Source organism: Lactuca sativa, chromosome 6 (assembly GCF_002870075.4).
Source record: "Lactuca sativa cultivar Salinas chromosome 6, Lsat_Salinas_v11, whole genome shotgun sequence".
In the NCBI taxonomy this organism is placed as follows: domain Eukaryota; kingdom Viridiplantae; phylum Streptophyta; class Magnoliopsida; order Asterales; family Asteraceae; genus Lactuca; species Lactuca sativa.
The window spans coordinates 177,090,833-177,162,921 of record NC_056628.2 but is presented as its reverse complement, the minus strand read 5'-3'; the positions used below and the strand labels follow the sequence as shown (position 1 = coordinate 177,162,921).

At 36.7% G+C, this 72,089-nt stretch overlaps 3 protein-coding genes and 1 long non-coding RNA gene across 5 annotated transcripts; 1 reads left to right on the top strand and 3 right to left on the bottom strand.

Annotated features, from left to right (window-relative positions):
* Nucleotides 1-24,593: 24,593 nt before the first annotated feature.
* On the bottom strand, nucleotides 24,594-27,447 carry LOC111914814 (laccase-15). Its single transcript, XM_023910519.3, has 6 exons — nucleotides 27,355-27,447; nucleotides 26,960-27,111; nucleotides 26,202-26,446; nucleotides 25,988-26,116; nucleotides 24,954-25,889; nucleotides 24,594-24,836 (listed from the first exon to the last, which is right to left on the bottom strand). Exons 1-6 carry the CDS (start codon nucleotides 27,445-27,447, stop codon nucleotides 24,706-24,708), a joined length of 1,686 nt encoding a protein of 561 aa, XP_023766287.1. The 3' UTR covers nucleotides 24,594-24,705.
* A 21,330-nt stretch (nucleotides 27,448-48,777) lies between these two features.
* LOC111914813 (exocyst complex component SEC6) lies at nucleotides 48,778-54,065 on the top strand. Its single transcript, XM_023910518.3, has 25 exons — nucleotides 48,778-49,028; nucleotides 49,140-49,477; nucleotides 49,720-49,853; nucleotides 50,077-50,204; nucleotides 50,305-50,395; nucleotides 50,483-50,572; nucleotides 50,648-50,727; nucleotides 50,819-50,938; nucleotides 51,015-51,122; nucleotides 51,204-51,339; nucleotides 51,429-51,473; nucleotides 51,558-51,613; nucleotides 51,686-51,794; nucleotides 51,876-52,016; nucleotides 52,096-52,275; nucleotides 52,373-52,456; nucleotides 52,550-52,636; nucleotides 52,718-52,762; nucleotides 52,829-52,907; nucleotides 52,990-53,059; nucleotides 53,133-53,220; nucleotides 53,311-53,400; nucleotides 53,473-53,589; nucleotides 53,666-53,728; nucleotides 53,813-54,065. Exons 3-25 carry the CDS (start codon nucleotides 49,725-49,727, stop codon nucleotides 53,945-53,947), a joined length of 2,271 nt encoding a protein of 756 aa, XP_023766286.1. The 5' UTR covers nucleotides 48,778-49,028; nucleotides 49,140-49,477; nucleotides 49,720-49,724; the 3' UTR covers nucleotides 53,948-54,065.
* Nucleotides 54,066-57,113: 3,048 nt separating this feature from the next.
* On the bottom strand, nucleotides 57,114-60,525 carry LOC111914812 (uncharacterized). Its single transcript, XM_023910517.3, has 2 exons — nucleotides 60,088-60,525; nucleotides 57,114-57,340 (listed from the first exon to the last, which is right to left on the bottom strand). Exons 1-2 carry the CDS (start codon nucleotides 60,346-60,348, stop codon nucleotides 57,272-57,274), a joined length of 330 nt encoding a protein of 109 aa, XP_023766285.1. The 5' UTR covers nucleotides 60,349-60,525; the 3' UTR covers nucleotides 57,114-57,271.
* Nucleotides 60,526-67,689: 7,164 nt separating this feature from the next.
* LOC111914811 (uncharacterized) lies at nucleotides 67,690-69,922 on the bottom strand. Of its 2 annotated transcripts, XR_002857951.3 has the most exons (3): nucleotides 69,232-69,827; nucleotides 68,473-69,067; nucleotides 67,690-68,390 (listed from the first exon to the last, which is right to left on the bottom strand). It is a non-coding gene; the product is annotated as an uncharacterized LOC111914811 (long non-coding RNA). The 2 variants fall into 2 exon arrangements; XR_006184499.2 differs by lacking the exon at nucleotides 67,690-68,390 and having other exon boundaries at nucleotides 68,774-69,067; nucleotides 69,232-69,922.
* Between the last annotated feature and the right edge of the window lie 2,167 nt (nucleotides 69,923-72,089).

Here is a 72,089-nt window from a genome sequence, read left to right as displayed (position 1 = left end):
GTGCTTACAATTTATGTTTATGGTTTCAGATACTTTCGGTACGAAAGGGAAGGTCCCGACGTGATGGCACAACATCTCCATCATGATTCTGCACTTGTTTTCATCGGTACTCTGATGTTTAGTTGACAATTTGTTTTGTTGTTGACCTTGTGATACCTGATGTATGAAAGTATTGGTTTTAAAACGAAATATTGCATCATTGTTTTTGGGTTGTTACATTGGATAGTCCCTGTAGTTTTTTTTGTTACATATTTGGTCCCTAACTGACATAAAATTACTATATTACCCTTATCCTTTCATTCATTTATTTATTTATTTATTTATTTACTATTCGATAATTATGATTGTTAATTTGAGAAAATTAAGATGGTGTATACCCATTCCATCCAACAGCACCAATTAAACATGATACACGTTTCTCTTTCTTCTCTCAAATCACTTTCTTTCTTCTCTCGTATCAAGTCTAGTTATCCAAATCGTCGGACCACCATATGAGCCTGTAACTTATACGGACAAAGCTATTCTGCCAGATGCAAGAGATTGGGAACTGTAACATCCCAAAAATTCAACAAATTTAAAATTTTCAAAACAACCCTTTTACTAATAGAAGTGTTTACAAAATTTTCGAAACATTATTTAAAATTAGAGTATCTTAAGATCCAATCAGACGTAAAACCAAGGATATATGTGTACGGTCACACGTTTGCCTTGCCATGGTCCTCTGAGGTAGCTGAAACCATAAACTAAAAACTGTAAGCATGAAGCTTAGTGAGTTTGTAACATTTGGAGCTTTGCTGGTCTATTTCGAATCTCCCCTCTCTTTTTATTATTTGCCATTTGTAGTCCCTGGATTTAGTTGAGTTGGGCCATGAGAAGTATAAGGGCTAAAGGTGCAACTTTGGGTCGGGAAGGAGTACGATGAGCGTACATAACGGTACGCTGAGCGTACTAGGCGTGCCCTAGTACACTGGAGGTACACTTATGTACATTGGGCATACTCATGTCAGGTGAAAACCCTAATATTTAGGGTTGGGGACTATATAAGCACCCTTATAACTCATTTCCTCTGATTATCCTTAGCCTCCATATCCCAGAAAGCATTCCAAACCCTAGTTTTGTGTGTGAGTGTGAGTTGGTGTGTATTTTGAACCTTTGAAGGTGAAGACATTGCATCAAGTAGTTGGAGAAGGAGAACATGAGTATGGTTCTGAAGTTGCGTTGTGCCCTAGAAGCTCTAGAAGGTAAAAAGCTTGGAACTTTATACTTGTATGATATAGATCTAGTCATTTTAGATTTATGGAAGCATTCTTGTCCCAAAAGTCCCAATATAGTGCATGTTATGATTTGGACAAAATGAGTTGTCCTTTCAGACCTTAGAAAAGGTCCTAAGTGATAAAAATGGTGTCCCAATAGCTAGATTTGTCTCATGCATGAAGTAGGAAGGTATTAACAGATTAAGACCACGTGTTAAGAACTTTCTGGACGTCCAAAATGATAAAGTTCGAGACTTTATAGTCCTATGGCACATTTGGTCGTTGGATCTCGAGTTTGGGCTTAAGTGCTTAAGCCATTAAGCACTTATTAGGGTTTTGGTGAAACCCCACGTACGCCCAGCGTAATTCCTGTACGCCTAGCGTATGGGGTCAACCACCTCGATGGCGTTCAACATAGAGCAGGAGTACGCCCAGCGTACCGGAGGGGTACGCCCCGCATACGTCCTCTGTTGGGCTATTGACATTTGGGCTTCGGGTTTGGGCCGCTTTTAGACTATTTGGACTTGGGCCTTATTAGGCCCTAAATAATTGAAGTTGGGCCAGTTTTGATAAGGGGTCCTATGGTAAGGCCCAATTAGGAAGTTAGGCCCAATTAGGAAAATTGGGCCATTGATGGGCTTATGTATATGGACTTTGGGTGGTGGATTGATATTGGGCCTTGGGCCCAAATTAGAGAAATGGACAATATCAACCCTTTGGCAATTTTGAGATCTCACTTAATAATTCAGTATTCGTCATTTTAGACAGCCGATGTTGTCGGTGCGGTCGCGCTTGGAGACTCTCAGTTCAGTTCTGCACTACTTGCTAGGTTAGTTATTCTCACTATATCAACAAGGGTCTAAGGCACCAATGTCGGCCCTTCAGATTGTATATGAGTTTATTGCATGCTATGCTTATTGATTAGCACTCTGGTAGTTAGGATGATAGTATGCTTAGTGGCCTGTTATGTTGGTATCCTGGTTATATGATGTTGTTATGCTAATAGATTTATTAGAGCGGTCAATTGATAGATTTATATGCTAGCGTATGTCACTTACGTGCACATGATTGTTTGTCTGGTGGTTGGGTTGAGGCGGTCCTGCTTTGTGCTCTAGGCTAACATACTCGGTGCGGTCCGGATAGACTATAAGCCCTGCGAGGCGGTCCAGTCATGCCGAAGGCCCGACGAGCGGTCCGGATAGGCTGTAGGCCCTGTGAGGCGGTCCAATCATGCCGAAGGCTCAGGAGCGGTTCGGATAGGTTATAGGTTTTGCGAGGCGGTCCAGTCATGCTAAAGGCTCATTATGCATATTGTTTGTTATCATATTGTTTGGTTTGTATATGTTGGTATTCTGGGGGTAACTCACTAAGCCTTCGAGCTTACATTTATTGATTATTGTTTCAGGTACTTCAGGTGACCATGGAAAGGCAAAGGCATGACGTACATATCCTCACATTTTATGACTTGGGATTTCTGGGAACTCTGATATGAAGCAGTTTTGAAAACAATTTGTGAACTATGTTGGTGTTTGAATAATTTTACTTACCTAGATTGGTTTTGAAAATTTTAAATTTTTGGTAAATTTTGTGGTTGTTACAAGCTAGTATCAGAGCCTTGGTTTGAGTGAATTGTAGGAACACTCGTGTGAATCCAGTCTCAAATCAAGGAAAAGATTTTCAAAATAATTTTCAAATGATTTTCAAAATAAGTAAAGGGGATGTGATGTGTACTGTCAGCCGGAGCCAGTAAGTATACCCCAAAATACCATATAGTTATTTGATATCTTGATATGTTAGAACAAGATGCCAGTACTAGGCTAGGGATCTTCAGGAATTACATGGTAAAATTGTCTGATTGTATGATTCCTGATAGCCTAGGGTTTTCCTTATATGAAATTGACATCATTACTGTAGTCGCTTAGTGTATGCATCATCGATGTACATAATAAAGATCTTATAGACTGAGAATGTTTGGTTTGGCCTTATTTCCTATTCTTGTCTGATGAAGGGCTTAGGGTAGGATCAGGTATTCGAAAGTCTATAGGGTCCAGCGTTATGTATGGTTAGTATATACGAGTGTTGCAGGGTTGGTGGAAGTTTCATGGGTGGGTTGTGTGAGGTCGGTAGGCCACTTATGAAATAGTTAGCCTTTCTCTAGGAGCGAGGGATGAGCGATCACCATCCATGTGTATATTAGGGTGTTATGATGATACTTGAGACAAATATGGGTAGGTGTGGAAGGTAGTATGGGCCCGTACAACTGAAAGCACAGGACCCATACGCGTGTCAAGGAAGTCATAATCCCTAGGGTTAGTTGGGAGTTGGTTCCCAGTTATTATGCGGATTATCTGATATTCTTCTTGGTATATTTTCAGTATGTTGGGTACGAGACGCTTTGGGGCTGGATCCGGATCGGGATCAGGATCAAGAGCTGGTGGTCAGGATGGATCAGTACCGCCCGAGGTCATTGGTCAGATGGGGACGGATGACTTGGATGCCAGGATTCGTGAGATCCTACATGATGAGGTTGCTACTCTATTCCGGGCGCAGTTACCAGAAATGTTTGGGTATATTAAGACCGCCATGGTTGAGTACTTTTATGAGCGCTATGCAGCCCTTGCTGAGACGGCTACCGCTGCAGCGACATCGACTGTCACGACGGCAGGGGGAGGAGCTAGCCGTTCGGGATTTTCAGTACCGGGACTTCGACAACACGAAGCCCCATACTTTTGACGGCGTTCAGGATCCGATCGTCGCTATGAGATGGTTGTCTGACGTGGAGGGATGTTTCTTCACGTGTTCATGCACTGCTGATCAGAGGGTGAGGTGTGCTCTGAACCTATTACAGTCTGGGGCGAAGGATTGGTAGGGATTGGTTACCAGATCATACACTAATGAGCAGCGAGTTGAGATTACTCAGGATCAATTCATGGATATGTTTAGTACCCGTTATGTTCCATGGGTGGAGAGGGAAAGGCTAGCATAGGAGTTCTTAAATCTGTGTCAGGGCACATAGTCGGTGACGGAGATCACCAGGTTGTTTACCGAGAGGGCGATGTTCTGCCCGGAGTTTGCTTCTGATCAGGCTCAGATGACTCGTTATCTGAGCATGCTCAAGACTAACATCAAACATTTTGTTACGACACAAAGATGTGATACCTTGTTGGAGCTTTAGTAGGCCGCGAGGTGACGTGAGTTGGAGATTGAGTTACAGTTACGAGAGTTGAGACAGGCCCCAGGGTAGGCGCAACCGGCACCGAAGCAGTTCAAGGCCATTGATTCCAGGATGGGAGGGCAACGTGCCCGCACTTGTGGAAAGTGTGGGAAGGTTCATACTGGAGCATGTCGATCGAGTACTGGATGCCACAAATGTGGAAAGGAGGGGCACTGTGCGAGAGAGTGCCGCCAGCCCGCCCCTACTCTGAATATGAGGATTTGCTTTCACTGTCATTAGGTTGGTCATGTGAAGACCAACTGTCCGCAGCTAGCTGTCAGGCCGGCGCAGGCTCCAACACCGGCTACATTGAGGATCACTGATGGGAGGGAGCGCAGAGCAGAGCCCCCAAGAGCTCGGGGACGCGCCTTCCAGCTCATAGTCGAGTAGGCCAGGGCAACACCAGATGTGGTGGCTAGTATGTTTCTATCCTTTTATCTTGTTGATTATTATGTCTTATGTTTATATATGTGTATACCTGTATTAGGTACATTTTTAGTGAACTCCTTACTTGCTTTTGTATTATTCGACTCGGGTGCGAGTCGGTCGTTTGTTTCTCGGGCTCTCATTAGAGAGTTCGGTTTGCCGGTCGGGGAGCTTGAGTGTCTGTTGCTAGTCTCTATCGCCAACGAACATGGGGTTTTTTGTTCATCAGTTTAGTGAGGTTGCACATTAGAGATATCCGGGGTGCCCTTCCCAATTGACTTGATTCCTATCCTCATCAGGGATGTCGACGTAATAATGGGTATGGATTGGCTGAGTCGGTTCAGTGCCATGATCGATTGCGAGGGTCAGCAGGTTGTAGTTCGAACCCCAAGTGGGGGATAATTGGTGATTTATGGCGAGGGCACCATATCGGGTTTCGGATCTTGTTTAGCTACCAGGAATCGGCAGTACATTCAGCACGGGTGTGCGGGTTATCTAGCGTACGTGGTGGATACGGGTCAGGGATCAGCCTTCAGTTTCAGAGGTTCCAGTAGTCATGGAGTTCGCTGATGTGTTTCCGGAGGAGTTACCCGGAGTGCCTCCAGAGAGACAGCTCGAGTTTAGGATTGACCTAGTGCCTGGAGCGTCCCCTGTCATCAAGGCACCGTACCGGTTGGCACCACCGGATGCAGGAGCTGTCGTCACAGCTGCAGGAACTGTTAGGTAAGTAGTTCATTCGTCCGAGCAGTTTTCCGTGGGGAGCACCGATACTCTTCGTGAAGAAGAAGGATGGGTCGTACCGGATGTGCATAGACTTCCGGAAGTTGAACAAGTTAACGGTGAAGAACGGTTACCCACTCCAAAGGATAGACGACCTATTTGATCGGTTACAGGGAGTATCGTGGTTCTCCAAGATTAATTTGAGATCTGGGTACCATCAGGTCAGGGTAAGGGAGGAGGACGTGGAGAAGACCGCGTTCAGGACTCTTTATAGACATTACCAGTTTGTGGTGATGCCGTTTGGGCTCACCAATGCACCGACAATATTTATGGACCTGATGAATCGGGTCTGTAGACTGATGCTCGATCGCTCAGTCATAGTGTTCGTTGACGATATCTTGGTGTATCCCAAGACCCGAGAGCAGTACGAGGAGCATCTGCGGGATTGTTTGGGGGTTTTGAGGCGAGAACGGCTTTATGCCAAGTTCTCGAAGTGCGAGTTTTGGTTACGAGAGGTCCAGTTCCCGGGGCATCTCATTAACCAGGATGGGATTTTGGTCGATCCGGCCAAAATCGAGGTGGTTATGCGGTGGTAGGTTCTGAGATCTCCCTCAGACATCAGAAGATTTTTGGGTTTGGCGGGGTACTACCGGAGGTTCATACAGGATTTCTCCAAAATTGCAATACCCCTCACTCGTCTGAAGATGAAAGGGGTGGATTTTCGGTGGGGCCCTGAGCAACAGAGGGCATTTGAGATCCTCAGACAACGATTGTGCGAGGCTCCAGTCTTGACCCTTCCCGAGGGAGTGCAGGATTATTTGGTATACTATCCAGCACAAGTATGGGAGCGGTCCTCATGCAGAGAGGACGGGTGATAGCCTACGCATTGCGGCAGCTGAAGCCGCCCGAGACAAGATACCCCACACATTATCTGGAGTTGGGAGCGGTGGTATTCGCTCTCAAGATTTGGAGACATTACCTCTATGGGGTCCGATGTACCATCGTCTAGCACCGGCCGAGATGCAAGAACTTTCCAGTCAGCTTAATGTACTTCTCAAGAAGGGATTCATTAGGCCAAGCTTCTCACCATGGTGAGCACCGGTCTTATTCGTCAAGAAGAAAGATGGATTGTTTCATATGTGCATCGACTATAGAGAACTCAACAAGCTTACCATTAAAATCATTATCCTTTGCCCCGCATTGACGATTTATTTGATCAACTTCAAGGAGCCAACTACTTCTCGAAGATAGATCTACGATCCGAATATCATCAACTACGAGTGTTAGAGGAGGATGTTCCCAAGACAGCCTTCCGAACTCGTTATGGACACTACGAGTTTGTAGTGATGCCGTTTGGATTAACTAACACGCCCGAAGTATTCATGGACCTGATGAATAGGGTGTGTCGTCCTTACTTGGATCAGTTCGTCATTGTTTTCATTGATGACATACTTATCTACTCTTGAAGTAAGGAGGAACATGGTCAACATCTCCGTAGAGTTTTAGAAACATTGCGAGCAGAGAAGCTTTATGCGAAGTTCTCCAAGTGCGAATTTTGGATCCGACGAGTCGAATTTTTGGGCCATGTTGTTAGCAAAGAAGGAATACACGTGGACCCTTCCAAAATCAAGGCCATTGAGAACTGGTCAACACCGAAGACACCTACAGAAATTCGTCAATTTCTAGGTCTCGCTGGCTACTATCGCAGGTTCATTCAGAACTTCTCTCGCATAGCGAAACCTCTTACAACACTGACCCAGATGGGCATGGCCTTTGACTGGGAAGAGAAGCAGGAGAGAGTGTTCCAAACGCTCAAACGAGCCTTGTGCACCGCACCAATACTATCCCTCCCAGAAGGGATAGAAGACTTCGTTGTCTATTGCGATGCATCAAATCAAGGACTCGGATGTGTTCTGATGCAGCGAGGTAAAGTCATAGCCTATGCCTCGAGACAGCTGAAGTGTAACGTCCCAAATTTCACGTCTAAAAATTTCGTTTTTAAAACATTACTTTAGGAAACATTAACAGTTAAAACATTGATTAGTTAAACCAATTCACATCGACAACCAAGTTTAAAATCCATAACAGATAAACATTCAAAATATCAGAGTATCAATCCCAGGTAAAACACATAATTGCGGAACCAAGGAGTGCGTGTGTTATGAGCCGTTACCGCGCCTGCTCCTTTTCCTTAGCTGAGGAAGTACCTGAAACAATATCTGAAAACCGTAAGCACAAAGCTTAGTGAGTTCCCCCAACCTACCACATACCATGCAAACACATAACACAAATACTACCAGGCTATTCTGGGGTGCCTGACTACCCGGTACGGCCATTCTGGGGCGCCGACTACCCGTGCGGCCATTCTGGGGTGCCGTCCTACCCGTGTCAAGCCATTCTGGGGTGCTGACTACCCGTCGGTCCTGACAACCGATCCTCGGGGACTAGTCCCCTCCCACTACCTCTATCGCATATAACATAACAAGCCAGCATGCAAACACATCATCATATACTGTCAGACATTTCTGGGGTGTCTGTACAACCCTTCGGTCCTAACAACCGATCTCTATACTATCACACAAAACAGATCATGCTAGCACATAACATACCAGGTAGTGGCAAACCAAGATGATATCACAAAGACAATCTTCTAACAACAACTCCTACTGGTGGGCCGGCATTGTGGCCGTAGACCCACCGCTACTGGAAGGTAACTCACCTCGAAAAGGCTGCTGGTCTGTGTGGGAATTGACTGTCTACTGCTGCTGCTGCTCCGGACGTCCCCTGGCTATAATTCCCACAAAACGATCAGTCAAACACCGTTAGATGTTCTTAAGGTAAAATGACCCTTTTACCCCTTACCAAGCCAAGTCCAGGTCAAAGTCAACTTCCAGTTGACTGGACTCGCCGAGTCCGCGAGCAACTCGCCGAGTCCATCCCTCACTGATCCGGTCCCACTCACCAGGTCCCTCTCCCCACTCACTGAGTCACCCTTGACTCGCTACCTGGGACTATGGGGCCGACTCGAGTCCCAACTCGCCGAGTTCCTCGAGCAGATCCCCTGCTCGCTTTCAATCCACACCAGAACACCCCATACGAGGGTTTGGGGTTTTGGGACTACGTTACACAGTTAATTCCGCGCACAGGTACGAAGGGTTGACCCTTCGATGCTTAAACCCCTCGTGATGTGTGGATGTTCATATGACTCGCCGAGTTTGAGGAACTACTCGGCGAGCTCCAGGCAATCTTCATAGGACTCGCCGAGTTGTTCTTCAAACTCGCCGAGTCGACGACCATCTTCATAGAACTCGCCGAGTTCCACTTTGGGACTCGCCGAGTTCCACTTTGGGACTCGCCGATTCCTTCGACCCATTCCCTGATTAGTACAGATCTGGGATATGCAACACTTCAAAACCACAGATCCAAGGTCCTAGGGCTCATTTACCACGTAAAGTTGCAAACTTTACATGCATGCATGGCCCTATGAGCTCAAACATGCAATTCCAAGCTCTTTAAGAGGTCCTATACTCAATGGGGACCTCAATCACCTCAACCACAGAGACTTTATGCTACTAGGATGACCAAAAGGTCCAAATCCAAAGTCCTTGCAGAACATTAACCATAGACACATAGAGATTTAGGTTCTTAGGGCTTAAAACCTCTTTTTAGGGACAAAAAGAGGACTCAATGAACTAAAGATCAAGGTAGGAACTTTTCTACCTAAATAGAAGCCCTTCATAGAGTAGATTCCAGATCTTCTTCCCTTCTTGAACTCTTCAACCTTCTCCTTCTTCTCCCAAGCTCCAAACCACCTTCAAAATGCTAAAAATCACCCACAAGGACACAACAGGGGCTAGGGTTTCGTTCTACAAATCTCTGGGAGTGCTAGGGGAAATGGAGGCTGGGTTAGATCGTTTAAATAGGGTGCAAACACCCGGGTTAGGGTTTAAGTCCAGACAGGGTCTACTCGCTGAGTCCCTCGGATCTACTCGCCGAGTAGACCGAGTAGATCCCGCGTCTAGTCCCGCTTCTACTCGGCGAGTTAGTCCTTCAACTCGCCGAGTCCAAGGTTAATCATGCAATATAAGGAGATTTAATAACCAAGAATACATACCAGGAACCAGGTGCTACATGAAGACACATGAGGTTAACTATACCACCCATGATCTTGAGCTAGGAGCAGTTGTGTTTTCCCTGAAGATCTGGAGACACTACCTGTATGGTACAAAAAGCACGATCTTTACAGACCACAAGAGTCTACAACACATCTTCAACCAGAAAGAGCTCAACATGAGACAACGACGGTGGGTAGAGCTACTCAGTGATTACGAGTGCAAAATTCGTTATCATCCGGGTGAAGCCAATGTAGTAGTCGACGCCCTAAGTCGGAAAGAATATGCTGGTCGTAGAGTCAAATCTTTGACCCTAACTATCCATTCACACTTTTCCACGCAAATTGAGGAGGCTCAGCTCGACGCTTTGAAACCTGAAAATGTGGCAGGTGAATCCCTTAGAGGGATGGATAAGAACTTGGAAGTCAAGGGTGGCAGAGCCTTATACCTCATGAATCGGATCTGGACACCGAAACACGGTGGCTTCAGAGACTTGGTCATGACTGAAGCTCACAACACTCGTTATTCCGGCCACCCAGGTTCAGATAAGATGTATCTGGATCAAGTGATACTGGTGGCCTAACATGAAAGCAGATATTGCTACTTTCGTAAGTAAGTGCCTTACTTACTCGAAGGTAAAGGTCGAATACCAAAAACCCTCCGGTATTCTACAGCAACCTGAGATACCAGAATGGAAGTGGGAGCAGATCACTATGGACTTCATAACCAAGTTGCCCAAGACGACGGGTGGACTTGATTCCATATGGGTCATCGTCGATAGACTGACCAAGTCTACACACTTCTTGCCTATCAAAGAAACAGACAAGATGGAGAAACTTACAAGAACTTACATTAGGAGATTGTAAGACTGCACGGTGTTCCCTTATCTATTATCTCAGACAAAGATAGTTGATTCACTTCGAGGTTCTGGCAATCGTTACAAAGTTCCCTAGGAACTAGGTTGGACATCAGTACAGCCCACCATCCACAGACCGACGGGCAAAGTGAGAGAACTATCCAAACCTTGGAAGATATGTTGCGAGCCTGTGTGATAGACTTCGGGAAAGCATGGGATACCCATTTACCCCTTGTCGAACTTAACTACAACAACAGTTATCACACGAGCATAAAGGCAGCACCATTCGAGGCCCTCTATGGCCGAAAAAGCAGATCCCCTATGTGCTGGGCTGAGGTGGGTGATACCCAGTTAGCTAAGGGACGAGTTCCCGAAAGCACTCTCACAGGTCCGGGGATCATTCGGGAAATGACAGAGAAGATCGTTCAAATTCTTGAACGATTGAAAGCCTCTAGAGACCGACAGAAAAGCTACGCTGACAAGCGAAGGAAGCCGTTGGAATTCCAGGTGGGTGACCGTGTTCTACTGAAGGTCTCACCCTGGAAGGGCTTGATACACTTCGGAAAGCATGGGAAGCTCAATCCAAGATACATAGGGCCTTTCGAGATTCTCGCAAGAATCGTCCCTGTAGCTTACAAACTCAACCTACCCGATGAACTTCATAACGTACATTCTATATTCCACGTCTCTAATTTGAAAAAGTGTTTGTCCGAAGAGACTCTTGTAATCCCACTCGACGAGATCGAGATCAATGAGAGCCTCAACTTTATGGAGGAACCAGTAGAGATCATGGACCGTGAGATCAAGAAAACGAAGCAAAGTCGCATCCCGATTGTGAAGGTTCGCTGGAACGCCAAGCGAGGACCGGAATTCACTTGGGAGCGTGAGGATCAGAGGAAACTGAAATATCCTCATCTTTTTGCTTAGTTATTTGTAACTACTTTATTTGTTTAGACTTTAATTTCGGAATGAAATTTTCTTTAACCGGGGGGGGGGGGGGGGGGGGGGTGATGTGACAAACCGGAAACTTCATATTATAAGTCAATGTGACATCCCCAAAATCTCGGCCAGAAAAGACCGATTTTCATTTATGCTTTTAAATAATTTCAGAGTAAATCCTTTTGATTTGAAAGAGTTGCGGAATTTGTTCCCAAAACAAAACATGATAAAATAATATTTATCAAAGCATTTCATCAAGAGATGCATTTCATTATATAATCAAAACTCGGGATGTCATGTTCCGATACAGACCATAAAGCATAAACGATAAACATTACAAGTCATTCAACAAATATATACATATACAGACTTGTAAACAAAACAACAAGATGATCCATCCATCTTACGCCCTTGTGCCACTTCCTGTAATACAAATAAAACTGAGTGGGTCAGGCTTGGGAGCCTGGTGAGCATATAGGGTTTTCAACCCACAATAAATAAGTTATATTTAATTTCACCAACCAATCACTATCCCGATTACCCATTCCCGTTATCCTCACTTTACGTCCCTAAAACAACAACTATCTCAAGGGACCTAATCTAGGATTTTCATCGGGACGGACATCACTGCGAAGGGGTTTCCTCAACAATAGATATCCTAAAGGCAACCATGAGGGGGATAGAGTACACCGGTGAACACATCGTTCACAACACCTACAGGTTATGAACCTGCTAGCGTTCCACTGGACTGTCTAGAAAGAGTCCGTGGTCGTTATCCATACTCCGCTGAATAACTAGATCAACAACAACAACAATATCGAGGCCTCTCATCTGTTTATTACACACCAACTATCTACCCATGTTCTACCCAACATATTAGTAGATAAAATATATATTTTCATACGTAGTTTAAAGAAAACCTGTATAGCATGCTTTAATCAACACATATATCACATAACAGATGAGGCACACACACACATAACACATATCTCATAAAGAAATAAGCAGATCTATAAGATAGAAGATAGTGAATACTCATTCACACATAACACAACCAAATATATACACATAGCACGTATTTTTATATAAAATACTTTGCATTATTGTATTAGAAGAAATAACTACACACTCACTTGATCAGAAGACGATCCGACAGCACTACAGCTTATAGAAGTAGTAATCCACATCAGATCTGGAAGATCTCCTCGAAAATCGAACTTCTCGCGGGCAGAGCTTCGACTCGGGAACCGCGCTTCTCGGGATCTTCGGGATCTCGGGACTTGCCTCGGGGCTAGAGTATGATACCGGGACTTCAGGGTAGCTTCGGAACGAAAAACGATGCAAAAGACTAGAGAGAAGAGAAGAAATTGAACAACAAAGAAGGCTGTCTTCGGATCCTTTATATAGAGGCTGGAACCTCGGAGTACGCGGGGCGTACAGGGCTCCGAAATCGTCATTGCATGCGTCATCCGAAGTGTCGACACTATCGGAGTACGCGGGGCGTTCTCGCGTACGCGGGGCGTACCTCGGATCAGACGGGTGACTCGGCTTCGGATAATACCTCCGAATTTTGATTTAATTTTAATTACAAAATGATTAATAAACTTCGGAAATTCATAACTTCTTCATACGAACTCCGTTTTCGACGTTCTTTATATCCACGCGAAGGTGAGACTACGCTCTACGACTTTTGTTTAGACTCCGTCGGCTAATTTTGAATTTATTTTTATTAATTATTTTTAATAGGCCGCGACAGAAACTTTCGTTATAATTTCATAACTTCTTCGTTTGACGTCCGTTCTCGCCTAACTTTTTATCGCTTCGATACCAACAATGAGATCTTCGATTCTCATTTAGATTGCTTCGGCTAACAACCGCTCGATCTCAATTCGAGTATTTCAGGCTGTATACCGCTAAGCCGGAACTTCGATAAATCATAACTTCCTCATACGAAGTCAGATTTGGGCGTTCTATATATATTCGGAAACCTCGTTTCGACTACTACAACATTAACCAAAGATATTAAGTTTATTTTACACTTAAATTTTGACGCTTATTTTTATTCTTAATTAATCAGACCACATAATTAAGCAATTATGCACAAAACACATAATACTCAAATAATACATTCTTATTATTTCAAAACGGGTTACAAAGGTTAACCTAGACTATTATATTGCTAAATATGGCAAGCCCGGAAACACAAGCGTTACAATTCTCTCCACCTTAGAATGATTCCGTCCCCGGAATCACACATCAACAAACAAATGCGGATAGCGACCCATCATGTCACTCTCCGTCTCCCAGGTGAGATTCGGCCCATTCGTGTGTTTCCATCGGACAAGCACTAACCCAACCATCTTGCGTCGCAATTTCTTAGTCTTTCGGTCAACGATTGCCTCTGGTTCTTCAATCAACCTTTTGTTCTCATCAATTCTCAATTCAGAAATTGGAATTATGTCGGGAACTTCTCCCGTGAACTTCCTCAAATAACACACATGAAAAGTGTTGTGAATTCCATTCAGTTCTTCGGGTAATTCGAGCTTGTAAGCTTGGTTCCCAATCCTCTGAAGAACTTTAAACGGTCCAATAAACCTTGGACTCAACTTTCACCTTTTACCAAATCTTATAAGTCCCTTCCACGGCGAGACTTTAAGCAAAACCGAATCCCCAACCTCAAAAGTTATCGGTCTCCGCTTCTTGTCAGCATAGCTCTTTTGACGATCCTGAGCCGCTAACATTCTTTCCCTAATTATTTTCAACTTTTCAGCTGTTTGATGAACCAACTCCGGTCCCATAAACTGCTTTTCCCCGGCCTCAAGCCAACAAGACGGCGTACGACACTTCTGTCCATACAAAGCTTGGTAAGGTGTCATCTTAATGCTCGAGTGGAAACTATTATTATAGGAAAATTCTACCAACAGTAAATGTTCATCCCAATTACCTAGGAATTCCAGAGTACATGCTCTCAGCATATCTTCAAGTGTTTGTATCGTTCGTTCGCTCTGACCATCAATCTGCGGATGGTAAGCTGTACTTAAACACAACTTGGTACCCAATTCCTCTTGTAGACTTTTCCAAAACCTTGATGTGAAACGGCTATCACGATCCGACACAATCGTTAACGGAACACCGTGAAGCCTCACAATTTCCTTCACGTAAGAATTCGCAAGCTTCTCCATAGACCATTTCTCCCTGGCCGCTATGAAATGCGCACTCTTAGTGAATCGATCAACGACCACCCAAATCATGTCGTGACCATTCTTTGTTCTGGGCAGTTTAGTGACAAAATCCATAGCAATGTCTTCCCACTTACCCATAGGCACAGGCAAAGGTTCTAAACTCCCGTACGGTTTCTGATGTTGTGTCTTGACTCTCACACAAGTCACACACTCGGCCACATACTTTGCAACATCAAGCTTCATCGTCGGCCACCAGTAGTAGGGTTTCAGGTCCCTATACATTTTAGTGCTACCGGGATGAATCGAGTACATGGTTTTATGAGCTTCTTCCATCAGAAGATCTCTGACTCCTCCTGTCTTAGGTATCCAAATCCGATCTTGGAACACCTTCAGTCCATGACTGTTTACACCGAACACCAACGTTTTGCCCAAACGTTCCTCCTTTCTGTCATTCTTCTCAGAAGCTTCGCTCTGAGCTTTCTTTATACTTTCCAAAATAGTTGAGACAACTTCAATTCTCAACTCTCTTGGCCTTTTCCTTTCGGGATTGACTTTCCGACTGAGAGCATCAGCAACAACATTAGCTTTACCGGGGTGGTAAAGTATCTCGCAGTCATAGTCTTTAAGTAATTCTAGCCAGCGTCGTTGCCTCATATTCAATTCTTTCTGATTAAAGAGGTATTGGAGACTCTTATGATCAGTGAAAAGTTTGCACTTCGTGCCATAGAGGTAATGCCTCCATATTTTCAGAGCGAAAACTACCGCTGCCAACTCCAAATCATGAGTCGGGTAGTTCTTTTCATGCTCTTTCAGCTGTCGAGACGCATATGCTATCACCTTTTCTCTTTGGGTCAAAACACAACCCAATCCAGCACCAGACGCATCGCTATAGACAGCGAAGTCTTCAACTCCATCGGGTAGAGAAAGAATCGGTGCCTCACATAACTTTTTCTTTAGCTTCTCGAATGCTTCTTTATGCTTATCATTCCAAGCATAAACAACTCCTTTGTGGGTCAAAGCTGACAATGGACTAGCGATCGAAGAAAAGCCTTGGATAAACCTTCGGTAATATCCGGCTAATCCTAAAAAGCTTCGAACCTCCGTGGGACTTTTCGGTTGTTCCCACTTCGTCACAGCTTCGATCTTCGCTGGATCAACCATTATCCCTTCTTGGTTGACCACGTGACCCAAGAATTGGACTTCACGAATCCAAAAATCACATTTGGAGAACTTTGCATACAGCTTCTCCTTCTTCAAGACTTCTAACACTTCTCGCAAGTGTCTGCCATGCTCCTCCTGGCTTTTCGAGTAAATCAGAATGTCGTCTATGAACACTATCATGGATTTATCAAGGAACGGGTTACAAACCCTATTCATCAAATCCATGAACGCTGCTGGAGCATTGGTTAGTCCAAACGACATAAACAAGAACTCGTAGTGTCCATATCTAGTTCTGAATGCAGTCTTCTCGATATCTTTCTCTCTTACTTTTAGCTGATGATATCCTGACCTAAGATCGATCTTCGAGAAATAGCTCGAACCTTGCAATTGATCAAACAGGTCATCAATCCTCGGCAACGGATATCTATTCTTTATTGTTGCCTTGTTCAGCTCTCTGTAATCGATGCACATTCTCATACTTCCATCTTTCTTCTTTACAAATAACACCGGAGCTCCCCAGGGCGATGAACTAGGTCTAATGAAACCGTTGTCCAATAACTCCTGAAGTTGCATCATTAGCTCCTTCATCTCCGTCGGTGCTAATCGATAAGGTGCTTTTGCAATTGGCGTCGTTCCTGGCAACAAGTCAATACGGAATTCCACTTGTCGATCAGGCGGTAATCCAGGAAGATCTTCGGGAAATACTTCCGGATAATCACACACCACTGGAATATTCTGCATCACCTTCTTTTCCTTCTTAGCATCAATCACGAATGCTAAATACGATGTACACCCCTTGGTCAAACATTTTCTGGCTTTCATCAATGAAATGATTCCAGAATTCACTCTGCGTTTATCTCCATACACCATAAACGAATCTTTCCTAGGCGGGTTTACTTTGACTATTTTCTTCTTGCATAAAATTTCGGCGTCGTTGGCGCTAAGCCAATCCATTCCCAATACGATGTCGAAACCATTAAGTTCGATAGGCAATAATTCCTCGTGGAACTTATTCCCATTCAGATCAATTAAGATGTTTTTCATGCGATAGCTAACAGGTACAAACTTGCCACTAGCAACTTCGACTAATAAGGCATTATCTAGTCTAACAACAGGCAAAGCTAGCTTTCTACCAAATTCATGCGATATAAAGGAGTAATTGGCTCCAGAATCAAATAAAATTTGGGCAGGCAATTCGTTAACGAGAAAGGTACCTGAAGCGACATCAGCTTCATCTTTAGCAGCTTCCAGTGTCATCTGGAATGCTCTCGCCTTTGGCTTTGGCGGAATGTTGGGTCTAGCTGCCTCCTTCTTCTTCGGGCAGTCCCTCGACATATGACCCTCCTCACCACAACCATAGCAAACTTTCTTTGTGAGGTTACACACATTGGCATAGTGCCCTGGCTTTCCACACTTGTAGCATGTGTTCGCCACCTCACATCTTCCATGATGCTTCTTCTTACATTTGTCGCACCATTTCGCTTCACCTCCACCTCCCCTCGAACCAGACTTCGAGAACTTGTTTTTCTTGTTGGACCCTGAAGTTCCATCAAACTTCCTCTTTTCTCCAACATCTATTCTTTCCAGACCCCTTTCCTTCTGCTGGGCCTCCACATTCTTAGCTGCACGAACAACCGTTTTCAGAGTGGTTGCCATCTTGACTGTTGGACCAAAGTCAGCAGGCAGTCCGTTAGCAAACCTCTCAATCTTGGAGAGTTCCGTCAGCACTAGGTACGGAAACAACTTCATCTTCTCAGTAAATGCAGTAGCATAGTCATCTATGCTCATCTTCCCTTTCTTCAAGTTTTGGAACTCATTGTTCAGATCAATCAGATCTATCTCTGAACAATACTGCACCCTCAGCTGTTCCAAGAACTCCTCCCATGACATTTTCAGGGCTTCTCCTCGTGGCATAGTATCTGCCAACAACTTCCACCAACTCAAGACCCCAGTCTTCAGTTGTCTAACCGCAAAGACGGTTTTCTGTTTGTTGCTACAGTCGCAACTTTCAAATACCATCTCCATTTCGGAGATCCAATCCATTATCTCAACAGGCTTTGGGCTCCCAGAAAGACTTGGCGATTTGGCGCCCAAGAAGTTCTTGTACATACGCCCATCCTTGTTGTTTCTCCTTTCTGGATCGTTCCTTCGTTCCTCTTGAGTCCCAACTTGACTCACCATGCGACTATTGTTCCCTTCCTCCGATTGCTCGGGAATCAATTCCGGTTCCTCAATAGGTATGATAGGTTCATCCCTATTATTATGCAACATTTGTCGCATCTCCTCCCTTTGTTCGGCTAGCATAGCCCGAATCATGGCTTGCACCGCAGCCATTGTTATTGGTTCTGGTGCTGCTGCTACAACAGGTATCTGCTCAATCACTGGCGGTTGATTCCTGTTTTCATCCGCGTTTCCAACGCCACTCCTTGTTCTCACCATTTTGATCTACACACCGAATAAGGTGAAATTAGATCCTCATTCACGATAGATATTCAAATCACCCTTATCACTCCGAAACGTTTACATGCTAGTTCTAATAACGTAGGCATACGCTTAGAATCCTACACACATAAGGTTTCCAGATCCGGTCGGCAACAGACCGTAGATCCGAACAAATAATATCATATATGGCAACATATAACATTTAGCACATAAAGCATTTTAGGCAACTTTCCTAAAATAAACTAGTGTTCGTGTCTAAAATCCAACAGACACACATCTCATCATTCCATTTAGCATTCTAAGTTTAAGTCTAGAAATCCTACAAATTCCTAGTTCGCTTAAACTAATGCTCTGATACCAACTGTGACATCCCCAAAATCTCGGCCAGAAAAGACCGATTTTCATTTATGCTTTTAAATAATTTCAGAGTAAAATCCTTTTGATTTGAAAGAGTTGCGGAATTTGTTCCCAAAACAAAACATGATAAAATAATATTTATCAAAGCATTTCATCAAGAGATGCATTTCATTATATAATCAAAACTCGGGATGTCATGTTCCGATACAGACCATAAAGCATAAACGATAAACATTACAAGTCATTCAACAAATATATACATATACAGACTTGTAAACAAAACAACAAGATGATCCATCCATCTTACGCCCTTGTGCCACTTCCTGTAATACAAATAAAACTGAGTGGGTCAGGCTTGGGAGCCTGGTGAGCATATAGGGTTTTCAACCCACAATAAATAAGTTATATTTAATTTCACCAACCAATCACTATCCCGATTACCCATTCCCGTTATCCTCACTTTACGTCCCTAAAACAACAACTATCTCAAGGGACCTAATCTAGGATTTTCATCGGGACGGACATCACTACGAAGGGGTTTCCTCAACAATAGATATCCTAAAGGCAACCATGAGGGGGATAGAGTACACCGGTGAACACATCGTTCACAACACCTACAGGTTATGAACCTGCTAGCGTTCCACTGGACTGTCTAGAAAGAGTCCGTGGTCGTTATCCATACTCCGCTGAATAACTAGATCAACAACAACAACAACATCGAGGTCTCTCATCTGTTTATTACACACCAACTATCTACCCATGTTCTACCCAACATATTAGTAGATAAAATATATATTTTCATACGTAGTTTAAAGAAAACCTGTATAGCATGCTTTAATCAACACATATATCACATAACAGATGAGGCACACACACACATAACACATATCTCATAAAGAAATAAGCAGATCTATAAGATAGAAGAGAGTGAATACTCATTCACACATAACACAACCAAATATATACACATAGCACGTATTTTTATATAAAATACTTCGCATTATTGTATTAGAAGAAATAACTACACACTCACTTGATCAGAAGACGATCCGACAGCACTACGACTTATAGAAGTAGTAATCCACAGCAGATCTCGAAGATCTCCTCGAAAATCGAACTTCTCGCGGGCAGAGCTTCGACTCGGGAACCGCGCTTCTCGGGATCTTCGGGATCTCGGGACTTGCCTCGGGGCTAGAGTATGATACCGGGACTTTGGGGTAGCTTCGGCACGAAAAACGATGCAAAAGACTAGAGAGAAGAGAAGAAATTGAACAACAAAGAAGGTTGTCTTCGGATCCTTTATATAGAGGCTGGAACCTCGGAGTACGCGGGGCGTACAGGGCTCCGAAATCGTCATTGCATGCGTCATCCGAAGTGTCGACACTATCGGAGTACGCGGGACGTTCTCGCGTACGCGGGGCGTACCTCGGATCAGACGGGTGACTCGGCTTCGGATAATACCTCCGAATTTTGATTTAATTTTAATTACAAAATGATTAATAAACTTCGGAAATTCATAACTTCTTCATACGAACTCCGTTTTCGACGTTCTTTATATCCACGCGAAGGTGAGACTACGCTCTACGACTTTCGTTTAGACTCCGTCGGCTAATTTTGACTTTATTTTTATTAATTATTTTTAATAGGCCGCGACAGAAACTTTCGTTATAATTTCATAACTTCTTCGTTTGACGTCCGTTCTCGCCTAACTTTTTATCGCTTCGATACCAACAATGAGATCTTCGATTCTCATTTAGATTGCTTCGGCTAACAACCGCTCGATCTCAATTCGAGTATTTCAGGCTGTATACCGCTAAGCCGGAACTTCGATAAATCATAACTTCCTCATACGAAGTCAGATTTGGGCGTTCTATATATATTCGGAAACCTCGTTTCGACTACTACAACATTAACCAAAGATATTAAGTTTATTTTACACTTAAATTTTGACGCTTATTTTTATTCTTAATTAATCAGACCACATAATTAAGCAATTATGCACAAAACACATAATACTCAAATAATACATTCTTATTATTTCAAAACGGGTTACAAAGGTTAACCTAGACTATTATATTGCTAAATATGGCAAGCCCGGAAACACAGGCGTTACAGTCAATTTCACTTTTACTTGTTTTTGGGAAAAATAAGTTCAATTGATTTTTTTAATAATTAATCTTTAAACGAACGGGTGAACGGATGGGCCGTCTCGGGTCTCGAAATTTCTAAACCGCAAACACCTCGTGTCTTAGAAGTTCACGGCCAAACTTTTATGTTTGGGCCGAAAAATCATCCAAAAATCGTGAACTCATGCATAAGCATGAGTTTACTCCCCAAAAGTTAGTCACTTTATGTTTACTCCCTAAACACCAAAAGAGTAAACTCAAAAACCTCTCAAGTATCATACTAGAATTAAATCAAGATCTTCAAACTTGTAAGTGTTCTAGCCATTCCGAGTTGATATAACACTTAATCTAGTGTTTGGGCATCTATTCATCCATTCATTTTTGTGTTTTGATTAGATTTCCAAAAACACCAAGAACACACACTAAGTGTTCTTGGACTTTTAGCACATTTCAAGCTTCCTTATAGTAAGTACTTCCATCCTTAAGTCTTATTAAGCTAGTATTACATGTTAGCATCAAGAAAATATGTCAAGAACACAAGAAATAAGGTGTTCACGGTCCAAGAATGTTCTTGGGACGTAAACACCAAGAAAGGCACCAAAGTGTGCCTAAGTCCTTAATCTAAGCCCTAGTTGGATGTTTAAGCCTTTCTTGATATGTTTGAACCTTCCCTTGATGTGTTTAAGCCTTGAAAAACACCAAAGTCCAACACTTTTATGTGTTTATGGTTTAGGGATCTCCCAAAACCGTAAACACCTTAAAGTGTGTTTATTTGGGCCATATTCCTTCCTTAGGACTAAAAACTAACCTAGACAATTACCTTGATGAGTTAAGGACTTGAAAACATAGCAATACCAATTTCCATATGGGTTTAAGGTAGTAAACCCAAAGGGAAATGACCATGAGGACGTAAACTCCTCAAAGGAGTGTAATGATGCCCTAATCTCTTCCAAAGGCCTAACCAACAAGTAGAAATGCTTCAAAAGACTTGCAAAACCTCAAAACAACTTATGGTCAAAAAGTGAGGAGTTTACGACCGTAAAATCTTGAGTTTACGACCGTAAACTCATTAGGTCAAGGTCATGAAAACCGTAAACTCCAAGGGAGCTTACCCTTGAACCCCAAACACAATAGCAAGGTCCTTTAACACCTAGGTGCAATCCTTATGACTTGTAGCACTTATATAAGGTGTTTTACATGCCTTAGGATGTCTTAACTTTGTCAATTAGTGGTTTAAAGTCTAATTGGATACATTTATGTGTGATTATATGTTAACTAGGATCATTGAGTGTGAACAAGTCTTCACTTGTTACCTAGCTATCCTACATCATTCAGTTCATCCAAACCACCATCTACAGGTGAGTTCATACCCCTTAATCAATGTTTTAAATGATTTTAAATGCTTTAATGGGGGGGGGATACAAGTAGAAAACAGTATGTTATTAAATCACTCATATGTATTTTATAACTGTGTTTTCATCCAGCATATTTCACATACTTCAAAATATGATGCATGAAATGGTTTTCTATTTTAAAATACCTTGGTAGCAAATGTATTTGTTTTGAAATGTTTATTAAAATGACATCAAGTCATTGTTAATTATTATTCAAAACTCTTAGATGTCTTACAAAACCATTTTTACCTTCTTGAACAAAACTATATCTATACACTTATGTTCTTATATATGTATTGATGTTATAGTTTTCATCCTTCATTCAGTTTCCCACACTCTTGTGTAGCAAGGGTGTATAAACCTGCTTGGACAACCAATTACCTTCCAGTTAACTATTATAGGGATAGTTAGAAGATACAAAACATTATTCCTATTACAAGGAATTACATCAGAGTCAGTTCATTCATGAGTCTATACTATACATTACATGTTACATGAATACGCTTACAAAAATACGCTTACATGAATACCTTACATGAATACCTTTACATGGATACATTTACTTGTATACACTTACATGAATACTTGTATCTCGATTCACTAGGATGATCTATTAGTACCTTCTGTGTAAATTGTCCTGCCCATCCTAGTTCAATGGGATATCTAGACGGGACTAACCATTCCAAAACCTACCTGTTAGCAATAGTGGTAGATGAACATCTACGGATGCCTATGGTTATTACTTATACTAGGGGTACCTTTACAGGACTAACCCTTCCTTAAACCTAGTGTAGCTATAGAGAAAAATTGAACAATCTACGGATGTTCATAGGTTATACATTTCACAAATCGCGATGTCGTGTTAATCCTAATACAAAAGGATAACAATTACATGATTACGTTATTCCTATTACTTTATTTTGTGATACATTCACATAAACGATGAGTTAGACTAAGTACTGTTAGTAATAGTCAAGAAGGAAGGAAAACTATCATTTTTATAGCAAAACATTCAAGTCTTGGTAGAAGACTACATTTCATACTAGGAAGACTACATTTCATACTAGTAGGAAATAAGGGATTTTCTAGGGTTTTCATACTTATATCAACTGTTTCATTTAAAGATTTACATGACATTCATAACAACTTTCCAAAACAAGACAATGACACTTAAATACTTATGAATTCACCAGCTTTAGGCTGATACTCGCTTTCAAAATAACTTGTATTCTCAGGTCACCAATAGACAGGTACGATGGCCAGGTTTTGAGAAGACGGAGCACAGACAAGACTCGTCTTTTATTTTGATTGTATATTTTGGTGTCTTATTACATTGAAAGAACACACATGTATTAAAACTTTACTTTTAATGCAATGGATGATGTTGTTGCTCGTTTACTACTTTACACTGTTGTGATACTGTACATGACGTCCTCCACCCCGGAACGTTTCCGCCGTTCTTGGTTTTGGGGTGTGACATATATGGTAATGGATTTATGGTCGAAGATGGTGATTGGACTTTGTGTCTGAAATATGATATGTGGATGGAGATAGTGACCGGAGGTGGTACCGGGAATTAGAAGTGGATTAAGGAGGGGTGGGTCCCTTTTGCAGTAGTTTATTAGTAATATATTTTATTTAATAGTAACTTAAATAATAAAATAAAATATATCATTAAGGGTAAAGTTGTCATTTTAAGTCTGTTAGGGACCAAAGATGCAACAAAAACATACTATAAGGACTATCCGGGTTAAAAAAAATAAAGACTAAACACACCAATTACTCCAAAACATAAGGACCATTCGTGCAATTTACTCTTATAACTAGGAGAAGGAAGGAGAGACCCACCATGTTTAAAATAACAGGGTAAATTACATGAATCGTCCCTCGTGGAGGTGTCAAAAGACACATTTAGTCCTATTTTCAAAAATTAACTCGGAACGTCCCTCATTTTTATTAAACTAGCATGTTTCATCCCTTATTAGTTTAAACTTGTTCGCTTCATTGTTTGACACACTTGAAACGACTATACTGCCCTTACTTATCGGGAATGAGAAGAAGTGGGTTGAGGTGTGGACGTGTAGTTTGGGGGGAGGTATCATTTTCTTTTCTTTTTTTATTCTAAAAAATGTTTAAAAAATGTAAAAAATAATAATAATAATAAATTATTAAGGGAAAAATAGTCATTTATGTCTTCAGAGACGCCCTGAGTAAAAAAGTTAAAAAACATAACACATGGATAGTTCGATTTAATTTTTGAAAATAGAAACTAAACATGTCTTTTGTACTTATACGATGGACGATTCGTGTAATTTACCCAAAATAATATATCATTAAATTTGCATGAGCAATCTTACAATTTATAAGGATGTGTTATTTTCTATTAGTAAAGTGGTTTTTCTCGATGTAGTCACGTTTACAATTCACCCAACACATATGAATCACTCCGGTTATAAATCTTAACTGTTGACGTACATCATAAAATTTGTAAAAGATTTATAAATTATGCTAATATAGTCGAATTCAGCATCGTGGCATGTGTCGTGGTGGTGGTAGGATGCGTTCTTGAGCCTTTTTGCCGTCTTTAACTATGAATACTGTTTCCATACCCCAAGTAAGGTGACGTTCCAAATGACAATGCAAAAACCATACTCCTGTTCGGGATTTATTAAGAGAACGACAATATATTAGTATAAAGATAATGTAAGAAAACACAAATGATTAGTTTATAAACTACAAAAGGGTTGTTGTTAGCTATGTATCTTCATTACCTGGGTTATGAGCCTTGAACCTAATCGCAGCCCATCCATTTATCGGAACAATGACAGTGTTTCGGTATGGCGGGTCGACAAGGTTATAGTTCTTGGGGTCCTTCTTTTTGTCAAAGTTACCAAATCCCCATCCCACAACGTAAAAATTGAATCCATGCAAATGCATAGGATGATCAAGCCCAGCAACCAAATTGGTCCCTTGAAAAACCACTTCTATGGTCGAATTATACCGGATCACCCTCACTTCTGTAGCCCTCTTTGGCGTTAGTAGGATCGTTGGTAAGTTGGTACTCGTAAAGTTGAAGAACAATGGAGGAACCCTAGGAAACTGTGTGCCAAAAACGCCATTGATGTGATAATAGTATGCTTCAAGTATATCAATAAACGGAGATACAAAACTTATGTTGTTCATACTAGCCGCTAGTCGATTACCATTTGGTCCAGCACAAGAAGCATTCGCACATGGGAGTGTGTTTACAGAAATTGTGGAAATTATCCGTGTATCATACTTGTTTAATGGGAATAAGAGCGGATCTGGGTATCTAAGGTTGCCAAGAAAGTCAAAAGCTGCAGTGGTATCGTTGTAAAATGGTAATGAAGGGAGTAGAGGTGAGGTGGTGGTTGGTAAGGAATAACCATCATAGTTAAGGATTGCGGTGGTGGTGGTGTTATCAAAAGGCAAGGCAGTAGAATATGCTCTAGTAGCCATGTAGTAACTACCCCTCACCTTTTGGTTTGCTTCTAACAAGCAATCAAGTGTTTGACCAGGGGCGATTATTACATAATCTTTTGTGAATGGCTTGGTGTAGCTACCATCGGCTCCCACAACTGTTAGTGAATGATTGGCAATGGCGAAAAAAAGGATTTCATTCATCGCTGCATTTACCATACGCAAAAGATACCTTTTCTCGTATTGCACATTTAACATGAAGGTATCTGTAAAGGATAAAAAGTTATGAAAAATAACTCTTGAAATATATAGGTTTCATTAAAGTTTGAGCTTTAATTTAGGGTATCAAAATTACCAAACTAACCTTGGCTCGAGCACGGATAAAGATCACCAGGTTGACCATTGATGGTATAAGCATCGGAGTTTCTTGGGCCACCACCCGATGCAACAAATTCCCGGAGCACTTCCCTAACATCTTCCTTCCACCACTCGCCTGTGAAGAATTCGACACAACAAAACATGAACATTTTCTGATTTCTGTATTAAAATTTTGAAAATATAGAAACATGTCTACTTACCGAAAATTATGGGCACTTCTTGATCAGGTTTGGGAAAGCGATAACTCCTTCCATGTTTGGGGTACACGATGATAGCACCATGGACAGTGGCTCTAAGCCAGTCACTATGAGCATGCCACCAAAGTGTCCCAATCTCTTCAGAGAATATGATCTTGTAGTTAAATGAATCGCCTGGTTGAATCGGACACTGTGTGATATATACAGGACCATCGCTCCATGGATTCCGTGGTTGCTTTACACCGTGCCTGAGGTTTTGAACACATTCAAATACTTGTAAATATTTTGTAAAGATTAAGGATAATATAGTGTTTCTATTAAGTTATGATTAAACCACATAAGTCGTAACCCTGTGTTCTCGTAATTTATATGTTGCTTTTAACATTCCTGTTGTAGTGCTATTCTTGTGTGTGAATGAATTCGTATCCTATGTTTTGAGATTCCTTAACTGTTTATTGGTCTACATGTGTAGATTTTGTGCAAAAAATAATGCATCTTTTGGACTGTCCTAAATTATGTTTTAACATTTGTAATTTAATTTGTGTATAAAAAATCAAACTATGTCTTAGAAGAAAATTTGAAAAGTAGTTTTAAATTTTTGTACATGGATATTTCTTAGACTTTATTCTCTCTTATTAAAATAAAAATAAAAATTGTTTGATTATTAGTCAAATAGCTAAATACCTTCAATGACATAGCAGAAAATAAAAGATTTCTGCAGTATTTTCAGTATGTTGTATGCAAAAAAAATGATTTCATACCAATGAATGGTGATGTTGTATCTTCCATTGTTATGGACCTTGACATAAATTGTATCTCCTTCGTGAACATACAACGTTGGTCCTGGAAATTGCCCATTTACTGTTAAAATGTTTTTTGTTGCACAAAGTCGTGTATATGATGCTTCCTTCACCTACACATTCAAATAAGTATACTTTAAGCGTATGACATATTCATCACTAAAATAAATGGACGAAAAATGTTAGCCTTCATTCTTTTAGGAAAAATACTTTTTTTAACAAAAAAATATAATATAATCTTAAACTACTTAAACTCTCAATTTTAAAAAAGATTAACGGTAAAATCTAATACCACGGGGCTAGACGCCCTTTGGTTTTAAAAAAAATACTTATCATTCCTATAGAAAAATACTTACGAAAAACTTATAATGTCGACGCCATGCTTCCGAATGAATGAAATTTGCAAATAACAAAAGGACCAATACCACAATATTTTTGCTTAAAGCCATCTTGAAAGGTGAGAATATCATTTATCTCTTGTCAAAGTGATGTGAATTTATACACAACTTGCATTAAGTGTGAGGTGATAACAATTCAAAAAAGTAACGTGTTTCTTTTAACCTTTTTATATATCATAGTTGACTTACAGGTTAGAAAGAAACAAAAATGGTGTAATGTAAAATACAATTAAGACAAAAATGACCGACATATTTCACAAAAATGACTATTAGAAGTGCCAATATATTTCATCCGGTTGGAATTTGGAAATACCTATTTCGGATACGTCCTTTGGATCACAGACTACTTCATTTCAGATTTCGAACATATATATTTTAAAATATCTTAAGACAACCAATTCATATTATCACCAAATGGCTTCTAACTCAACGGTATCAGGTATTGTCCTCCATCCTTAAGGTCGACGGTTCAAGTCTCTTCGTGGATATAAGTGAAATTGAGAAGTAGTTTATGAATAAATTAGATTTGTTGTTAAAAAAACAAAACAAAACAAATTCATGTTATCATGGAATACTCTTCCTCACTTGCAAAGTTGTATGATACAAGTATAAATACAAGATAATAAGGTCATAGAGCGAACTGTAACAAAGTTGAATAAATACATCTAATAATACACATGCAATAATTAATATCCCCCTGTAGTTTTGTTGGTACGAGATCTCCGAAATCAGAACGTTTAAACTAGAGCAAAAGTCAAAAAATAATGATGTAGATAAGCCTTTGGTGAAGATGTATGCATATTGAGCAAATGATGGAACATGAAACCAATAAGGCCATGAGTAAACTATCCTAAACAAAGTGAATATCAATCTCAATATGTTTAGTGCACTAATGCTACAATGAATCGGAAGACATATGTATCATGTTGATGTCGTCACAGTAAACAATCGTGGCCTTTGTGGACAGGCAACACAATTCATGAAGAAGGTTGTGAAGCCATCATGTCCTTACTATTAGAACATCCATAATGCAAGTAGTATAAGCATTGAATGAAATGATGACTATGATTAAACAAGAGTTGAATGGAATGTGTGTGATGACATGGAGTAAAGTTGAATGGAAGAGTGAAATGATCATGAAATGGTTCAATAGAATGAATAAAGTGGTGATTATGATTGATGGGTATTTAATGGGTTGTGGGTGATATTGTATAAATGTTTAATGGATGATCTCATAAAGTTCAATGGATTGTGGATGCCTTTAGCAATATCTTGTCAATTCTAAAGGGTTTCCAAAATTCTCGGTCAACGAAAAATAGGAGAAAATTTTTCATGCATATCATTTAGTGATGGAAGTCAACGTCGTTAGTTAGATTTTTCAATTCGTCTTAGAATCGCTTTTGCATAGTCTAGTTTTCGCTTTAGAGCAGCATATAGCAAAGACACCATATCGTTCCAAATAGGTTTGTCGCAAAACATATTTGTTGTTGTGTTTATATATAAATAAAGGGTTACTAACTTATTTTTGCACGGGCCTTGCCAGTTTTTACTAACTCATATAATAAAAATCATTTTCTTTACCAATTAATATAGTCATATTTCAACTTGTTAACAAATATTTCTCAATATAGGTATGAACAAATTAGTAATAAATCAGTGAACAAATTAACTTAATAAATACACTTAATAAATTGGTTAAAGATTGTGAACAAAGGTTAGAATTTGATTGCATAGATTGGTAAACAATAAATTTTAATGTGGAATTTATTCATGCCCATATTACCATATATAGTTGTATTGAATGTGATCTATCGATATATCATATATCTTTTCTTATGAGGTAATCCAAATATTGTACATGAAAATCCAGATATTGTATGTAAGTATATATTGCAGTATTGTATGATAACAAACATACAGTGTAAATGTTAATTAATATGTATATTAAGTAATAAAAAGACGAAATTAAATTAATTTTTTCGTAAATCCGTTGATTCCGTTTGCTAATTGCACATGACAACACATAGTCACTTACACACTTATAATGTTGGTTACTATGTTTTAAAGAAGATGGTTTTTGTTGCCATTACGTATAATTTACGTTATTTACAAAAGTAATTAAAGGATGAAGTTATTTATAAATTTGAAAAACTATATTTATAGAAAAGATGATTACATTATCGTTATCATAATCTAAAATCGGTCATTTTCATACATTTAAGAAAACGAGAGAAATTATAATCCATAAAGATATTTTCTTTGATACACATATATACTTGTACGTGTATGTTTGATAGTTTATAGTATAAAAATACTTTCGAAAATTTTGTTTTAAATGACTCTTTTTCAACGATTGACAAGTTAGAAACGTGTTGTTAATTTTTGAAGTCAAAATGGAAGTTTATTTTGTGAATTATTCTTGAAATTTTATAATGTATAATAAAATATCGTTTATACTTGAAGAAGATCACAATCGTTTAATAGGTCATGAATGTCCGTAAGGTTGCACACGAATGTCTTTGACTTCACGATTGGAATTTAACTCGATTGATGGCAGACATTTGTAATGTTTCATTGGATGTTGGATGTGTCATGTATGTCTATAAAGGGTTACAATGGCTAAAAGAATGATTTATCAATTGGAGCACTCAACATCATTAGTGAGATGAGATGACATTTTTCTTTTGTAAAGAGATTCTAACTCGTGACGTAACAAATGGTGTGATATTTACAATGATATTTCAACCCGAAACATGATCATTTCGGATTTCAGATACATATTATTATCATTTCATTTTCCATCTTCCACTTCACCTCTAAAAACATCTCTCAACCGTACCACATAGATGTTTAAATTCACTGGAAGAGATGTCGAACTACATCCTGTAAAGCAATATGATCAATTTCAGATCAATTAATTATTGGATTAAGGTGTCTAAACCAATAACTAAATTGATATATACTTGAATTAAAACAAAGTTTTTTTTAGGATGCTCTTAAAACTAGTAATTGACTATAATGACTTTTGGAGAAAGATGTTGATTTATTGATTTATTATATAATTAATAAATAGAAATAAATAATTTATTAATATATTATGAGATTAATATATTAATTAGAAATAGTATTATTTAATTAATAATTAATCATAAATTAATTGGAATTAATTTTGAGATTAATTGAATTAATTAAAGTGCAATGACTTAAGTTGTAATTGTCCAATAGTTGAACAAGAAAGACTTCATAACCTTCCACGGGTCATGAATGCTTTTGGGAGTTTTTTAAAGGGCATTCGATTAATTCTTAAAAGATAATTAAGGAGTTTGATAATTACCAAATTTAAAATAATAGTATTATATTCAAATTAGGGTTTCCAAGTCTCTTTGTATCAGCTATAACTAGAACCATTTGACTCATTATTTTCGTCCATCACTTCTACCAAAGGAATAGTCGATTTTCCTACTCCTCTCTCCTCAAGTGTTCTAATTGTCAGTGTTTGGGTACAAACCATTAGAGGAATTGGATTTTTGGTGCTTGCTTTCCAAGACATTTAAAGAAAGGAATTCACTTGATTATTTGCTATAATAATCAAAATGTATGTAAACCCTAATCCCTTGTAATTTTCGATTATTGTAGGGCTTCCTTGGGGTTCTTGATGTTCATTAGATTATTGTTATCATATCATTAGAGAAAACTTAGATCCAAATAGGTCGCATGTGAACTTAAGGGTTAAGTTATTTCGCCTTATGCTTTAAATTATAACCTATAAAACCTATCAGTGGTATTAGAGTCATAGTTTTCTATTTGATTGTGCATAATAATGAATAGATCAAAATTAAGGTTTATAGAAATTAAACCCTAAAGGCCTTCGATTTTCACATAAGGCTAGGGTTCTTGAAACCCTAGCCTCCACCCTTATTTTCGAAAATACATAGGGTTCCCTTAGGGTTTTCAAGTTTCCTTAATTATTATTTTAAAAACCTTAAAATTTGAATAATTATTAATACTTCGATCTTAACTTTTAGATTCGAAATAAAATATAAGTATCCTCTTCCTTACTATAGAAAACAACTTTTCAAATTTTGCAACTTTGCAAATTAGAACGTTGTTTCCTACAAATAGTATTGCTAACTGACAACACTCACCATAATAATTATACTCCTACTAGCTTTGACATGTACTCAGAAATCAGCTGGACTTTTAGAAATCAATACTTATTGAATTTCTTTCCAAAGTTCAGATTTCTGATACGAGATGCTTCGATAAGCCTTTATCTAAGCTCATACACCATTTATTTGGAAGCTTATTTGTGTGTCTAAACTATTTCAGAACTTACAGCAATAAGTTCTGAATGTTCAAACTATTTGCCACTTCTCACAATTTGAACTATGATGAGGGATGCCGTAATCATAATCGAATTTGAGAATGCAATTAACACAACTGCTATCTCCTTAAATCTACTTAGTGAAAGTGTTTCCTCACAATCATTTTCATGAATTGGAGAGAAACCTTATGACTCTTAGATTTAATGGTGTATATGTTCCTATCCATGTGAAAATGTCATTTCCAACCATTATCACAAGACAAGGTTAGTGACAAATCCAAACTCATATGGACTGAACTTGTTCAATCTTAATTTCTTTCCATCTGGCAACACAGGGGCCTACCATTGCTTCCGGATTGTTATGCAAATAATTGAGAACTCATAGAACTCACATGCATAGTTAACTTTAACTGGAATGGCCACAGAAACAAGAATATGTCAACACGATAGGTTATCAAACTCAAGTCGTGTGTTAGTGATTAACAATAGGTTTACTCTTGATTAGTTCTTGAACCTTTTCAAGATCTTTAAGACTCCCACTGACCTCTTGACATATAATATTCACTTTGTCAAGAAACATTATTGACAAACAAATATTCAAGAGTTAGTTGGGTTTCTTATCAAGACAAACACTTCACACAATTGGTCTTAGTTGGTCTTTGTTTTATCCACAACATCACAACTTACCAATTTCAAATGTACAAGAGTAGAAAATATTTTACTCTACATTTGATAAGTGTTATAAACGTTTCTTAAGATCATGTAACGCAAGGCTCGATCTTGGAGAATGTCTCTAAGACTCGATTTTGGAACGAAGTATGATTTATCTTCTTAATTTAACCATTTCAACAATTCATGATTCCTCTTCTTAGCCATACAAGTGCACTAAGGTGTTCTTAGAGGACTAATTGTGATATGGTTTTCATAATCACTACGATGATCATAAAACACGATACTCAAGTACTACTCCTTATTTTCAGATTGGAGAAACTTTTATCTTTATGCCTAATTTGATTCTTCTTATTCGTTCTACTATACATTGAAACTTTTTCAATGACTCAGAATTATACTTAATCTTGTAAGTATAACCATATTTACTAAACTTTTAGTAAATCATGACAAATAGTTTTATCGTTCTTTGTGGTGGACTTGGACCAATGCACAACAAAGTGTGCCCGATCCCCTAGTCCTTCACTTGACTCACATATACATGTGAACAAGAACTTAGTCTTAATTTCCCAAAGATGAAGATTCGCATTCATCACACAATACAACTTGCATGATTCCAAGTTTCTATCCAACTGAAACTTGGGTGATAAGTGTGACATCCCTAATTTCACGGCCAGAAAAAACCGATTTTATTTATGCTTTATAAAAATTAGAGTATCTCTTTTAATAAAAAGGTTGCGGAATTTGTTCCCAGTAAAACATGATAAATACGTTTTCAAAGCATTTCCAAAGAAAAGTATTTTTATTCATTTTAAAACATTTGGGGTGTCATTGTCAATACAGAAACATAAGCATAAACAGAACTTACATTCATTATCAATAGTGATTTATATCTCCTTAATCTCTCAGTGTAATGTGACTTCATATCAACACCTGTGATATAAATAAACTGAGTGGGTCAGGTTGGGAAACCTGGTGAGTACATAGGGTTTTCAACCCACAATAATATAATTATTATGCTTAATCATCAAACAAGTAACCCAATTACCCATCCCCATTATCTTCTTTACTCTTAAGTACCTTCCCTAAGGATTTATCTTAAGGGTCGTCTCCTACATCATATTTACCTCTCATCTCCTTACATCGCATTTCCTTATATGTTTGTTCCTAAGGACTCTCCCTAAGGATCATAGCCTACATCGCATAGACAATATTGATTCAGGGATTACTCCCTCAATACGTGCCCAACCAGGGTTAGGGTATCATCGCATGAATACGTAGTTACAACATCGCCTGAACTCGTAATTCATAGTAAGGGGTTAGAGTATCATCGCATGAATACATAGTTATAACATCGTCTGAACTTGTAATTCATAGTAAGGTGTTAGAGTATCATCGCATGAATACGTAGTTACAACATCGCCTGAATTCGTAATCCATAACCTACAGGTTATGAGCATGTTGGTGTTTCCACGGGGTTGTCTATAATAGTCTGTGGTCGCCATCTATACTCTGGTAGATGACTACATCTCCAAATTGTCGGACAAGGTTATAGTATCCTTCATCCTACATCAACGATTCATCATCACCTATCTATCCTCACCTAATTATCATCACCTATCTCTCATCATTTTATTTCATCACACACCAACTATTTCATCTACCCATATTTTATCCCAAAATATTTGTAGATATAAAATAAATATACAGTTTAAATCATTTAAAACATGTATAAAATCATTCATCCAGCATAGACAGCATGTATTCAGATAATATGCACACATAACACGTAATTCATATAAAATACTTAATATCTATGTGTAAGATGAAAGTAACTATGCACTCACTTGATACGGTGGTGACTCGGTACTCGGACAACACTTCGTTACTCTTAAAATAATTTCCCTCGACAAAACAGCGGGTTTTATCGAAAACCGGGCTTTGCTTGGAGCAGCGTTTCCGAAACCAAACCCTCGGGTGCTAGGGGTTTTACCTAGGGTTTAGGGGTGGTTTGGGGAGCTAGAGAGAGAAAGAAACTAGAGAGAGTGAATTTTGGAGTGAAGAATGAGGTTGCCCTCAGCCTCCTTTTATAGCCGCGAAGGCTCGCACTACGATGGGCGTAGTTTCAAGTACGTTGGGTGTACACCAAAGACACGCGTCCGAAGTCTCTTGGTGCGACGTGGCTGTTTATGGGCTGAGGAAGGCTAGGACGCGGAGCGTAAGGCCTTTGTACGCGAGGCGTACTCGTACATAGGGGGCCGGATGCAAACGTTGGGCGTATGCGAAGGGCTACGTGTCATCCATCCGAAGTGAGGCGTGATCAGCAAGCGACGGTCCAGATCACGCCACGTCATCAATCGAGCAACAAGTTTCGCAAATTCAAGTCTAAACTTTAAAAATTCATATCTTTCGCATACGAGCTCCATTTTCGACGTTCTTTATATCCACACTAAGGCGAGAATGTATTATACAACTTTCGTTTAGACTTCGTCGGCTAATTTTGACTTTATTTTAAATTTTTGTATTTTTAACCGGCCAGGACATAATGGGTCCATTAAAAATCCATAACTCCTTCATCCGACGTTCGTTTTCGTCTGTCTTTTTATTGTTATGCTACTAATAATGATATCTTCGATTCTCGTTTAGGTTGTGTCGGCTAAAACAGCTCGATCTAATATTCGAACTTTGGGTTGTACACTGCTAAGCCGAAACTTCGAAAAATCATAACTTCCTCATACGAAGTCAAATTTGGGCGTTCTTTTTATGGACGCTCTCGGTTTAATGTATTCTATGACTTTCATTTAGATCTCTAAGGCTAAAACTCGCTCTATCGTAAATTCACTATTTACGCTTCCCGATGTCGTGTCTGTTTTGCCGTAAAACTTCGACGGGTCATAACTTCTTCGTTATAACTCGGATTTCGGTGTTCTTTATATATATGGAAACCTTGAGATGTATTCTACAACTTGGTTAAGATTTTTTATTCTAAATAATCTTTTGCTGAAAAGTCATTTTCGACACTTATTGTCTCTAAATTGACTAGCCCGGATCTGCGGGCGTTACAATAAAAATCTTTCCTTATTTGGTAAATTATGACACTACCACAAACGAAAGAATCAAATCCATTTTCCAATATTGCTATCAGTGGAAACATATAAACAACAATTTTCACAAATGTCATTGTAAGGAAACTTAAAATAAAATAAAAATAATTTTTTTCTTTATTTACAAAATGCGGAAAACTTTTACTTACAATGCAATTACAAGTGAGAACTATGTTGTTATCTATTCCTAAGCAATCTATCACAACTCTTAAGAAACAACTCAAAATTATGATCATCAAACCATGCTCGAAATCCATCTCTTCGCGATCAGAATCAGCTTGCTTTTCCTTTAAGCTTCCTTTCTTTTATTCAATTCTACAAAACATCAAAATGTAATTACATTACATCATGTATTAAGACTCTCCAAACAGGAACTTAATAGAGTTAGATAGTGGACTTACCTGAAGCAGAGTCAAACTTTTTGACTTTACCATCCTTATGATCTTTCAGGTAAATATGGCAGCTTCGCAACCAATGCCCCTTCTCTTGGAAATAGAAACATATCGACTCTTTGGGAATGGTACATGGGACTATCTCAGACTTAGCCTTTCTTTTTCCCTTGGAAAGATAAATCTTTTCTGGACTTCTAATGTTACCATTGTCAATGTCCATGGAAGTTTGGGAAGTAGATCTTCCAATCAAATTTGCATTACCAGTGCGCCAAATCATTGTTGATTCAGCAGCAACAAGCAAATAGGTAAGATCGATAAGGGTCATGTCTGTCATATAGTAGTCCTTAATGAACTCACTATATGACTCAGGGAGCGACTGAAGTACCAAGTCAACAGCCGGCTTCCTTGAAACATCGACTCCTAACATTCTCAGCATGTCAATGTGTGACTTCATCTCCAAGACATGTTCACACACAGACCTTCCATCTTGATGTTTGCTAGCCAATACGGTTTGAGTGACCTTGAACTTTTCAAGTCAACAAAATTGTGGGTCACGAAGAATTATTGGAGGAGGTGGAGGAAGTGAAGTATGATTTCCGTCTCCACGATCCAATCACGGGACATCATCTTCATGAGAAAAGATTTTCCCATAAGATTCGGGAAGACCATAGTTGTCAAAACTAGACATTTATAAGGGAGAAATTCAAGTTTAGTTGATTTAAGTCCTTAATATAACACCCAAATGAAATATTAAGGCTAGGACCCAACACAATATTTTACAATTCGGAAAAGGGATGTCGTAATCCAATTGCAAAATATTTGAAGGTAGGTAAATGACTATTTACCAATTTCCACCATGAAAAATGAAAATGAAATTTAGGTTTTAAATGAATTGAAATTCCTAGATCCTTTGAGATTCATTGAACTTTTCAATGGCATATTTAATCTTGATTATGCTCTTCAAGTTTGTGACTAGGATGTTGAGGATCACAAACAAGGTGTGAATAACCATGCAAATTAGTTTGGTACTCTCGATGTCAATTATCATCTAATAAATGTTCGGTTAACCACACACGCTCCATTGATCTATGACAAACATCGATCTACCCTTTACCACCCTTGTTAGTCCAAGTTAGTGTATCGGTTAACCACACATGCTCCACTAACGACTTGGCAAGGTGAAAAGTGCAATTTTATGGGTTAGCATCAAATTCACATTTTTTATAAGTAGCTAAGATTGGGAATTTGTAAGACATTTAGTTACTTAAAATATTCATTATACTTTTAATGAGAATTAATGTCTTGTCCTACCCGTTCGTCTAACGACCCTCTACCAGTCAAGGAAGCGGTGGGTGAGAGTGGACACTCATTAAACCACCATTTTATAGACAATAACCTTATACCCCCTTATAGACCGACTTCGTCAATGAGGCCTACTAACGGTAAGACTGACTTGCCTTATACATATATATAATTATTAAACTTTTAATATTATAATATTATAAGGGTGTATTTTAAACTTTCAAAATACTAGATGGTTTAATCTATTAATAAATTATATTTTTAATTTAATTAAACTTAAACCATGTCATTATGTGTAACGCCGTAGATCAGGGCTAGTCAATTTAGAGACAATGAGTGTCAAAAATGACTTTTTGATGGAAGATTATATTGAAGGAATAATCTTAACTAAGTTGTAGTATATGTTACAAGGATTTTGTACATAAAGAACGCCGAAATCCGAGTTATAGCGAAGAAGTTATGACCTGTCGAAGTTTCGCGACAGAACCGGCATGACACGGGGCGACGTAAATAGTGAATTTACGATAGAGCAAGATTTGGCCTTAGCGATCTAAACAAAAGTCGTAAACTATGTTAAACCGAGAGCGTTCATAAAAAGAATGTCTAAAGCAACCCCGAGACCCGAAGCAAGTCCCAAAGCCCGAAGATCCATAGAAAAATAGTTTCGAGCCGAAGCTCTTCCCGCGAGAAGCCCGGTTTTGGAGAAAACGTCCCGGTTTCATCGCAAAAGATTATTTTAAGCGCCGTAGCGCTGTCCGGTCATCTTCTAGTCAAGTGAGTGTATAGTCACTTTCTTCTAACGCATAAGTATGAAGTATTTGCTATGATATACGTGCTATGTGTTTATATATTGTGGTTTATTTGAGATGTTGGTGGAGTGGATGAACTATATAGGTTATAATGAGTTAAACTGTATATCTATTTTGTAACTACAAATATGTTGGGTAGGACATGGGTAGTTTTAGATCCGTGAGTATGGATCAGATCAAGAGGTTAGTTTTAGATCCGGGATTATGGATCAGGTAAAGAGATAAAATTTGTTATTAGTCTGGGAGTATGGATTAAGACTAAGTTAATCGTCCCTAGTCCGGGAGTATGGATTGGGCACAGTTATTGATCCGGGAGTATGGATCAGATCTGGATTAAGGTATAGTTAATTGTCCCTATTCCGGGAGTATGGATTGGGTACAATTATTGATCCGGGAGTATGGATCAGATCAGGAGGTTAGTTTTAGATCTGTGAGTATGGATCATGTAGTTTTAGATCTGTGAGTATGGATCAGGTAGTTTTAGATCCGTGAGTATGGATCAGATGAAAAGGTTAGTTTTAGATATGTGAGTATGGATCGGGTGGAGAGGATAGTTTTAGATTCGTGAGTAGGGATCAGGTAAAGAGGAAAATTTTAGATACGAGTGTTTAGATCATGTCAGTGTGAGGATCGATGGGGTGGGATAAAAGTTGCTTGTATATAGTGAAATTGTATATGCTTGTAAGTTCATATATATATATATATATATATATATATATATATATATATATATATATATATATATATATGATATTACAATGTGGGTTAAAAACCCTAAATGCTCACCAGGCTCCCAAGCCTGACCCACTCAGTTTTCTTTGTATTATAGGTAATGGCACAAGAGTATAAGTTGGTGGACTTGACGAGAGATTTTGGATAATAGACTAGTAGTTGTAAATAACTGTTGTAAGGTCAAATTGTTCTGTTTATGCTTTTGGTCTGTATTGAACATGACATCTCGATATTTTGTTATATAATGAAAATATGTTTCTTTAAAGAAATGCTTTGATAAATTATTTTCATATTTTGTTTTGGGAACAAATTCTGCAACTGTTTTCTTTAAAAGATTACTCTGATTTTAAAAACAAAGCATAAGCAAATTGGTCTTTTCTGGCCGTGAAATTGGGGATGTCACAGTTGGTATCAGAGCATTAGTTTAAGCGAACTAGGAATTTGTAAGAAAATTCTAGGCTTAAACTTAGAATGCTAAATAATGATCGTGAGGAGTGTGTCTAAAATATGTTAGGTAGTACACCTAAATTGACACAAACACTAGTTTATTTTAGGAATGATGCCTAAAATGCTTTTATGTGCTAAATGTTATATGTTGCCATATATGATATTATTTGTTCGGATCTATGGTCTGTTGCCGACCAGATCAGGAAATCTTATGTGTTTAGGATTCTAAGCGTATGGTTACGATATTAGAACTAGCATGTAAACGTTTCGGAGTGATATGGAAGATTGTAATATCTATCGCGAATGAGGATCTAAATTCACCTTATTCAGTGTGTAGATAAAAAATGGTAAGAACCAGAAGTGTAGTTGGAAATGTGAACGAAGACAGGAATCAACCACCTGTGGTTGAGCGAGTACTTGTTGTAGCAGCAACACCTGAGCCAATAACAATGGTTGGTGTACAATTGATGATTCATACGATGTTGGATTGTCAAATGGATGAAACTAGACATCTGTTTCGGCAGAATCGTGAAGAACTTTCAATGTCGATTGAACAGCCCGAGTTGAATGAAGGGCATTCGGAAGGAGGTAACTTCAGTGGGACTGTTGGTCAAGCCAACCCACTGTTAGTCAGACAAAACAAACAAGAGGGAGGAATTGATGGACTTGGGTGCAAGTACAAAGACTTTTTGACTTGCAAACCATCGACCTTCACTGGAAAAGAGGATCTGATCGGAGTGATGGATTGAATCTCAGAAATGTAGCTAGCCTTCATGACGTGTGGTTGCAGAGGCAAGTTGCAGACCACGTTCACAGTACGTCAGTTCAGAGGTGGCGCTGTTCGTTGGTGGAACACTCTAGGGAAGACCCTAATCCCTAATGATCCACTGCAACTGACTTGGGCAGAGTTCTTGGTGCAATTCAAGCGCAAGTTCTGCTCGGCCCAAAATCTGCTAGAGTTGGAGAACAAATTTCTGACATTGACAAAAGGCAGCATGTCAGTTGATGAATACACTAATGCTTTCACAGACAAGATTGAGTTTGCTTTACGCATCGTCCCAGACGAGCTGACTAAAGGTGACTGGTACGCAAATGGACTCCCATGGGAGTATGTGGTGCCAGTGCGTCAGACACTTACTCTGGAGGCAACTATCTGGGCCCCCAAGTCTGTTGAATATATGATTAAGGGAAGAACCGCCAGCAAGGTTGAAGTTGGCGAGAAAAGAAAGTTTGAAGGATCCTCAAGGTCCGATGAGAAGAGAAAATTTTCGAAGTCTGGTTCGAAAAAGTTCGAAGAAGAAGCACAATGGTGTGATAAGTGCAAGAGGAAGCACATTGGGAGATGCACTAAAGAAATGACCTGATTCAAATGCGGGAAGACTGGTCATTATGCCAGCGAATGCACAAACAAAAGAAAAGCATGCTTTAAGTGTGGTGAAGAAGGACACTTCAAACAAAACTGCCTAGGAAGGGAAGAGATTATAAAGCCAAATGTGCTGCCTAAGCCAAAGGCAAGAGCATTTCAAATGATCCTTGATGAAGCAGATGACAACGCGAGGAATAAAGGATGGGGATTTTATATCCAAAGATCAAGTTATGAAGTAGTAGTGTGAATAATAACTTATGGTGTAGCCTATTAGAGGCATAGTATAGAGTGAACTTGAATCTTTGTGTAATAGTTTCAAGGAAATAATATAAACCCTAGTTTTTTTATCTGGTGTGTTGAATGATTGTATGATTTTCTTGTATGGTGACTTGGCCGACTGCGGGACAATACTTGGGACAAGTACGAGTATGTGTGAAAGGTAGTAGATGCATATACTACCGAAAGCACGGGACTCGCACTTGGATCAGGGAAAGTCACAAGGTTACCAAGAAGTTAGTGATTGATTCTGTTTTATTCGAGTATGTCATTACCCTTGTTTCGGTAATGACTTGTGAGATGGTTGTTATTCCGACCCTAATGGTCATATAAATTTGAGTTTGACTACGATGAGTTGTTACAAGGTTCAAAGAACCAAGTTCAAGGTAACATCTGACGTAAGTCATAAGGTTGAAATTTATGCGATCGTTGGTATCGTGCTCGTTGTTAAATAGGTTCATAGCTAGAAATGCTACAAGTTAAGATGTGATTATATCACATTAGAATATGAAGGAAGGTATATTCTATTTTGGAATTTGACTCTAAGAGACTTGGGTCTAAGCGTTGTATTATATGATGAAAGGTCATTAGAACATGACCCATCGGTCTGTTACAATAGATAAAGGAAAGTATTTATCCTAAGAAGAAGAAGGAGTCCTCAATAAGGAGTTGCTTTGTACTCAAAAGTTACGGTTGGAAAATTCAACATAGTACGAAGAACAGGTGCAGGATTGAGCATCAATGTTATTACTTAGGATGGAGAGGTAACGTATGGAGTCAATATACGAGTCCTATTTCTTTGATGATTCCGGGACGTAATCATCCTAAGGGGGAGATAATTGTAACGCCCATAGATCAGGGCTACTCAATTTAGAGACAATGAGTGTCAAAAATGACTTTTTGATGGAATATTATTTTGAAGGAATAATCTTAACTAAGTTGTAGTATATGTTACAAGGATTCTGTACATATAAAGAACGCCGAAATCCGAGCTATAACGAATAAGTTATGACCTGTCGAAGTTTCGCGACAGAACCGGCACGACACAACGCGACGTAAATAGTGAATTTACGATAGAGCAAGATTTGGCCTTAGCGATCTAAACAAAAGTCGTAGAATATGTTAAACCGAGAGCGTACATAAAAAGAATGTCCAAATCTAACTTCGTATGAGGAAGTTATGATTTTTCTAAGTTTCGACTTAGCGGTATGCACTCCGAATACTCAATTTGAGATCGAGCGGTTTTTAGCCGAAACAATCTAAACAAGAATCGAAGATCTTGTTGATAGTAGTGCAACGATAAAACGACAGATGAAAACGGACGTCAGATGAAGAAGTTATGAATTTATAACGGAGTTTTCCTATCCCGGCTTACTAAAATAAATAATAAAAATAAAGTCAAAATTAGTCGACAGAGTCTAAACAAAAGTTGTAGAGCGTAGTCTCCCCTACGCGTGGATATAAAGAACGTCAAAAACGGAGTTCGTATGAGGAAGATATGAATTTTTGAAGTTTATTAAATAATTAAAGTATTAAATTATAAATTCCGATATCATCCAAAAAGGGGGGGGGGGGGGGAGTCACCGGCCTTATCCACATTACGCCCAACGTAATTCGGGGTTTCAGCCCCTATAAATAGATGTCGAGTGCAGCCGAGTTCTATTGCTCATTTCTTTCTTTCTCTCGCGTTTTTGCCTCGTTTTTCGTGCAAGAAATACCCCGAAGCCCCGATATCAACCCCGAGACCCGAAGCAAGTCCCAAACCCGAAGATCCCGAGAAAAATAGTTTTCGAGCCGAAGCTCTGCCCGCGAGAAGCCCGGTTTTGGAGAAAACATCTCGGTTTCGTCGCAAAAGATTATTTTAAGCGTCGTAGCGCTGTCCGATCATCTTCTAATCAAGTGAGAGTATAGTCACTTTCTTTTAACGCATAAGTATGAAGTATTTGCTATGAAATACGTGTTATGTGTTTATATATTGTGGTTTATTTGAGATGTTGGTGGAGTGGATGAACTATATAGGTTTTAATGAGTTAAACTGTATATCTATTTTGTAACTACAAATATGTTGGGTAGGACATGGGTAGTTTTAGATCCGTGAGTATGGATCAGATCAAGAGGTTAGTTTTAGATCCGGGATTACGGATCAGGTAAAGAGATAAAACTTGTTATTAGTCCGGGAGTATGGATTAAGACTAAGTTAATTGTCACTAGTCCGGGAGTATAGATTGGACACAGTTATTGATCCGGGAGTATGGATCAGATCACGATTAAGGTATAGTTAATTGTCCCTATTCCGGGAGTATGAATTGGGTACAATTATTGATCCGGGAGTATGGATCAGATCAGGAGGTTAGTTTTAGATCCGTGAGTATGGATTAGGTAGTTTTAGATCTGTGAGTATGGATCAGGTAGTTTTAGATCTGTGAGTATGGATCAGGTGAAAATGTTAGTTTTAGATCTGTGAGTATGGATAGGGTGAAGAGGATAGTTTTAGATCCGTGAGTAGGGATCAGGTAAAGATGAAAATTTTAGATACGAGAGTTTAGATCGTGTCATTGTGAGGATCGATGGGGTGGGATAAAAGTTACTTGTATATAGTGAAATTGTATATGTTTGTGAGTTCTAATATATATATATATATATATATATATATATATATATATATATATATATATATATATATATATATATATATATATATATATATATATATATATATATATATATATATATATATATATATATATATATATATATATATATGATATAACATTGTGGGTTGAAAACCCTATATGCTCACCATGCTCCCAAGCCTGACCCACTCAGTTTTCTTTGTATTACAGGTAATGGCACAAGAGTATAAGTTGGTGGATTTGACGAGAGATTTTGGATAATAGACTAGTAGTTGTAAATAACTGCTGTAAGGTCAAATTTTTCTGTTTATACTTTTGGTCTGTATTGAACATGACATCCCGAGATTTTGTTATATAATGAAAATACGTTTGTTTAAAGAAATGCTTTGATAAATTTTTATCATATTTTGTTTTGGGAACAAATTCCGCAACTATTTTCTTTAAAAAATTACTTTGATTTTAAAAACAAAGCATAAACAAATCGGTATTTTCTGGCCGTGAAATTGGGGATGTCACATTATGGATTTATTAATTCTGTTTGAATTAAACATCTCAATTAATTTAATAAAGTCCATAAGGTGTAATTGAACTATTCAAAGTAACTAGGTTATTAAAAATTCAAAATTAAAACATTTTAATTAATTTTTAATTTATGACCCAAAAGTTACACCTTTTTAATTACAAGAGTTTCTTAATTTGAGAGTTTTCAAATACTAAAACTTGAGGGCAACTATGAGTTAATATGAGTTAATATGACTTTTATAAAAACTTTTCATGTTCCATAACTTGAGGACAAGTTATGGAGGACTTTAAAAACATTTAAGATCAAATTTTCCAAGCAAAATTATTATATAATTTTCATGATCTAAATTAACTCATATAAGGCAAGAGAATTCATATAAACAATTTACAAGAAATTAGCATATCATACAAACTAATACAAATCTTGAAATTTTGACAATTATCTTTTGATTGGTTGAGCATGATCACTACCATATCAGAAAAACAAATTTTATGATGCAAAACAGTTTGTGGTAGTGATCCTAATTCAATCCAGGCCAAAAATCCTGAAAAACTGTTGTCTGATCATCCAACTCGTCGAGCCCAACTATGGACTCTTCGAGTCCAAGCATGGACTCGTCGAGTATATGCTGACAGAACAATTTTTCAGCTTTGAAAAAAATAAGCAAGCATCAAATATAATAGAAAACAATCCTTGGATTTGATACTACTGTTGGGTTTTTGTATACTACAACATCCTATGGTGCACATACAACCCTAAATGCTTTGGATCTATGTTTTCTCTAATTATGCATGCAATATTGTTTCCAAAGCATTAAGCCTACAACTAACATACAATTGACATAAACAACATAAAAATGAGTTATAGAATTACCTCTTGTTGTAGCTTGTAGTTTTGGCCTTTAAGAACTTAGCACCTCAAATGTGATGCCTCAAATGGTTCACAAACACCATGACCAAATGGAGGACTTTTGAGAGAGAGATTCTATGTACTCAAAATCGATTATGGGAACTCCAAGAACACATGTTCACCGAATTTTAGGCTAAAGGGGGTGTCATATATATAGTGTAGGAATCCAAGGGTCATGGGTAAACCCTAATCCGTACACTTGGTTATGATCCATATTTCGTGTGGGCTAACTCTTCATGGATACTTACATAAACTTAGCATATCATGGATCAATAGCCCAAACAATATATATCACTGATTTACATAATCAGTCCCCGTTAATTTAATTAGTCTCTTTTGATCACTAAATTAATTCCAAATTAATCCTTGATTAATACTAATTAAATAACATGATTTCACATTAATATATTATACTTGTAATATATTAATAAACCACAAATAACCTCTTCTCAAAAGTTCATCCTATCAAATTGCTCTGGTGAAGGCAACCCAAATGGACCATACTACTCTCAGGTCAAGTACATACAAATTATAGTTATGAGCTTAGACACCTAATCCAATAATAACATGTATGGTTATTTTAGGAACCACTCTCTTGTTCGGGCTCCGAATAACTGTACACACTACATCTCCCTGTAAAACAAGGCTAAGTCAAAGGTCCACGTTCTCGATCCTAAGCCAACAATCAAACAAGAACAAGACAAGGGATCGAGCCCATGTCCATGACTCAACCCTTTTATTATAGATTTCTTTTTCAAAAATGTTTTGTGAAAATTATCCGATCCTAGTTTGAGTTTGGATTCACACAAGTGTTCCTCCAAATTCCTCAAACCAGGACTTCTATATCAACTTGTAACGTTCCATTTTCACAACAAAAATTTTTCATTTTATTAAGGTAAAATTCCACATTATATAATCTGTGTTAAGAAAACCATTTGTTCCAAATTGTATTTGTTAATATCAGAGTAATATAATATCGCGAAATCTTCATTGCTGCTGATGAATGTATACAGTCACGCCTTCGCCTTCCCACGGTAATCGATGATACCTAAAAACAATAACAATTGGGTAAACATAAAGCTTAGTGAGTTTCCCCAAAATACCGCACACAACAGAACATATACAATCATGCATACTCTGTCCACAATCATCGGACCGGATTACCCCTTAGCCCACAACATAAGTCTGGATTGCCCCTCCGGCCCATAACTTATGTATGGATTGCTCCCGAGCCCACATCACAAGTCTGGATTGCTCCCGAGCCTACAACTTATGTTTGGATTGCTCCCAGGTTTGTTGGATATCACACATAACAGTATTGCCTCAACCCAACGGCTCTTCCTAAGCCTACATGCCTACGACTCACAACCGATCCGCACCTAGTCTCTTGGCCTACAACACATGACAAGACCGCCTCAATCTCAATCGTTACAATATGTCGACATATAAACAAACAAGAGATCAAGTATGCACATAAATACAGGCAACTAACAATCATACAACTCACTACTTCCTACTAGATCCTCCACAACACACTGCTCTACTACCGACAACTATCCATGGAATGCATAACTATAAGGAAACAATGTGAGATAGCCACCCGAACAGATGATCCTACTCTAAAACCACAACCAAACAAGTAACATGTAAGAAAGCCTAGATCAAGAGTTCTCAGGCTATCCTACATGGCTACATACAACCCCTATAACATTCCACTAGGTGATAACCAGCCTATTGGTACTCTAATCAACATACCACTACCGATGCATCCTAACACACGAAGATATATATATATATATATATATATATATATATATATATATATATATATATATATATATATATATATATATAACAACCCACTACATCACAACAACATCCTATACACAAGGACACATAACCAAATCTCCAAGGAATGCATAGCCATATCTATCCAGATGTGAGACAGACACCCAAACAAATGATCATAGTCTAGAGCCACAACCAAATAAAGAACAAGCAAGAAATCCTAGATCAAGAGTTCTCAGTCTATCCTACGTGGCTAAATGTAGCCCCTAGGGTATCCCTCTACTAAATGATAACCAAAACTAGTGGGTCGACATTGGTGCCTTCGACCCACGGGTACAGTGAGGAAAACTCAACTGAAACGAAGAACTCAAAAACACTGTGACACACTTCCCTTTCTGCATTGCTTGCTCCTACGAGCCCTCTAGCAACAAAACATGAACGAATCTTAATCAACAACCCAAATCCTTCAAGTTTGACCCAAAGTCAAAATGGTCAAAAAGTCAATGGTCAACGAAAGTTAACTGTCAACTACCCCTCACAATGTGACCATCTAAATATCTAATGCTCACATCGTCAGCTACTAAAGGACAAAAATAATTGAGACCCCTTGATCCTCATGACGTAACAGACATATCCTCACGTCGTGAGATCTATCTGAATGACATTTTTGATGTATAAGCTCCTTATTCCATTAAGCTACTAATCCATCTTCTCTAAAAGGCTTATTAACGCCCGAAAGACCATAAAACCAATGCTTTAAGGTCTTGCATGTCCAATGCAAGACTTGAGCTTAGATTAGGGCATTCATGAAGAAAAAAAGGTCAAAACTCAAGTATGAGCTCAAACATCACCAAAACTTCAGATCCATCACATATAATCACCAAGGGACTCGAATGACCCATAAAGTTGCTAACTTTATGGAGTCCCCACACTCTAACTCTTATAATCATGGATAATTATGCATACAACCTTAGATCTAGCAACAATGAATCCTAAAGCTTGAATCTTGGTTACCCACAAATGGTCCAAAGAGGTTGCTAGAAGATGCAAATGAAGCTTCCAACCTGGATCTATGCTCCAGTGGTGATCTCTTCTTCTTCAAGCCACCAAAACACCACCAAAAGCTCAAGAATCACAAGGAGAAGCTAGGATTAGGGTTTTTATGTGCTCGAGGATGAAGGAGGCTGCAAATGAACCCTAAAATGAGGTTTGCGAGGTTTAAATATGAAGGAAACCCTAAAAGACCATGGGCTTGGGCTGCAGCGCATCCCATGTCGTGAGCTCAGTTAAATCAACATTTTTCATTTAATCACTTGTCACGTCGTGACTTCTCTATGGTCACGTCCTGACGCCTGGTTCCACCCAAAAACCATGCATTTGACTTCTTGAAGCCCTAAATCGATCCGTTCCGGAAACTAGGTGTTACATTTATTATGATATTAATGATATTTGTTGTGATATTAGTCACATATATATATTTTTTAAAAAAATTTAACGAATTAACAATTTATGGTCACAGATTAATCTCCGTCTAACTGATTAATCCCTTAACTTCAGTCCACTGACTAGCTAACGTTGAACGTTTTTTTACAACCTTGGTATTTATAGTCGTTGGTGGATGTCTATATGAAAGTTGTGTCTGACTCACCTTTTGTCAGTGTAGTAAGGTAAGATGGTCGTCTTTTGGGTATTCAGGGGAGGGGACATCATGCCTCCTCATTTTATTTGGGCGTTTGTCAGTGTAGTAAGGTAAGATGATCGTCTTTTAGGTATTCAGGGGGGGGGGGGGACATCACGCCTCCTCATTTTATTTGGTGCAGTTCAGGTCCCGAGGAGCTTCCTACATTATCTGTTATGTATTGAGAATATGAGTTATCGATTTAATCCAAACAATGCTCGGGACTATTCCACCGCTCTTATACGATGCTATGATTAATAAGGAATACAAAAATACTGTTATTATGTAATGATAGTTTCTATCAATCACAAAAATATAAATACTTCGCTATTATAGATTGTATATTTTATCACATCATATTCGCATCATATGTAAGATGAATATTGTTTTCTACCTTGTAAAATTGCTTGTTACAAAATTAGAAAATTGAAAACAAAAGTAAAAACGGACGAAAAGGGAGTTTAGTTGTGATCAACTCGGTCAAAACTCAACAAGAACGACAGCTATTACGTTCGCTTCTTTCAGCCGGTCTGGAACATTCGCAGACCACCGCACACGGCACACGCAGCTGAAATTTCTTCGTCGCCGGTATAACTCATCAGCCACAACCATCGTAGGAGGCGCCACCACTGTCTCAATATCACATCCTGTAGCAATTCATATTTATGCACCTCCGAAAAGTAAGTTCGTCGTTATCGGTAATCTCCAACGATTGCAATCTCTACTACAATTGTCCCCCAATTTTGAAAATAAAATCGGATTTTAAATCTCTGTAAATGTAAATTTATCAGACACTGTAGAGGGATCTGATGAACTTTAATTTTGCCGGATTCAAGAGAAAATACAGACGATTATCTTTCTTTCGTGATCCAGTTTATCGGGTACGCTAGAGATCTCTAGAATTTTCCTTTTTTTTAAGACATTAGTTTTTCGAAGGCAGCGTCTCTATCCGTTCACAAAAGCTCTGCGTTCGAACCTTGCTTCCATCTCTCTCGGCGAAACTTGTTCCTCTCACCTCGAGATCCATCAACGATTTTTGCTTCATACTCACCGTCTTTGGCGATTACTGCTTCTACGCAGACCAATTTCTGGTTCACGACAGGCGATTTTGGCATACACTCTGATTAAGGTTAGTAAAACTCATCGATTAAGCTCCATTCTTTATTTACTCGTGGATTTTGGCATCCAAATAAGAATTTTGTTTTTTTAGAATCGATTGCACTTGAATTTTCGTCTGTGTTGTACCCAAACAGTGAATCAATTCTCTTTCTCTACATATCCATTCTCTGCTGCAATTCCATTTCCCTTGTACAAAATGTGCCCTAAATTCACACAGACATGCTGAAGTGATCCATGTCTTTATCATTACAGGCAAGATGATGGTCGAAGATCTAGGAATCGAAGCTAAGGAATCTGCAGTTCGGGAGGTTGCAAAGCTCTTGCCACTTCCTGAACTTCTGCTGTCCATTTCTTCAATCAAGGCAGATTACATTGCACGCCAACAGGTTCATTTGAATGCTTTCTTCTGTAAATTTCCAATATTTATACTCATCACTTGAAGAAAGAAAGTGCATCAAACTCACCTTTTATTTTTTACTTTCAGTCAAATACAAATGTAATTTTACTGGTTGCTAAAGATTTATGCTTCAGCAAATTAGTCTTATGTTCAATTGTTATTGTGTATACTATCTCTCACATACTTTTTTCTTTTCCTTTCATTTATTTCAGGCTACTGATGCACAACTTAGCACTATGGTTGCTGAACAGGTTGAACAAGCACAAGCTGGATTAAAAGCACTTGCTTCATCTGAGAAGAATGTAAATCAACTCCGCCAAAATTTTGTTAATATTGAGAGGTACACTTAACATTTGATTCCACATGAAGTCACTTTTATAAAATTTGTATAAAATTTGGCTTCAAGACTGATTACAATTTATATTGTTTTACTTTTTCAGGCTATGTCAAGAATGCCAAACATTAATTGAGAATCATGATCAGATTAAGCTTCTTAGCAATGCACGAAATAACCTAAACACAACATTGAAGGTAAGCATCCATCCAAAACAGCTCATCATTTTGTTTCTCTTATTCTTTCTTTTCCTTTTCTTATAAATCAATAAAATTTACAATTAGGATGTAGAGGGGATGATGTCAATTTCTTCAGAAGCTGCAGCAGCACATGATTCTTTAAGTGATGATAAGGAGCTCATCAACACATATGAGGTAACACAAGGGCATAATGGTAAACAAAGTATCCAAAATTATGAATCTTGATTGTTCAAATGTGAATCTTTACAGAGATTAACATCTCTTGATGGAAAGAGGAGATTCGCATTAGCTGCTGCATCAACTCATGAAGAGGAAGTTGGAAGACTAAGGTCAGGATCAACCGATCAAAAGTTCAAAATCAAACTCCTTAATTTATAAATAGTTTTTAGGGTTTAACATTTTCTTGATATGAAAATTCAGAGAATATTTTGAAGAAGTTGATAGAACTTGGGAGACATTTGAGCAGACTTTATGGTCACATATTTCTAACTTTTTCCAACTTGCTAAAGAAAGCCCACAAACACTTGTACGTGCTTTGAGGTAAGTTTATAACTTTATATCAATCAACTTCTTTAAAAACTTTCATATTAACTTTTTTATAAATATAAACTTTTAGGGTTGTTGAAATGCAAGAGATTCTTGATGAACAAGTGGCTGAAGAAGCAGCTGAGGCTGAAGGAGGTGGTGCAATGGCATCTGTAGCAAATCCTCGTAGAGCTGGAAAGTATGTAATTAACTTTTACAATTTACACATTTTTAACCTAATCTTCAATTAGGGTTATAATTTAATCACAAAAATATGCAGAAAATCTACAGATGCATTAGCATCTTCTAGAAACCTTGCAGCTCAAAAGGCAAAACAGGGGAAATGTTACAAGGATAAATGTTATGAGCATATCACAAAAGCTGTTGAAACAAGATTCAGTAAACTTTTATCAGAAGTACTTGATCAAATACTCTCTTAATTCTATAAAATTACATTATTGCTAATTATCAATTTGATTTCAGTATATATATATTTTTGAAACAGCTTGTCTTTGAAAACCTGAAAGGTGCCATAGAAGAGGCAAAAAAGGTATGCACATTTTATTTTTACATTATTTTAATTAAATATGTGGATTACAAATTTACAATTAACAATTTACAACATTACTTTCAGATTGGGGAAGAGCTTGGAGATATATATGATCATGTGGCTCCTTGTTTTCCTCCAAGGTTTTTTATTCAAATTTTAGATTCATTATTTTTTTTTTATCTATTTTATAATTTAAAGTATTATTCTTGCAGATATGAAATATTCCAGCTGATGGTGAATTTATACACAGAGAGGTTTATTCAGTGGCTAAGACTACTGAGTGATCGTGCTAATGAGATTACAAATATTGAAATCTTAAAGGTGTTTTTTTTATTCTTTCTTATGAATTTAGGTTTTGAAATATTTAAATATTCATTTTATTTAATAATAATAAAAAAATAGGTAACTGGATGGGTGGTTGAGTATCAAGATAATTTAGTTGCACTTGGAGTTGATGAGACATTAGCTCAAGTTTGTTCAGAGAGTGGTGCAATGGATCCACTTATGGATTCATATGTTGAGAGAATGCAAGCAACCACAAGGGTAAAGTTGGAAATTTTAAATCTTTTTTTATTTAATTTGATATTCCTGATACTTTTTTTTTTAATTGTTTGGTTTATAGAAATGGTATTTGAATATTCTTGAAGCTGATAAAGTCCAGCCTCCAAAATCAACAGATGAGGGAAAACTTTATACTCCAGCTGCTGTTGATTTATTTAGAATTCTTGGAGAACAAGTGCAAATTGTTAGAGAAAATAGTACAGAAATTATGTTATACAGAATCTCTTTGTCCATCATTCAGGTACCCAAAAAAAAAACATTTTAGAAGTAAAAGTTGATATTTTTTTTATTTTATTTTATTATGTTAGATTGATTGAAAACTGAATTTTAAATTTTAGGTGATGATTGATTTTCAAGCAGCTGAAAAAAAGAGATTGGAAGAACCTGCTTCTGAAATTGGTCTAGAACCAATATGTGCCATGGTTTGCAATTTTCTACTTTCCAACTTATTTAAACTTTTTTAATTTTTAATTTTTAATTTTTAATTTTTTTTTTTAATTTTCATGATATGACAGATTAACAACAATTTGAGATGCTATGATCTTGCTATGGAGCTAGCTTCTAGCACTATTGAAGCCCTAACAGAAAATTATGCAGAACAGGTTATTCCTTTTTATATAAAGATAAAGATTACAAAATCATTATTTTTATTTTGTATTTAAAATTTAAATCTTTTACAACAGATTAATTTTGAGGACACCTGTAAGGGGTTTCTGGAGGTTGCAAAGGTATGTCGTTGTGGTTTAATCATATGTGGAAAAGTCTTGTATGTTGACTTTCTTTGACCAATTCAGGAAGCTGTACACCAAACAGTCAATGTCATATTTGATGATCCAGGAGTTCAAGAACTACTAGTCAAACTTTACCATAAAGGTAAGTCAAATTTTAAAATTTTTTTTTTCAAAAATGACCAAAATACCCTCCTGTAACCATATCCAAATCTTGTCATCTACAGAATGGAGTGAAGGACAGGTTACTGAATACCTAGTCGCAACATTTGGTGATTATTTTACGGATGTGAAAATGTAAGTTTTCAATTCTACTTTGAACATAATTTCTTACTTTTTTTAATTTATAAGTTTAAATAAAAATTATCAGGTATATTGAAGAAAGATCATTTAGACGATTTGTTGAGTCTTGCCTTGAACAAACAGTCATTGTTTATGTTGACCATATGCTGTCTCAGGTTTTTTTTTTAATAAAAATTAATCATCCAATTTTTTTTTTATAAAAATTAAGATGTGAAATTAACGTTTATAAATTCATTGTTGATTAGAAAAATTACATAAAGGAGGAAACAATCGAACGCATGAGGCTTGATGAAGAGGTTTTGATGGACTTCTTCAGGGAATACATTAGTGTTAATGTAAGTCACTTTATATATAAAATTTTATATAATCAATCTTCATTTTATTGATTTTTTTTTTTAAATTTGCAGAAAGTTGAAAACAGACTAAGAATACTAATTGACTTGAGAGAACTTGCTTCAGCTGAAAGCCCAGATACCTTCACTCTTGTTTATACACATATTCTTGAACATCAACCTGATTGCCCGGTAGTTTTATTATTTATTATTTATTATTTATTTTGTAATTTTACTTTTGCTAATTTATCCTTGTTTGTGATTTTAGCCTGAAGTTGTTGAGAAAATTGTTAGTCTCCGAGAAGGAATACCAAGGAAGGATGCCAAGGAGGTAATTTATTTTATTTTATTTTTTATTTTGGGTAAAGAAAAGTAAAACTAAGTAGATTGTTGATATTATTATGGGGAAAATCAGGTTGTACAAGAATGCAAGGAAATATATGAGAATTCTCTGATTGATGGAAATCCACCAAGGTCAGGATTTGTGTTCTCCAAATTAAAGTCCCTCAAAGCATCAGGGATTGGTAATATTTTCCGTAAGTTGCATTAAACATTAAACATTATTGTTATTGTTATTTGTGATGTAAGTATTTTTGGTGAGATGTAGTAGAGAATCCAAATGAAGAGATTTTTGAAGTGACATAATAAGTACATGATTTGGATGTTTATTTGTGAGATATGATTTTTTTTTTCTTTTTAATGTTTGAACTTTAGTTTTAAAATCATTTTTCGTGGTTAACTTTAGTTCAAATGGCAAGTTATTGTGGTTCATGTTCAAATGAAGTGCCCTGTTTTGATGGAAATCATTTTCTTCATCACAAAAGAATGTTTATGACCTTTTGAGCGAAGACATTTACTTTAAAACATGAGAGAAATCAATTACTTTAAAAAATCATTTGACCCCATGTATGCAATGTTTAGACATTTTAAAATTTGTTTGCATGCAATCATATTTAATGTATGCACGACGAATTACCCCTTTTTTCATTATGAATCATTTATTCGCAAGCATAAGAGGCACCCATTTTTTTCATTATGGATTCATTCATTCACAAAAATTTCACAAGGTGCGTTTACATATCATCATACAAAAATATCTATTTCAAGAAAATCTCATCCAACGAAAATAATATAACTTTGTGTCATGTACCAAAAATAGGAAAAATCCACATGAAAACTAGTCTCAAGTCCACTTTAGTTGCAATCCAATCTTGTCTCATACATATTCAATATTGAACAAACGCATTTATCGTTAACAAAACCCGTTCACATTTCTGTCTAGGTATTCATTACTTAAACTGTCCATTTCATAATTCTTTAATTACCATTTTATATTAACTTTCCGTATCTAGGCAACTTACTTTGAAAATCAATGTAACTTTATCTAGGTGCCTTTCACATAGTTTCATTTCATTACATTACTAAACTAATTACAACATAAAGGTTTCCTCGCACGGAAGTACTACATATCATATAAGTCTCATATTTCATAAATAACAATTTTAGCAATTTGCTTAAACTTCATTACCATGTAATAAATTTGTTTATCTAGTCATTCTAACATTATTTCAAACTATTTCATTAGTTAAGCATGTCTCGTAAAACCTTTAACCTATTTTTTAGGGGTGACACTTGATGACACGACACGAAACGACATTGGGACGAAACAGAAATGTGAATTCATGTTTGTGTCGTGTCAAATGTAAAAAAACACGATGTCGTGTCGTGTTGTGTTCGTGTTCAAAATTCAACTTGAAATTAACACGATTTAGCAATTTTTTTGTTGTGTTTTTCGTGTTTGTCGTGTTATGTATGATTAAATATTAATTACATAAAATAAATGTTATATTATGTTATCTTTTCATGTTGTGTCTTGTTTTCCGTTTTTTAATTGGTTCGTTTTCGTGTTAGTTAAAAAAACACAATATTTTGTCGTGTTCGTGTTACATAAAATAGTATTGTATCGTGTCATGTCAGACAAAAACACGATACGATGACCCGATTTGACACCCCTACTATTTTTTGGTATTTTTTCCAAAATTTGAGTAACTAGTCATCTTTTCCAAAAAAATGTCATTTTATACTCTTTTGTGATTTAACAATCGTTATTTCAATACTAGAACATCCCATTAGTGCTTAGACGTGGAATATAAATCACAATACATCATTTAAACCAACTTATTTTTTTGACACTTTTCTATTTAGGCATTCTATGTTGCGTAAGGTAAATTCTTGCGAATTAGGATGTATTTCTTGAAACTTTCTTCTTATAAAATATTTATAATTATAAGTCTATACTAATATTTAGATTTCAAAACTTCCCTCATTTTCACGTTGTATGCTATTTTGGCAAATTATTTCAATGAATTTCCTAAAAATAGAAAACTTTGTCAAACTTATCATTTTCTATATAATTGGATAGATTTCCAACAATATATAAATACCATGCCAATATTATTTCATATTCATATGCATATGTGTCAAAAATATCAATTTTCATTTTAATGACAATGTTTTTGATCGTTTACAATTAAGCAATTTAACTATTTTTTACCAAGATTTTGATATTTCTTTCTTTATTACATAATGATATAACAATGAGACATATTACTCATGTTTTTGCCCTTTTTCTATACTTTCATTTACCCGTTCAAAATAACATTCTATTTCCCAAGTTACTAAATTTCAATCATTCTTCATCGAACCTTTCAATTATCTACTTCTACTTACATTCTACATATTATTGGCCATTTTCCAAGTTCATTTTCAATCGTATTCAACATTCAAGAATTCTTACTTTTTACATCACTTCTAAGTTCTAATATGGAATTTTATTTATGCTATTGAGTTACAACTTTTCTTGCTTAGCTAGGGCGACATGAATTCATAAAGGGTCTTTATATAGGATCAAGTAGACGTATAAACTATGAATAAGGTCAAGCCTGGAAATTGGTGAATCTCACTCATAACGCATCTATATGTAGGAGTGCAACATGATCAACTAATCCATTGTCATCCAATCTAGAACTATATAACCCCCATCTCTCCCCTCTTTCTAGTCTATGCCTTCTCTCTCCCTAGCCTGCATCTCAACTATCAGACATGATAAGGGTTTTTAAGGGCGTGTTTGAGATTGTTTCTCAAATTGCTTATATAGCTTTTTGGAAAAACCAGGAATTTCTGGTTTTCTGGAAAAGCCATTTTTTTGGGATTGTTTCTCAAATTGCTTCTCTAGCTTTTTGGAAAAACTAGGAATTTCTGGTTTTTTGGAAAAACCATTTTTTGCCTATCTATAAAGTTAATGTTTGTCAAACATCTTTTTAACTTATTGGTTTTTTGAAAAATCAATAAGCTAATAAATCATTTTAAAAAGCACTCCCAAACACCCACTAAATACTTAAGGTACACTCGAAAGAATCACCGACACAAAATGGATATATGATATATTAAAGATTCTAGAACCACGGACCACAAAGTGAATATGTATTCACACTTGTAGTGCTACTATATTTTGCAAAATCCTCCCAACATAAAGTTATAGCAAGATCTACGATATTATATGATTTAGTCTACACATATTCAAAGCATACCGATTGGTCATGCCAATGTTGAAGCATGTGGGATTAGAAAATGGGTCTAACTTCATTTTGGAATGTTTCATACCTAGTGATCACCACTAGGTTATCTTGATGGTGGGGGTTCTATACATAAAGACATGATGTTTAATGGAAACTGATATTATTCTTGTTAGAGGAATTTTTTTTTGTACATATAAGATAAGATAACTACAATACAATTAAAATTCTATTTTTCAATAAACAAAAAACCATAATTGCAACATATATTAATGGAATGTAGAATGAGAGTGATTGAACTAGTTGGTTTGACCAGAACCTCCAGAGCTAATTGGACCTCTTGACGGAGGACGTCCTGCTGCTAATCCCTGGCCAAAATGTCAAAATAAACACCATAAATTTCGAAATTCACATAAATATGATTGTTTTGGGGCAATAGTATAAATAATTACATCGAAATGAATAATTATGTGTATGAATTATCGTAAACATTCAAAATTTTGGTAAGTGATTAACGGTGTCTTTTGTGAAGACTAATGGTGATATGATTGATTTTTATAACATCTCCAAGAAAAAAAAATTTATTACAAAATTTGCAACTATTTCAAAAAGTTTTCCATAGCTTTTTTCAATTAGAGAGAAGTTTTTTAAGGATTCATTTCAACCACTTAATAATTCCAACAAATTATTCATCTTATATCTTTTGTACCTTTTACACATACATTTAATAAAATTTCATTTTACACCTTAGATGTCTTTAGATTTCAAGATTAATTATTAAATGATTAGTTAATCCATAAATTAAATATCCAAAATAAAATGAATATATTTATATAAAAATTTATGTCATTAAAAGGTAAATGTCAAATCTTTTCAAAATGTCACATATTAAACAACATGCAGTCGCATAATATTTTTAGTGTCAACCATTTTATTCATAAATATGATATACATTTAAAATTGTTGATTTGTATGAAAGAGTTTTATAAAACATTAAGATATATAAATATAAAATAGTGAAATTTAAAAAAAAACGATTTTTGAAAAAATTAACCATTAGAGAATATTTGTGTAGAAATGTTCAACAAACAAAAGTAGTTGTGACCTTTTAAAGGTTTAAATGACATAAAATATAAAGAGTAAATTACACGAATGGTCCTTATGGTTTGGGGTAATTTACACGTTTGGTCCATAACTTATTTTTTTTAACTCGGAAGGTCCCTATTGTTGTTTTTGTTATGCGCTTGGTCCCCGTCTTACCTAAAAAGACTATTATTTAACTAGAGAAAAATAATGGGTTATGTAAGGTAAGGTGAGGGGGGTGGGGTTGGAGGTGTGTTTATTTAAATAAATTAAAAAATCAAGGGCAAAAATAGTCTTTTTAGGTAAGACAGGGACCAAACATGTAACAAAAACAAACTGTAGGGACCTTCCGAGTTAAAAAATAAGTTAGGGACTAAACACACAAATTATTCTAAACCATAGGGATCATTCGAGTAATTTACTCAAATATAAACTATAAAAGCTAAAAGCTCCTAAAACTATTAAAATCTACTTTAAAGAGCTTTTGAGTTATGAAAACTTTGTTTAAAATAGAAACTTTAAGTTTGTCCTCATGAACCAAAAAGAAAAACTCTTTAATTCAAGTTTTTTCTTAAAAATTAAAAGCAAAAAATTTATAAAATATCTTAAAAACTTGTTGCCGAATCTTAAGAGCATCTTCAACCCCACTATAAATTCTATTTTATACTCTAAAAATAAAGTGTAAAATTAGTTGTGAGATTATATAGTTTACACTCTAAACTTAGAGTCTCATTATATTTCTTTATTTGTAGAGTGTAAAATAAAACAAGGTTGAAACATTTATTTGATTTGACACTCTATAAATAGAATGTACACTCTATAAATAGAATGTAATAACGAAAATAAAATGGAGATGGAGATGCTTTAAGACTTTAAAATACTGACCATAGAATATATCTTTAGAATATTTCCAACATATGTCCATTTTTGGTCTTAACATAAATTTTGGTGTAAAATGGTGTAAACCATCTCCAATCAAAGTCCAATTTTTCTTTAAATAAAAATAGTGTTGTGGATAGTAATACTCCAAATTTGAAATGTTACAATTCATTCCCTCACTTGTAATATTTTAGCATTCCAAGTTCAAATTAATAATAATAATAATAATAATAATAATAATAATAATAATAATAGAAAAAAAAATGTAAAGTTTGTGCATATGCACATGTACACCTTGTCTTTTTTGGGTTTTTTTCGCTTTAATTATATATTTCATAAATAAACGTTATTATTATTATTATTATTATTATTATTATTATTATTATTATATAAACATTATTTTTTTTCTTTCTTCAATGAAAACATTGAAGAAAAAGATAAGAATTTACAGTACTTTAATCACAAACAAACATGATTTTTGCTTTAATTTCTTTGCATATTGATTAAGACAAATTTGTCTGCTAGTTGTGAAAAGGATTCCGCTAGTTGTGAAAAGCTAAAATATGAATAATGATATTAGATTTGACAGTTAATATTATTGATACGCATTATATCTCCCATGGCCTCCATTGGGCTGAACCCGATTAACCCATGGAAGATCCATATTATCACAAGAAGCAAAAATATACTTAGAAGTAAAATGCAAAAGTAGTAAGATGAATGATGTTCAAGTTATGAAAGAAAATTAATTATTACCAAAATCATTCGATTTTGAGGTAATTTGTAATAGCCAGCAAGTGGATCACACTGTAGTTCAAAATATATACCAAAAAATCCCAAAAAAAAGATGAAGAACTTCAAAGCTTCAAAAAAAAAAAAAAAACAAAAAAAACCCCGATAAATCGAACACCAACAATAGGTTTTGCAAAGTGAGGAGTTATCTTCTTGAATAACGTTCACTGTTTTTTATTAGATGACATGTTTCGACTTCAATGTCATCATAAATATTACTTTCAGTTTTAAATTTTAAGAAACATTAGCCAATGATCACATCAATATTACAAATGAAAATGGTATTAAAGCTATAATAAGTACTAAAGAAGTAATTATTATATAATGAATGCAATAAAGTCATCACTGAAAGTTGACTTACGGTTGTAGAAGCAGGTTCATCGACAGGATCTATACTCGATGAATCATCAGAAATGGGTGTTGTGAGTGGATCATCCATCTCTCCTCCACCATCACCACCGGCCCCACCACCTTCTTCTTTGCTACCACCACCACCACCACCGCTGCCGACGCTTCTTTCTAACCCCAAACACCTCAAAAATCCGTTTAAAACTTGTTGTAAATACCTACAAGGGTTACCATATCCACTATCATATACAGATTCAACTCTTTCCTCTTCCATTACTTTATATCTATGATCAATATATATAAGATTTGAACTTATGATCTTATACACACAGATAAAAGAAATGCTCTTGTTTCTTAAAGACTACCATGTAACTATGGTCTTGAAATGAAGAAGGAAGGGAAGTGAAAGTTTGGTTGGATTTGTGCATAATATTTATTGCAAAAACTGTTATACATTTAAAGCACCATGAGGGAGAGTATTTAATGCATGGGTTGGTGGGGTTTGTGTCTTGGGAAATAACTCTACACACTACAAGATTTAGTAGGACAAACACGTAATTCAATTTCTCGATTAAGGGGATGTTGTAATTTTATAGGTTTCATGTCACAATTTGAGAAAATATAATCGATTTAGTAAAATAAAACAGTTTAATTAAAACGTAAAAATGATAGATCACTATAACCTTATTTCCGGTTTAATATGAATAACATGGTTTTTTATATCTAAGTTTCTGAAATGACTTTTTATTTGTCTATAGATGTGTATAATATGTTAAAACAGAAAATTAGAATTCATTTTAAGGAAAAAGATATTGTTTAAGCATATAGATAAATGATCATTTCTATTCTAATACATCATATATTCATTTTATGAGGGTAAAAGTGGTAAAAATGATCGCAGCGGTAATTTATTTAAAATTAGTAACTTTTATTGACAAGATAGAAAGAAAAGGGTATTTTGGGGAATACATAAAGTGCAAGAGCAAGAGAAAGAAGACAGATGTTGTAATACCTACTCTAGTCTCCAGGTGGAGGGTGTCAGGAGAAGGAACATTTTATTTCTTCTTCTTGGCCGTTCTCACCGTGCTCTTTTGCCTTTTGGTCCACACACTTTGACCATCTGTAAAAATAATAATCAAAAGGTATCAATTTGTTCATGTAATAAACTATTAATGTTAGTCTTTTAAATTTTAAGTGGGGATGGGTAAATAGTTATTGGAAAGGTTTGAGATTTTTTCTAAAATATTTCATGGGTTTTAGTAGTTATGTGGTATTACTTTAATACCCGTCCATTACTCATTCTTATTTACCCGATATTATGTGTGATATTAGAAATAAAATATGTAATTACTATCTACATACTCAAAAAAAAAAAAAAAATTGATGGTATTGTTTTTATCATTATGTTATGATATGATATAGATTAGTTTCTTATGACAATCATATAATTTAAAATATATACGATGAATATTTTATTTAGACAAAACTGCAAATTTGGTCATTGTGGTTTGCAAAAATCTTTGGATGGGGTCTAAAAAGTTTCCAGCTTGCACAGAAAGTCCAAAATCAAGTTTTTTCTAGGTTTTTGGTCCAAAAAATTTAAAATTACCTATTTACACTTTAATTTCAGTTTTGTATTTTCTTTTCTTATTTATTTTAATACTTAATGAAATAAAAATAAAAAACAAAAATGATAGACCTCCACTCCACCCCTACCGATACCCCCTATATCTCTCTCTCTCTCTCTCTCTCTCTCTCTCTCTCTCTCTTATCTGATAATAAAAAAGAAAAAGAAAGAAGCAGCAGCAGCAAACAGCCAAAGTTGTTGTTTCCACCCTAACTAGCAGACCACCATGGCATCCCCCCTCTTCCTATGAATAACGAACGATCCACCCTGATTGTTTCCTTCCATTCGTTCTTCCCTTATTTCAATCATGCTCCTTTAATTCCAAATCAAATAAAGACGGGAACAAGAGATGCTTTCTCCCTCTTTGCAATTGACCAACATCTTCAACTTCTCCCTTCGTTTTCTTCTTGATTTCTGTCACGCTTCTCTGGAGATGGAGCAGCATCCAGTGAGACAACGAGGCTCAAAAACCCTTTTCCATTCATCAGGTTGTTACAAAACGAAAAAAGAAGAATAAGAAGAAAACATGTGAATAACGATCAGACCACACTCCTTTTTCCGTTGACTAAATCAGCCAAGCACCCACTATTTTCATCGATCAACCCTCCACCCAAACCTTTCCTCTCTCGTAAAATAGTTGTTGCTTCCCCCTTCCTTTCCTTTCCCCGTCATGTGCTTCTGGACAACAGAAAGAAGAGGCAACACAGCTACCATCGCAAGCCATCCACCACCACTCGCTGCCACCACATGCTGCTGTTATTGTTATTCCAACCATCACCAATTCTTTCTTCTCCATTGTCGGTGCCACCTTCGACCAGCACCACCGAGAGAACCACTGGAGGTCTTGACAAAAGATCAGCAGCCACCAGATCCAATTCGTGTTTGCCTCCACGAGAAGCCCTAATCCACTTAAGTTTGAGCCATTAAAGACATCTAGCCCCTCCATTTGCACACACACACACAGAGAGAGAGAGAGAGAGAAAGAGAAAGATAGGGTGAGCCAACTTAATTCCTTTTTTGCATTAATATTTAAAAATATAAATATAAAAATCCAAAAAAAAAAAATTAAAGGGCAAAATAGTCAATTCAAGTGCTCCATGGACCAAAAATACAAAAATTTGTTAAGTTTAGGACAAAAACCCAGAAAAACCTTAATTTTGGACCTTCTGTGCAAGCCGAAAACTTTTTGGACCCCATCCAAAGATTTTTGCAAACCACAAGGACCAAATTTGCAGTTTTGTCTTTTATTTATGTAATATTTGTTAGATATTAACCTTGTTGATTTTGTTATAAGGTGGAATATATGAAAAAACTTAATTTATTTGTTGGATGAGATTATGATTAGGTTTTAGTTGATGAAAATTTCAATAGGTGATTTTGAACCATTAAGATTATATCTAGGATACCTGATACTCGTGGGTATTGATGTGTTTTCTAGCAATCTATATATACTAGTCTGGCAGCGAAAACACTATAAAAACCTTATGTGTACATGCACACTAATCAATCTAGGTTTGTTTTTTTATAACAGTTTACTTTGAAAAACAATAAATTTACTAACCTCTCGATCTTCTTGTTGATTCCTTGATTGAGATCATGTAACAACCACATTTGCTTGGATGAGAGGACCTAATAGTATGAATCATTCTTTTGCTTCACACCCATGACACCAAGAGAGAACACAGGAAAAACCTTAGGAGAGAAAGAGTATTTCAATATTTCTATAACCCTTGGAGAAGGGTTATAAATTTCATAAATATCAAGGGAAGACAGGGAGTGGACAGTTTTAAGAGAGCCAAACAGAACCATTAGGTTTAATCTCTATTATCATAAGTTGCTGCTTAATCCTCAAGCAATTCAAAAACCTAAGGAAAATCGTTATCCTTATTTAAAATCGTCTGTGTCAACTCCTTAAGGGATTCTAGAACATTTCAATTAATTAATAACAAATTACTATTCAATCCTTTTAATTAATTAAAACTATTTAATTAATTCTAAAATAATCTTCAATTTATTTATTAAATCATAATAAATTAATAAACTTATTTCTCTTAATCTAGCTCAAATGGGTCATGAGGGCAACCCAAAAGGACCCTACTATTATTAGAAATATTAGCAATAATTAATGACCTTGGACATTCCTTCCAACAGTCTCTCACTTGGACAAGTCATTAACTATATGAGGTCTAATACTTCTCTAATAATCAACAAAGAGTATGTCATCCAATGCAACTGCTAAACTTTGATCTAATCAAGATTCACCCTTTAGATAAGTGATTAGTTATTCCTTTGTTCTAGATATTTGTATGAACATGAGACACAAATAAGGGTCAATATTAGTTTTCAATATTATGTTTCCCGATAAATATTTGTGACGAATATATCAGACTACTAAATAAAACACATTGATTTTAGTCAAGGCTCGGCTAAGCATTTCAGATGTCAGCACTAAATCATTGAGGGACCTATAGATATTGTTTCTCCTGTTAAGGCGGAAGGTACAAATAAACTTTGACTACATATTATTTGTCTACTCACCATATCATACATGGACATATCCTTTATTACTACCAGATACAGATAACGTTAGAGTAGACCAATGCATAACAGATATGTAGATAAGAACCCCATATGTATGTTATTTTGAAGAATATGAAATATTATCATCTTAGAATTACATGTGACTTGATCCATGAAGTAATATCTAAGTGTGGGTTGTTCTAATACTTAAATTTGTATTAAGTACTCATGAGTATTAGCGCAATCTCTATGTTATATCCAATATCTACGAACAATCCACAAACACTCATGATAGTCTGAAATCACTACTTACTTCCAAGAGTATGACCGGCTATGGAAGTTTGAATAAATTAATGCTTGGAAAGTGTGGCATCCCTAATTTTACGACCCAAAAAGACCTTTATTTTATGCTGATTTAAAACACAATATTTCTTTTATTTGTGCGGAACTTGTCCCAAAACATTATTTTAATGTGTGATATTATCAATATTAAAGAATTTCCTAAGAAATGGTTTTCATTAATATATAAAAAACTGGGATATCATAAGTAATACTAGAAACATAAACATAAACACATGCACCACAAACCTTATAACAACTTATTGTACTAATGACCTAAACTCCTCGAATCTCTCAGCTGATTTAAACATCACTATCCATGGTGAGTACTTACGGTTTTCAAACCACACTATTATAATTATATTATTATAATATATATATATATATATATATATATACACACACACACACACACACACCAAACAAATTAATCCCGATTACTCATACTCGTTATTCTCACTCTTCGATCCTAAAATGATGATCTCAATGGACCTATCCGAAAGGATCACTATAAGTAATGAGTAAACAATACAACTTTGGGAATTCCGTAACAATATAGGTCAATAAGTAACCCATAAGGGGGATAAAGTACTCGAATGAACACACAATCCATACTCTCGGATAACTTGATTCATTAAGACCTACAAATTACGAGTCTGCTAGTGTTCCACTGAACTGTTTAGAAGAGTCTGTGGTCATCATCAATTATGCTAGATGACTGCTCTTAGTAGTATGATAATACAAAGTTAGGTGGTGGTGGTGAGAGGGTTTTGGGTCTGAACTGTGATGAAAAAAAGATGGTGAGGTTAGTCTAGTAATTTGGAAGATAGATGGCGATGGGGAAGAACAGTTGTATTTCACTGGAAGTTGATGGCGTTGGGAGACACTCGGAAGGGTCAGAGAAGCAACAGACGGAGGAAAATGAATGGAACAGTTATCGTAACTAACCCCACACACTTTTAATATATAATAATAATAATAATAATAATAATAATAATAAGAATAATAATAATAATAATAATAATAAATAAAAATTATAACAACACTAAATGTATATAAATTTATATATGTATGTATATATGAGTATGAGACATATGTCATAATCAATTATATGTGGTGAATTGATTTTCATAAATATATATTAAATATATGTAAAATTTTAATTTAAAAGACCAATGTTTAACAAATTAATAATTTTACATTTCCTAACGTATTATTCTAATTTTATATATACGTATATAGCATGAATAAAACCAATAAAATTTCTCAACAATTCATACACAAATACATAATTAAACCAATACATTATACAAAAGACATAAATGATTGAACTAATACACTACACAAAACACTACTTGCAAATTTAAAACAAATACATTCCTTAAAGTAAAAAAAACAAATGCATTTCTTAAAGAATTGACAACCAATTACTTCCACCTCTTAACTAGCCTAAGTTTACCAACAAAGCCCAACCCAATTGGGAAAGTTGGGAAAGAGGTGTAGGGTATATAACCATTGAGGGGTAGGTGGGGAGTTCGACTCCCATTAGAATCCCATTAAAAAAGGATGAAGGTTTGCCCTCTAAAGGAGCTCGAACCCGGACTTCCATTGTAAAAAGCGGGAAGGCTTCTGCATGGTTTTCACCGTTTTAAAATAAATAAATAAATAAATAAATAATAATAATAATAATAATAATAATATTATTATTATTATTATTATTATTATTATTATTATTATTATTATTATTATTATTATTATTATTAACACAAAACTGCAAAAATGGTCCCTGTGGTACGCATTTTTTTGGGGGTTTTAGTCAAAACCCGACTTTTTTGGATTCGTGGTTCTTTTGGCCATGTTTGTACGTGAATTTAGTCCATCTTAAAATTAAAATGACTATAACGCCCTTCTGATATATTTTTTTTTATTGTTCTTTCTATTTAACTTAAATGAAAAAGAAAACAATTAATTAATTTGGGCCCACATCTCTCTCTCTAATAAACCAATACAATCGAAACGAGAAGGGGGTCTCTTCCTCTTCGTCTTCATCTGGTGGAAGGAGCAGTGGGAATACGATGGACGAAAGCTGAGAAGAACAAGCTACAATCGACAAGTATCGATTGTGGTTACATGGATCACGAATAGGGGAGGAGGAAGGGTGTCAGCACTGCAGGGCCTCTCCGATGACCTACTTCGTCTTCTGGTCCAATCAGCTGCAACATGGGAAGGAAAAGAGGATTGATCGGGAATCAAACCAATAACGATTACTGGTGGTCCTGAGCAGTTCAATCGAGCAATAATCGAGACTTGTGGTGGTTGTATTTGATCTGTCAGTCAAACGAAAGGGAATGGGTCTTCGATTCCCATCTGATCGGAGACGAAAAGGGATCGAAAGAAATGACGGTCTTCTTTCTTTCTTCTTTTCCTGATTTGCTATGAAGCACGAAGGAAGAGTCAATTTTTCCGGCGGTTCAAGTCTTCAATCGGGGTTGTGAAGGGTAGCAACAGTCGGAGAAGGTGCTTATGGTGGTGTTTTCGGCAGAAGGAGAAAGGGAAGGGGATATGGAGGTGGCGGTAGTGGGGTACCGGGAAAACATCACCGGTGATTCTAGTTCTTTGATAGGGGAAGGAGACGAACGGGATGATAGTCATTAAGAGGGTTGTGAAGGGGTATTGGGACAGTACAACAACAATTTCGGGGTTGTTTGACAACGGGTACTCGGTGGAAATAGCCAGAGAAGGTTGGGACTACTACTACCAACAAAGAATCACCAGTCCTTTCCTTCTTCTTCACTGGTTTTACAATGAGTGGGTGTTTTGGGCGATGGATCATCAGGAAGAAGATGAGAGAGAGACCCATTTTTATATTTAATAATAATAATAATTTTAAAAAGTGAAAGAAAAATGAAAACTAAATTCATTAAGGGTATAATAGTCTTTTTAGTTTGGACAGCGACCAAAATTGCATGTAAACCAGTCCAAAAGTACCACCAATCCAAAAATGTCGAGGTTTGGACTAGAACCCCAAAAAAAATGCATACCATAGGGACCATTTTGCAATTTTGTCTAATAATAATAACTAGCCTAAGTTTACATACAAGGAACTCGGACAATCCTACACCATATACAAATGGGAAAATGACTTAAAATGGTAACGAAGTATCAAAATTGTATAAAAATGACCATTATTGTTATTTTATTACAAAAAAATACCAATGAACTAATATTTTATACAAAAAATACCATTTAACTTTATGTTTTGTTCTTATTTATCCTCATGGTAACCGGGTATTCAAGGTAATTGTCTACCACCATATCCATCACCTTATTCCACCAGTTTCACTGAATACCACCCTTAATACCTCCATTATCATCCACCATAAGCAACTTTACAATATCACCAAACGCCCCACCATCATCCCCTACAATTTACGTGTAAGGCAACCTCCATTCACACACTTTCATCATTTTCTTCACCCTACCTGAACCACCGAACACCACCACTTTCCATCCATGATTCCCACATTCAACCCCCATAACCTTTACAACCTTCAATCAATATAAACCCCCCTTATTTCTCCATCACAGCCACACCCTTTAACCCACCTCCATTACAACCACCATCGACACCATTCCCTCTCCATTGTTGCCATTCCCTGTCACCCCAATTACAGAGCACCCACCCGTTATCGAGCCTCAAACCCACACATTGATCTCTAAATTTCTAAACCCTATACATCGTCCTCTTCACCCTTTAAACCTACATAAAACACGAAAAAGAAAGGAAAAGGAAGGGTGGTGATCGAATCAAGAATGGTGACCCTTTAAACCTACAAAAAACATGAAAAAGAAAGGAGAATGAAGGGTTGTGATCGAAACAAAAAAAGTGAAGAGGTGGGTCAAGGGGCATACCTGTAATCGAAAATGGGTGTGAAGAGGGAAGGTCTCAGTGATGTATTGGAGGATTGCTTGAAGGCTCCTGCAATTCCGCTTTTAAAATCGATCAAAGCTCACTGGTGATCAAGCATACTCTTTGATGGCTGATTTCAAGACAGTGGGTAGAGACACACATCTTGTTGAAGTTGGAGATTCATTCTTCTCAAACACGGTGGATGGGGAAAGCCCTAAATTGTTTCAATTTGGGTGAAATAATGAAAGGGAAAGCCACGAGTTATTCCAAATATATCTTATTTTCCTCATAAATAAAAAACAATTGGGTAACCTAGAATAGCAGGTAACCTGGTATTTTTTATACTAAAATAACAATAATGGTCTTTTTTTGTACAAATTTGATACTTCATTACCTTTTTAAGTCATTTTCCCTACACAAGTAATAGACAAAACCACACTCAAAACCTGTACAATGTCAAAAAGAACTCTCAATACAATGATAAAAAGAATCAACACGCAAACTACTCTATATTTCTTCTTTATGTTTGCTTCTTCGTATCCAACCACGATCAAACATCATCAACAAAGAGAAGAACGTTGATCTTCTTTATTTTCCCTGTCAAAATACCAAAGCTCAAACACCCAATACAAACACACATGGATTTCTGTCAAAAATAAAACCCATATCCCCTCCATTATCATCGATTTTCCAGGAAAACCCAAACACCCCAATGATTTCTATCAAAAAAAAAATCTAAAAAAAAAGAGTGAACTTGATACCGATCGAAGCAGCAGACACACAGAACCCTCGCACTCCTCTTCCCCTCCTGTCGAGCAAACCCACAGACAACCCCGTCATCGTCGCTGCTTCTGCTCGCGACGCCTCCCAGACCCCCGTCGGACCTCTTTCCCCTTCGTAACTTCTTCCAAGACAGAAGACGAGCACTCCCGCTGATTCGTCTCTTCCTTCCCGTCCGAGGTCAAAGCCGCCTCGCTGCTTCTATCCTTCTCCTTCTTCAGTCTAGTCGAACGCCGGAGTCCATCACCGATGGCGAGTCGAGCGACGAACCTTCGTGCTGCCTTTCGACCCATCGATTGTTCGTTCTCGTCCGCTTTGTTCATTCTCGTTCCTTTTCTTTATCCGTTCAAACAAATGACAACGATTAAACTACAAGGTCGCCGGGGATCGGCCTATCTCTCCCTCCACGTGCGATTGACCCAGTGACGGATCCTCGTTAGCGGCCAAGGGGGCCATGGCCTCCCCGGTTTTAAGCTTGCTAATATATTTATATATATATGTTATAATTATGTAATTTAGTTATAAGATAATCACTAATATCTCTAATTAACTAAGAAATTAAATTGTTAATTAACAAAAACATCAGAAAATCACTAAAAAATTAACAAAAAGATCAAAAAATCACTGAAAATATCAAAACGGCCCTTCTTTGATTAGAAAATGAAGTAAACAAGGAAACTATATTATTCAATTCTATAAAAATACCAAAAATATATCTTAACATCTTTTTTAACTCAATAATTGAGAGTGTCGAGAATAGGTAAACCCCAAAAATATAATATGGCCGCCGGAAAAATAGTCACAGAACTTCACGGAAGAAAAACGTCACCGTCGGACGACTCACCTACTCTTCATATCCATCGTCGCCAGATTTATCTCATTCTCCACACTCGCTTTCTCCCTCCCCTTCGGCGGTCGGCTTCTTACCTCTGGTCTCCGTGAGATTTGTTGTTTGCGACTGTCACTCTCCTCCTCGCTAGACTAAGTCGTAAGTTTTCTTTATCTCTCTATATGTATTTCTTTCTCTTGCTATCTCCTATATGATAAAAATTGATAGAGAAAAGTAAAACCTAAACGAAACCTAAACAGAGCCAGGCTAAAAGGCAAAAGCCCGAAACATCAATTAAAGACTGCAAAAAAGAAACAGTAGTCTGTTAAAAAAGAGCTTTATTTTTAATTTGTTTTTTATCAATCATCACTATTAGAGTCTTCACATTTGATACAAATACATTTGATAAAAAAACGATTTTTACAATAAAATGTAAAACAATATAAACAAAATACACAAAATTAAAATACTCATTACGAGACAGTATGATCTATTCATTAAGCCATAATTTGTTATTTTATTTTATTTTTTTTAACTTATAATTTAATGAAAAGTAGCTTTTTTTTTTTTGTTAAAATGTAGTTATTAATTACTATTTTGTTTTGTTATATGTTAATTGTGTTATCTATTGAACATGATAAAACAAATGAATTTCTAAAAAAAAAGGCAAGTCTTTCAAAATTGTGAAAAAAATAAATTGTTTATAGATAAAAATAGACATATGTAAGAGCTCCATTTTAACGGATCAAATTAACAACATTTCATAATTTTGTACCAATTAAATTAGTTTGTACGTTCCCCCCCCCCCCCCCCCCCCCCCCCCCTGTTCTTATTGTCCGTGTTCCGCCCCTGGATTAACCGGCAACCATCATACCCCTCACCTGATTTTGTGTTTCCCTCATCTGCCATCACGTTCCTTTCAAATCGTCGTCTATTTCGTTCACGACTCTTCTTTTGATCAAGCAACTAATGACGACGTGGCATAAAATCCCTAGATTAATTAAAGTTTGACAATTAAACATAATAGAGAAATCTCCAGAAAAGTCCTAAAGTTTTAGTCTAATTTATGAAAAAATCTCAAACTAAATTTTGATTACAAAAAAACACAATACCGGCTAAAACTTCGAAAAAACCCTTTTTGGCCGGTTTCGTAGATTTAGCCGGTATTCTGTCATTTTTCGTTAGTTTGCTCAAAATATTAGGACTTTTCTGAAAATTACCCGATAACCAAAATATTGGGATTTTTTTTGAAAATTATTATGAAATTAATGGATATTATTATTAACAAATCATTTATAAACATAAAAAATATTTTTTATTATAAACAAATGAAATACATTTGTTGCTAATTTCTAGGAATATAATGGTTGACTATGTATTTCTCTATTGTTTGTTGACCACTTCAAAGTCTTTATGTTTTTCCTATGTATCGTTGTGGGTGTCATAGTGAAAAGTACTTTGTTAGGCGTGACCAATACAAGAGTTGATAATATTTATTATTACACAATCAATAAGTGTCTACTTGTTATTAGGCATGATGTTCTATGATCACGTGTTATTAGAAAATATCATTACATGAACATATAGATCTTTCATTATATTCTTTAACCTAACTACCATCTAACCTCCAAACATTACCCGATAACAACCATAAAATTACACACATCTATCGAGAGTGAAAAGCAAACTTTGAATGAAAATTTAAGTAGATAATCACCCTTCACTTGTTTCCATATAAATTATCATTCACGGTTCATTTTTCACATTTTATAGATGTGCGTTAGCCGATGGTTTTTAATATGTAATGTATGAATGTTAGTTGGTAGTTAGGTTAAACAACATAAAAGGAACACCAACATTAGAGGAATGCTAACTAAGTTCATCTCACCATCATACCTACAACAATGCATAAGAAAAACGTAGAGAGTTTGAGTGGTCAGGAAGCAATAGAGGAGTACTTAGACCACCAATTTATTCCTAGAAATTAACAACAAATGTATTTCTTTTTTA

Coding starts and splice junctions, on each gene's coding strand:
- LOC111914813 (XM_023910518.3), top strand. CDS start 49,725: ATGATGGTCGAAGATCTAGGAATCGAAGCTAAGGAATCTGCAGTTCGG. Junction 52,457..52,549: donor TAGAACCAATATGTGCCATG/GTTTGCAATTTT, acceptor ATGATATGACAG/ATTAACAACAATTTGAGATG. Junction 53,401..53,472: donor GGGAATACATTAGTGTTAAT/GTAAGTCACTTT, acceptor TTAAATTTGCAG/AAAGTTGAAAACAGACTAAG.
- LOC111914812 (XM_023910517.3), bottom strand. CDS start 60,348: ATGGAAGAGGAAAGAGTTGAATCTGTATATGATAGTGGATATGGTAAC. Junction 57,341..60,087: donor ATGAACCTGCTTCTACAACC/GTAAGTCAACTT, acceptor CATTTTGGCCAG/GGATTAGCAGCAGGACGTCC.
- LOC111914814 (XM_023910519.3), bottom strand. CDS start 27,447: ATGGCTTTAAGCAAAAATATTGTGGTATTGGTCCTTTTGTTATTTGCA. Junction 26,447..26,959: donor TACAACATCACCATTCATTG/GTATGAAATCAT, acceptor TCAAAACCTCAG/GCACGGTGTAAAGCAACCAC. Junction 25,890..25,987: donor TTATCCGTGCTCGAGCCAAG/GTTAGTTTGGTA, acceptor TATCCTTTACAG/ATACCTTCATGTTAAATGTG.